We start from the raw sequence: 72,089 nt of genomic DNA on the forward strand, positions 1-72,089 counted from the left end.
AGGACCACCACAGGGTCAGGGCCAGTCTCAGGGGCCCAGACCACAGTTCACACCTAGGAGAGGCCAGTCCACACCATTAATGGGCAGCTTTCCAGGGACGGTGTTTAGGGGACCAGCCCCTGCATCTTCTACTTGTCAGTACTGTCAAAAGTGGCACAAGAGGGATTATTGGCGAGTGACCGGTGCATGCTTACGGTGTGGATCGACAGAACACCAAATCAAGAATTGTCTGAAGAGGACTACTACTGCTGCTCCAACACAAACTGACAGACTTGCTCCTGCACCACAAAGGGGTAGGAAACCTGGTAAACCTGAGGCAGCTGGTCCATCACTGAGGCCTGCATCCGAGTCAGCTGAGAGGCCAGACACTAGAATGCCAGCCAGGGCCTATGCCATTAGAGCTCAGGAGGAGCAAGAAGCCCCGGATGTTATCAGGGGTACATTTTCCCTCTATAACACTTCTGTACATGCATTGGTGATCCAGGATCCACTCATTCCTACATTTGCATCAAACTACCCATAGAGAGGGGAGTTCCAGTAGAGGAGAGTGATCAAGACATTCTGGTCACAAATCCACTAGGCCACAGTGTGGTAGTGAATAAAGTGTATAAAGGTTGCCCGTTGAGGATTCAGGGGTATGAATTCTCGGCAGACCTAATTGAGTTGCCCTTCCACGAGTTTGTCGTGATTTTGGGAATGGATTGGTTGTCACATCATCAGGCAATAGTTGATTGCAAATTGAAGAGGATTTCTCTGAAAAATTCTGAGGGTAATGAGATTACTGTTGTGGGTGAAAGGACAGATTTCCTGTCCAATGTTATATCAGCCATGGTTGCAAGAAGATTGATGAGAAAAGGCTGTGAAGCTTACCTAGCACACGTGGTTGATACTAGGCAAGCTAAGCCAAACTTGAGTGATATACCCATAGTGAGAGACTTACCAGATGTATTTCCTAAAGAGTTGCTTGGTTTACCACCAGAAAGGGAAGTCGAGTTTGCTATTGAGGTAATGCCAGGTACAACATCCATTTCTATTGCTCCTTATAGGATGGCACCCACTGAATTGAGGGAGATGAAAACTCAGTTGCAAGAGTTGCTTGAGAAGGGGTTCATACGCCCCAGTGTGTCACCATGGGGAGCTCCGGTGCTGTTTGTGAAGAAGAAGGATGGAACCTTGAGATTGTGTATTGATTACCGGCAGTTGAACAAAGTAACTGTGAAGAACAAATATCCATTGCCCAGAATCGATGGTCTGTTTGATCAGTTGAAAGGAGCCGGTGTATTTTCAAAAATTGACCTCAGATCAGGGTATCATCAGTAAAGGGTAAAGGATGCAGATGTGTCAAAAACTGCATTCAGAACCCAGTATGGGCACTATGAATTTCTAGTGATGCCATTTGGGTTAACAAATGCACCAGCAGCATTTATGGACCTTATGAACTGTATCTTACATCCATACTTAGATCGGTTTGTAGTGGTTTTTATTGATGATATTCTGGTGTATTCCAATACCAGAGAAGAACATGATGAACATTTGAGGATTGTTCTGCAAACCCTGCGAGAAAAGAAGCTGTATGCTAAGCTGTCCAAGTGTGACTTCTGGATGAGTGAAATCTCTTTTCTTGGACACATAGTATCAGCTGAGGGGATTAGAGTGGATCCCAAAAAGATAGAAGCAGTGATGGAATGGAAGCCTCCCAGAAATACAACTGAGGTCAGAAGTTTCTTGGGGCTAGCTAGGTATTACAGAAGATTTATGAAGGGGTTCTCTCTTATAGCTGCTCCAATAACCAAGTTGTTGCACAATAATGTGAAATTTGGCTAGAACGACAAGTGCCAAGCCAGTTTTGAAAGGCTGAAAGCTATGTTGACAGAAGCACCAGTGTTAACACAACCAGTGTTGGGAAAAGACTTTGTGGTCTACAGTTATGCCTCGCATAATGGGTTAGGGTGTGTATTGATGCAAGAGGGAAAAGTGGTCACCTATGCTTCCAGGCAGTTAAGGCCACATGAACAGAACTACCCTACTCATGACCTGGAGTTAGCAGCAATTATCTTCGCACTGAAGATATAGAGGTATTATTTATATGGTTAAAAATGCTACATCTATACAGACCACAAGAGTCTAAAATATTTGCCAACCCAAAAGGAGCTCAATCTTAGACAGAGGCGATGGATTGAGTTCCTAAAGGACTATGATTGTGTGATAGATTATCATCCTGGGAAGGCAAATGTAGTTGCTGATGCTTTGAGCAGGAAGTCCATCACAGCTTTAAGATCACTAAATGCCTGTCTGTCCTTAGCTCAAGATAGAGCTATTTTGGCTGAGTTGCAAGTGAGGCCAACCCTGCTACATCAGATACAAGATGGGCAGTGGGCAGATGAAAAATTAATGGCCATTGTGGGTAAAATTCCAGAGGGAAACGAAACTGATTATGAGGTGAAAGCAGATGGGTGTCTGTACTACAGAGGAAGAGTGTGTGTACCAGATGATGGGGAATTGAAAACTAGTATTCTGAAAGAAGCACACACTGGTGTTTATGCTATGCACCCGGGAAGCACAAAAATGTATAATGATTTGAAGCCTCATTATTGGTGGCCTGGTATGAAAAGGGATATAGCTGACTATGTGACTAAGTGTTTGACATGTCAGCAAGTTAAAGCAGAATATCAAGTTCCATAAGGATTGCTACAGCCTATAAACATACCTGAATGGAAATGGGACCGGGTCACTATGGATTTTGTTAGTGGTCTACCTCTCACCCAAAGGAAGCATGATGCAGTATGGGTGATAGTGGATAGATTGACGAAGTCAACACATTTTCTGCCAGTTAGGACTGACTACTCACTAGAGAAGCTAGCAGAATTGTATATCAGTGAAATAATTAGACTGCATGGAATCCCACTTTCCATCATATCTGATCGAGACCCAAGGTTTACATCGAGATTCTGGAAAAAGTTACAAGAAGCCTTGGGCACAGAACTCCGTTTTAGCATGGCTTTTCATCCCCAGATGAATGGATAGTCAGAACGAGTAATCCAGGTAAACCTAAGAACTAATTGAATTTTTATAATTAATAAATTGAAATGATAGTAACAATGTGAATTATGTGATAGATCCTGGAGGATATGCTAAGGAGTTGTGTCATTGAGTTTGAGGGGAGTTGGGATAGATACCTCCCACTGGCAGAATTCGCATACAACAATAGCTACCAAGCTAGCATCCAAATGGCCCCGTATGAAGCACTATATGGGAGGAAATGTAGAACCCCAGTGTGTTGGACTGAATTGGGCGAAGATAAGCTGGTAGGACCAGACCTGGTGAAACGGATTGAGGAAAAAGTGAAGATAATCAAAGCTAATCTGAAGGTTGCCTCAGATAGACAAAAATCATATGCTGACTTGAAGAGAAAAGAGATAGAGTATGCAGTTGGTGATAAAGTGTTTCTCAAAGTCTCACCGTGGAAGAAAGTACTGAGATTTGGGAGAAAGGGTAAGTTAAGCCCTAGGTTCATTCGCCCATATGAAGTCACTGAACGTGTGGGACCAGTGGCCTATCGGCTAGCTTTACCACCAGAACTGGATAAAATACACAATGTATTACATGTTTCTATGTTGAGAAGATATCGCTCAGACCCTTCACATGTCATTTCCATGGAAGAGATTGAAATCCAACCGAACTTGACATATACAGAAGAACCTATCCAGATCCTAGCTCGGGAAGTGAAGGAACTGAGAAATAAACAAATTCCACTGGTGAAAGTGCTTTGGAGGCACCACAACACTGAAGAGGCAACTTAGGAAAGTGAAGAGATAATGAGGCAACAGTTCCCTCAACTGTTTGCATCAGGTAAATTTCGAGGACGAAATTTTTCTTAGAGGGGAAGAGTTGTAACATCCTCATTTTAGCTAGTCCGTACAGTCTACTTTTCCGGTGACCAGTGTCGGTCCGGACAGCTAGAACGTTTGGAAAAATATTTAAACTAAAGTGAGGAACCAAAAAAAAATTAACTCAAATATTAATAAGAAAAAAAATTTTAGGAAAAATTATAAAATAATTCTTGGGACTCCAGAGAAGGGTCATTGAGGTTCTTATGGCATTAGAATGCCAAGAAAATACTTAGAAAAATTTTTCAATCGGTACAGACAATTTTGGCCCGTTAAGCCAAACAGAGGGCATTTTGGTCATTTCGTCTTCAGAGATGATTTTTGGCCAACTTGTTCAGTTAAATAAATAATTTATATAACATAAAAATATGATTAAATGTTGTTAAAAATTTAATTGCAATTAAATAGACAAGAAATGAAGAGTAAATAAAGGAAAATGGACTTATGACATCATAATGATGTCATTAAAAATCTCTCAACCAATCAAATCTTGACACATGGCATAACTTTATATAAAAGAGACTAAATGGGCTGAAAAAAAAAATTAGAACACCTTCTTCTCTTCTTCTCCTTGACGTCAACCCCTCCTCCATGGCCACCATGAACAAGCTTTTTCAAGCTTGATTTTCCCTAGCTTTCTTCCACCAAAAACCCTAATTGTCAACACAAAAACTTGCTCTTACACCTTGGTGATTCTTTTGGGAGCAAAAAGAAGAGGAAAACAAGAGCTTTAGCAAGTGGGAAAATCTCACTCCATAGAGGTTAGTGACCTAACCATGAATTTTACTTTAAATTCATGTTAAGGACTTTGAATGAGTGTAAATTACAAAGAAAAAAATTATTGAATACCATTTGTATGTAAACCCTAGATTTTTGGTAGCCATGGTTAGAGTTTGATTGTGTTGATTTTAATGAAATTAAAAGACTATCATGGCTGCCCACAACATGTATATACTAAGTGGATTGAAGAAATGCAATGAAAATGCATGAATGGTAATATGTGAGTTAGGGTTTGGGTTGGAAAAATGGGATTTTGACCATGTGATGATGAAAATAGGTTTTAATGGTCAATTAGTGACCATTTAGTTCTGTTTAAATAAAAAATGAAGTGTGTTGAGTGATGGGATTTGGGTTTGGTGTGGCTGCCATTAGAGTGACCTGCAGAATTGGAGTGACCTGCAGAATTGGACTTGAGTCCAGCAGGTTTGGGCAGCCATTATTTGAATTGTAAAGGTTCAATTGGTGCAAAGCCAATTGTACATGAAACTAGACACATAATGGCACAAAGTTGGTGAAGAAACCATGCCCATAAAACCAAACCAAGTGGACCAAAAGCTTGCCCTAATCCGAGTGATCTGCAGTCAGCCTGGGCAAAATGACCAAATGAACAGTATTTGGTCATTTGGCCATAACTCAGTGTAGAAAGGTCCAATTGACCTGAAATTTTACCAGCGACAAGCTGAGATATAGACCAACAACTTTCATGAAGAAACCTAACCCAAATTATGACTAGAACATATTCAAAAGGTGAGTTGCAGTCACTATTTATTACACTGTAGATATGGTCAGTCCAGAAATTCTGGACAGAATTTCAATTTGGCTAGTTGTAGTTTTTGGACCATAACTTGAGCTACAAAACTCCAAATAGAGTGATTCAAAAAAAGAAATGCAACTAGACAAAATAAGGAACAACTTTCATGTTGATTAGTTTGCCAAATTCCCACTGCAAAATTGACCAATGGAACAGTAAAGACAAGGCATAAAAAGTGAAAATTTTGCCCAACTAACATTAAGCTTAGAAATGGTATTGGCAACCAATACCAACAAGTTTTGAATGCAAAATGTGGTATGTTGATGATATTAAAACCAATGTACCTATTGCCTATGCAAAAGTCAACATTTTTGTTGACCAATGAATGGAATAGTAATACTAAAACTTAAATTCCAAAAATTGTGAAACTTAAAAGTGTGAAATGCCCTAGTATACCTAACAAGATTGGTTTGGATAGCTTGGCATGTCAATAGGGTTCTGTTAGCAGTACTGCATATGGCTTCATGCCATTCCATGTTTCATGGCTTCCCATGCCATTCTGTGACATAATAGCCTTTGGCTATGTTATTTTGAATTATTACACTTGGGTTTTAACCCCGATAATTATTACAGCTTATTAGCTGTTCTGTTGCACACCGGGAGACACAATGTGACCGATGGTGTGATGGTCCGAGGTACTTAGTACCCAGTGCCAGTTTACCCGTTTATCCAGTCCAATCAACTAGTATGGGTTACTCGGGCAATGATAATAAACCTTACCAAAGTTTAATCAAATAATAATGAAATTAATATCAGAAGTTAAGTCTACCAAAAATGTAAACACACATTCTACATATTCATTTCATTTTATGTTATTTTATATTATTTTATATTGTCAACACTAAGCAGAATTGCTTAACGCGTCGCTTTTGCCACGTGCAAGTACTAGAGACCTAGCTGGGGAGCCTAGCAGACATCAGACGGGGTGAGCCTTCAGAGCTACATCCGAGGTCCAGAGTCACCTCACATCTGCACTGCATATGGTAGGACATTAGGACTATAGGTGGCCCTTTTGTATTTTGCATTTTGTATAAGTTTGGATTGTAACTATAAACTTTTGTAATTATGTATTAATGTAAACATATGAAATTTCATATTATTGAGGTTTTCTGCATTATGTATGTTGATAAATGAAATGTTGAGAATTATTTGTGAATATGCTTCAAATGATGAAGTGAACAAAAAAGTTTTGAAAATAGTATTGTGATTTGAGATTGAGATTTTGAGATTGACTTGAATGTGTATAATGGAGTTTGGATTTGGAAATTATTTTAGAAGTGTTTTTAAACAGGTTCAGAAGAACTGTTTTTCCAATTTACAGCCGGCACTCTACCGGATTTTCTATAAAATTTGTGGATAAATTCAGATTTATCAAAATTGAAAATAAATGAATTATAAAGGGATAAATTGTAATAGAAACATAAATTGGTGCTCCGGCACACTGAGTGGCATAACTTGCTCGGCTACACTGTAGACGGGTAAGGGGTGTCACAGATGGTGTGGACTGGCCTCTCCTAGGTGTGAACTGTGGTCTAGGCCCTTGAGACTGACCCTGACCCTGTGGTGGTTCTGAACTCTGAACAGAAGGATCCTTACTCTTCTTCATCGGGAGCGAGAAAATGTCTTGGGTGACCAGACCTGCACTCTCTTCTGCTGTCTTTCCCTTCTAGCTTGCTCATTTATTCGGACCCTTTCCACTTTTGATGCAGCATCTACTAATTTAACAAAATCTGTGATCTCCAATGCTGTTATCATGACTTTAATATTGTCATTGAGCCCTTCTTCAAACCTTCTTCACCTCTCTGCCTCTGTAGGGACTATCTCCCTCCCATATCGACTCAGTCTGACAAACTCACGCTCATACTCTACCACTGATAATTGCCTCTGTCTCAGATTGATAAATTCTCTTCTTCGCTTTTCTAAATACACTTTGCTAACATATTTCTTCCTGAACTCTGTGAGGAAGAATTCCCAGGTGATCCGTTCTGATTGCACCTCACTGGTCACTGTGTCCCACCACTGATATGCATCATCCTGAAGTAGGGACACAGCACCCTCCAGGTTCTGCTCGGGGGTGCGATTAAGTCGTTTCAAAGACTGATGGTTCTATCCAACCAGTTTTCTGCTGTCATGGGATCATCCTCCCTCTTCTCAAAGAAATCCACAGCCCCATGTTTTCATAATTTCTCCAAATGGGACTTCTGTGGTGCTGGTGGAGGTTATGGCTATGGTTGTGGTGGTGGAATTGCCCCCATCATTTGCCGGTGGAATTCGGTCATTTGCTGAAATAGCGCAAACTGAGATTGGGCAGGTGCCTCAGCTGTTGGTGGAGCAGATTCTCCCCTGCCCCCAGATTCAGCCCTTGGTGGAGCACGACTCTCCACCTCTTCATCAACTGCTCTTTGCGAGACAGGATCCACATCCTATTCAAAATAAGAAAACAAACAGATCTGTATCAGTGTCACCTCAACACTTACAAATGTAATGCAATGGTATGCACTCTATCTAGGCCCAGAAACGCCTAAACCGATGCTCTGATATCACTAAATGTGACATCCTTTACCCGTCTACAGTGTAGCCGAGCAAGATATGCCACTCAGTGTGCCGGAGCACCAATTCATATTTCCATTACAATTTATCCCTTTAATTCATTTATTTACAATTTTTGATAAATCTGAATTTTTCTGTAATTTTTATAGAAAATCCAGCAGAGTGCCGGCTATAAATTGAAAAAATAGTTCTTCTGAATCTGTTAAAAACACTTCCAATATAATTTCCAAATCCAAACTCCATTATACTCACATATCTCAACTCAATCTCAAATCACGACACTATTTTCAGAATTTTTCTGTTCACTTCATCACTTGAAGCATATTTATAAATATTTCTCAACATTTCCTTTTTCAACATAATATACAAAAAATCTTAATAACATGAAATTTCATATCTTTACATTGTCACATAATTACAAGAGTTCATAGTTACAATCCAAAACTAATACAAAATGCAAAATACAAAATGCTACCCCAAAGTCCTAATGTCCTACCATGTGCACTGCAGATGTGAGGTGACTCTGGACTCCGGATGCAGCTCTGAAAGTTTACCCTGTCTGATGTCTGCTGGGCTCCCCAGCTAGGTCTCCAGTACCTGCGCGTGGCAAAAGTGACGCGCTAAGCAATTCTACTTAGTGGTGACAATATAAAATAAAATAAAATAACTAAAATAATGCAATTATGCAGAATGTATGTTTACATTTTTGGTAGGCTTAATTTCTGATATTTATTGCAGTATTATTCAATTAAAATTTGGTAAGGTTTAGTATCATTGCCCGAGTGACCCATACTAATCGACTGGACTGGATAAACGGGTAAACTGGCACTGGGTACTAAGTACCTCGGACCATCACACCATCGGTCATATTTTGTCTCCCGGTGTGCAACAGAACAGCTAATGAGCTGTAATAATCATCAGGGATAAAACCCGAGTGTAACAACTCAAATAACATAGCCAAAGGCTATTATGTCATAGAATGGCATGGGAAACCATGAAACACAGAATGGCATGAAGCCATATGTAGTACTGCTAACAGAACCCTATTGGCATGCCAATCTATCCAAATCAATCTTGCTAGGTATACTAGGGCATATTACACTTTTAAGTTTCTTAATTCTTGAAATTCAAGTTTAGTGTTACTATTCAATTCATTAGTTAACAAAATGTTGATTTTTATATGGACAATAGGTAAATTGGTTTTAATACTCCCAACATACCACATTTTTCATTCTAAAATTGTTGATATTGGTTGCCAATACCATTTCTAAGCTTAATGTTAATTGAACAGAATTTTCAGTTTTCAAGCTTTGTGATTACTGTATCATTAGTCATTTTTGTAGTGGGAATTTGGAAAAATGATCAACATGAAAGTTGTTCCTTATTTTGTCTAGTTGCATTTCCTTTTTCGAATCACTTCATTTGGAGTTTTGTAACTCAAGTTATGGCCCAAAAACCACAACTGGCCGGATTATGATTTTTCCAGAATTTCTGGACTGACCAAATCTATAGTGTTAGGAGTAGTGACTTCAGGTCACTTTTTGAATATATTATGGTCATAATTTGGGTTATATTTCTTCATAAAAGTTGTTGGTATATATCTCAGCTTGTTGCTGGTAAAATTTCAGGTCAATTGGACTTTTCTACACTGAGTTATGGCCAAATGACTAAACACTGTTCATTTGGTCATTTTGCCCAGGTAGAAAGCAAGTCACCCAGATTAGGGCAATATTTTGGTCAACTTGGTTTGGTTTTCTGGGCATGGTTTCTTCATCAAAGTTGTGCCATTATGTGTCTAGTTTCATTTTCAATTGGCCTTGCACCAATTGAACCTCTACAATTCCAGTTTTTGCTACCCAAACCTGCTGAACTCATGCCCAGTCCTGTATGTCACAAAGGGCAGCCACACCAAACTCCAATCCCACTACACAATTCATTTCATTTTTTATTTAAATAGAACCAAATGGTCACTAATTGACCATTAAAACATACTTTTATCATCACATGATCAAAGTCTCATTTTTCACCCTAAACCCTAACTCAAATATTACAAATCATGCATTATCATTGCATTTCATCAATCCACTTAAGGTATACCTATTGAGGGCAGCCATACTAGCATGTTAGCTCCACAAAACTCATCACAATCATACCCCAACCAAGGCTGCTGAAATTTAGGGATGGCATACAAATGGTATTTCATCAATTTCTTTATCATTTGCACTCATTCATAGTCCTAATATATGAATTTAAAGTGAAATTCAAGGTTAGGTCACAAACCTCTATGGAGTGAGATTTCCCACTTAGTAGGGTTCCTCTTTTCCTTTTCTTTTTGCTCCCAAAAGACTCTCCAAGGTGTAAGAACACTTTTTTGTGTTGGGAGTATAGGGTTTAGTGGGACAAAAGCTAGTGAAATCAAGCTTTCAAAAGCTTGCTCATGGTGGCCATGGTGGGAGTGGGTGACGGCAAGAAGAAGAAGAAAGGGAGAGTTCTGATTTTTTTTCATTTTTCAGCCCATTTGGTCTCTTTTAAATAAGTTTATGCCATGTGTCAACATTAGATTGGTTGGGAGAATTTTAATGACATCATGATGATGTCATAATTCCATTTTCTTTCATTTTCTCTCCATTTCTTGTCTATTTAATTTCAATTAAATTTCTAACAACATTTATTCATATTTTATATTATATAAATTATTTATTTAACTGGACAAGTTGGCCAAAAATCATCTCTGAAGATGAAATGACCAAAATGCCCTTCGTTTAGCTTAATGAGCCAAAATTGTGTGTACCGATAGAAAAATTTTTCTAAGCATTTTCTTGGCATTCTAATGCTATAAGAACCTCAATGACCCTTCTCTGGAGTCCCAATAATTTTTTTATAATTTTTTTCCCGGGTCTAGAGTTGCTAACGGCCTTCACTGTCACTTCCCCTTCGGGTTACTCATCCCTGGTGTTTCGGCTCGTTTAACCTTAGTGTATTCCGTTTCTAAAATTTTTCCTGGATTTTTATGAGCATTATTTAGTTTCTTTATAACTTCTCACTCTAGTCTATTTAAAATTTCAAACATTCTAGCTGCCCGGACCGACATTGGTTACCGGAACAATAGACTGTACGGACTATCTAAAGTGAGGATGTTACATTTGGACCTTCCTAGACCAAGTTATGGTCATTTAAGTAACTACTGTTCATTTGGTCATTTTTGTACAAGGCAGTGTGCCCAAATCTGGATTTGGCCTAATCGTTCACTATCCTAATGTCATTTTCTGGCCATGGTTCCTAAATGAAAAATGGTCCATTTTGTGTCTAGTTTCATTCCTAATTGGCCTCATACCAATTGGGTTGGTAAATTTTCAGTTTTGGACCTTGAAGTGGACCAAGGTCAAACTGCCCAATTTGGGACAGCATCACATTCCATTTCCAATCCAATTCCAAACATTCAAACACATGACAATTGACTCCAATTAACCATTTTAAACCTCACTTAGGTCAAAGTACATCAATTTACTAAATTCTCAAATTTTCTCCCCAAAACCCTAAGGGTCAAGAACCCTAATTTTTCCAAGTGTTTCAATTTATGCAATTAAGGTATCTAAACATTCTCTACACACTTAATTAGGCTTACATACATAATTAATTGAACTAAAATATTTCAATATCTCATAATCCCATGGCTGCTGAAAATTTACATCTCCCATACATCCATGATTTTCATGGTTCTTTACATAATTTCATCAATTTCCTACTTGATTTAAGTATCTAATTCATAAAGATAGAGAGAAATTGAAGGAATAATCACTAACCTTTTTGTGTAGCTTTTCAATCTTCAAATCTCTTCAATTTTTCCTTCAATTTACTTCTCCAACCTTCTTTTCAAGACTCAAACATAAGATTTAATCAAAGAAACTAGGATAATTATGGTGAAATTTAGGGTTTTATAAGCTTGTATGAGTTTAAAAATGGAGGAAATTTAGTGAGAGAGTGCTTGAAAGAGAGTGGACGGCAACACCTTGGGAGGAAGAAGAAAAATTTTTCTTTTTATTTTAATAGGTCACTTTTGTAAGTAATTATCCATAATTTTCAAATTTTAAAATTATAATTTTATCATGTCATACATTATGTCATGCTTGATGTCATAATGAGTTATTTAATTTTCTTTTCTTTTCTTTTCTTTTCTTTTCCTTTCTTTTTTTTTTCCATAACTTCTTCAATTTAAATCTATATTTCAAAATTTTAATTCCTCACATTTTATTGGACAGTTATGCCAAGAGTCACCTCTAAGGGTGAATTGACCAATTTACCCCTCACCGGTCTGATCCGGTTTGCCAATAATACTGTATTTTTTCTGGATCCCTGACTTAATTATTTGACCTGCTTAACACTTCTTTTCCGTGATTTTCTCTTTTCTACTATGTTCGCAATAGTCCTTAGGACAGCGGCATCACATTTTTCGGTTCAAAATTCGAGTAAAGACTAACCTCGCAGTCACTTCCCGGGAAGGTCACCCATCGCTGTGACTCCCGGCTCATTTAACCTTTTATGTTCTGTTTTTCTTATTTATACTTAACCTTCTAGCACTCACTATTTATTTTAATTCAGGGCTTTTCTAGGTGTTTTAAACATAGTTCTAATCCTCTTAATTGTTAGGACCGACACCGGTCACCAGAATAGTATAATTTACCAAGCTATGCAAATAGGGGTGTTACTGTTAGTAGTATGCCCTAGAGCATATTATTTAGTATGTATCTTGTACATCTTTTATTAATAAAAGGCATTTTTATTTTTTCGTTTACATAATATATTTATATGTAATAGAAAAAGTCCATTGATATTTTGTTAGAAATTCTATTCTTAAGTTGTTAAGAATATGAGTGATAGTATTTCTAGTACAAAGTATCATAAATAGGTTCACAATCGAGGATACTTCATAATAAGGACATGACTTATCCAGAAAGATTGTATTCATATTTGTTCCCAAGTTATTTATATGAGATATAAATAAGATGGAATGGTGAGTCTCATGCCATATAACAAACATGATAGGCACTTATACATGATAAGTAGGCCGAACCAGTGACATTTATGACAAGCACCTGAAGTTTACTCTTGTCAATGCATTGTCATAAATCATATCAGTGCATATAATCTTTAGACCTGAGATAGTACAGTTATCTTGTATATAGGTGGTTTGAGTTTGATACTGCTTTCATACTTGTACTGTGTATGGGTATATGGGCATGTGTTGGCTCCTACTAGTTATATATGGAGATAGGTGTTAATCAAGATGGAATCTGTTCCTCTAAGTAAATAGGGATAAAATCATATGTTCATTTAATTGTTCTTGATGTTTCAAGTTCCTGGCCAGGACAGATAAATTTAATCAAAAAAGAGTTTCTGATGAGAAAATCTTTTAATCAAGAACTGGAATTAAAAGAGAACATAATATTCATAGCAAATGGGGTTTGACATAAACCATGACTCCAGCTTGAGTTGGGATTTTGTAACAGAGAGATTCTAGTGCATGGTAACATATGATTATAGGTTCATTTAAGGTAAATCTTATTACTAATTGGGTGGCCATGACATGCTATGCTAGGTGTTAACTATGGTCTATGAAGTGTATAAAATGATTTAGAGAAATCATTTACGGTAAGAAAGAGTTCTAATGATATTAAGAGTTGATATCATGTCTCATTATCAGTTAGTGATGAGCCTAGTAAGTCACACACATACACAAGTAATCACCAAATTAAATATGATTTAATTAATTAATTAAAGAGTTTAATCGATTAACTCAAGTTAGATATTTTATAATTAAAAGTATTCAGGAGAAAGTAATAAGAATATATTGTTCACTCATATATGCTGTGAAATATATTTATAATTAAAGAGTTGTAATCTTTGATGTAGAAAATTGATTTCAATTTGATGATATTATTGTAATCCTAATTGTATTAGGAGTGGACATTATATCTCCATAGGAGATATATCTAACATTGGATTAGAATTGAATGTTCGGTTCAGAGGATTGAAGATATGTTAGCAATACAAATAGAAGTCATATTTTCATGCGCTATCAAATGCCCCCATAGTATCGATTTCTTCATTGATAGGATTTGTTGACATGGTAGGTTAGAGAGAGACTCTGGTTATAGCTTGACCACCAAGCAATAATGACCTAAATACTAGAAAAAGATCAAGCGTAAATTAGATTGTGCTATCACCTCTCCACTCACCGCATTAATTGATAACTGCCTTTCGAAATTGAGCCATAAATCACCGATTGGTTTTCTACAATTAAAGAAAAGCTTACGATGGCTCTCAGCCTCGAGTCGAGTTTTCCACTCTGACACTAAGTTATATATTAGTAGTCCCTCTATTCTATTTCAAGGAATATTTAAGATTTTTTTAAAATTAAGGAAGTGAATGGATAACCTCATTCTTATATAAAAAAAAATTAATAATTAACTAAATTACTTTCATATTTAATTAAGATAAAAAAAAAAGATGATAAGAAAAAAATAAATGCATTTAAGATGATAATAAATAAGGATAAAGTTGAAAAAATCATTAATGCTTCTCAATTTTTTAAAAAGTAAAACAAAATAAGATAAAAAAGAAATTTAAAACATCATTTTAAATAAGACGAAATGAGTAATGAAGAGTAGAATAGAGTAAGAATAGATTATTCTTTCATACCTATTTTGAGATGTATTTACGATTAAGGAATTGTAATACTTTGTTGCAGAAAAGTGATTTCAACTTGATGATAATCTCCTAATCTTAATTTTATTAGGAGTGGAAGTCATTTCACAATAAGAGATATATTTGGTGTTGGATTAGAATTGGATATTTTGGTTAGAGGATTGAACTCGTTATAAATATAAATAGAAGTCAAATTCTCTTATATTACCGATTCTCTCCAATAGTTTTGCCCTCTAATTTCAAGTTGATAATCTTATAATCCTGATTGTATTAGGAGTGAAAGTTGTATCTCAGTAGGAGATATACTTAGTGTTTGACTATAATTTGATATTTGGATTAGAAGACCAAAGAGCATAGTTACCAATCTAACTAATTTAACTAAAAAATATGAGAATTGGACCTCTGACTGATCCGAATTATCCCTAAAACGAGCAATGACAAAAATTTCTAAAAATTCATGAAACTCGATTAAAACCCATAAAATTTGATTGATTAGACTACGAGTAACACAAGTCCATCAAATTTTGGTCCTTTTTTGCTGATTTTTGTATAAAACGACATCATTTTGTACATGCAGTGGTTTTCTGTTGGTGACACATGGCAATCCGCTAGAGAGAAAAAATTACAAAATTATCATTTTTTTTTTTTTTTTACTTTCCGAATGTAATGATAATGTTTCTTTTCGGAAAGGTAACTCCAAATTCCTGTTTTTAACAGTGTAAGTTTATTATGGGTGTTTTCGAATAATTAATTTTGAAGAAGATTATCACTAAAAATTAAGTAATTTTAAATGAAATTAAAGATTAAATTAATTAAGTTGATTAAATATTAAAATGATAAATTTTTTATACACAAATTAATATATTAAAATTAATTTATAAAGAATTATACGTATTAATTTAATATATTAATATTTAATTTATTAATTGAATATTAAAATATTGATATTAATTTTAAAAAATTATTAATTTAATATCAATATATAAAAAATATTATGTCTAATATAAATATAATATTTATTAAATAATATTTTTAAGAAATAGTATATCAATTTAATTTTAATTGAATCTTCCAGGAACACTGTTGTTTATGATTTGTGTTTTGGTCGAGTTTTTATTTTTTCAAAGAAAGTTTAATTTTATCTCTTAAATTTTGACTCATGTCCAAATAAATTTATTTTTAAGTTTTTGTTTAAATTAATCCAGATCTTTTAATTTAAGTCTAAATGGTTTAATTTTTAGCTAAATAATTAAAATAATAATTTTTTATCTTTAATAATGAAATATTAATTTTTATATTTAAATATTAAAAAATTTATTATTTTTAATCAAAATAAAAAAAATTTAACAACAAAAATTCATATTGCAAGAACAGTAAAAAATAAAAAGTAAATGTAAAACGCTCAAACACAAATTCTAGAAAAAAAAATTGACTTGATTGCTCAAAAGCAAAAGAGTAAATCTAAAACACAAATATTCAAAAAAAAAATCAGAAATAAAAAGCCCGAATTGCTAGAACACTCAAACACACAGTGATGGACATGCAATGGCAAAATCGTAATTCCATTGAGGTTCAATGGCTAAGGACCAAGAATTCTTCTTCGTCTCCATCATTGAAGAAGCAAAGTCCTAATGAGAACCCAGCGCTGCTAGCAAGTCAGACATCGTTGCTGGCCTCGCTACGATCATTTCCGACTACAGTAAGGCAGGCGACAACGATGCCTCATGCCAGGAGCCACACTCACACACGAATGGGTTCTCTGGTGGAAAGCCCATCAATCTATCATGGTTTTCATTTTGTGGTGATTGTTTTCAAGTGGGACTCTCATTAAATCCCCCATACACATTCATGCACCGATAGGTATCCATACATGCAAATATTCATATGTAAACAACAATTTACTCTCATACTCTTCTTAAGTTTGATTAAATCTACAATTTAATTTATATAATTAAATAATTAAATAATTTAGTCTTAAATGTTTTAATAAATTTATAAATTAATTTCTATTATTAAAATTTTAATTAAGTTATTATCAATTCTAGCAAAAATAATTAAAATACCATTAACTCTATTTTTAATCTGAAAACATTTTAGTTTTTGAAATTTTCTCTTATTGACAATTTTATTTTTGAAATTTCGTTAAATATACAACTGAGTCCTTATTTTTAATAATTTAAATTTAAATTATTTTAATTTAATGATGCCACATTTTAAAAACATTATGTCTAAATTGTTAATAAAGCAAAGTCTCAGTGGCTAAATTGGTAAGAAAATAAAATTTAGAGATTAAATTATTTAGATATATATTAAAAATAAAGTTAATGACATTTTAATATTTTTGTTAGAATTAACGGTGAATTAATTAGAATTTCAACGACAATAACTTACTTGTAGATTTATTAAAAGGTCAATAATCAAATTGTTTAATTTTAAAACCACAAGAACTAAATTGTATAACCAAATCTCAGAGACTAAATTATAATTTATCCATATTTATACAACTTTTTTTTTCTCTATTTTTAGTTTCTCATCTTAATTTGCAAAAACTCTTGAAAGAAATTATGAGATTAATATGTAGTTTTCAACATTAAAACATGCGACTGCTTGGGCTTTCTACCAGGGTCTGAAGCTTGCTAAGGAGATGGATTTGCCACGTGTTGTGGTAGTGTGACAATGAAGGGGTTGTCTCCATGGTCAAGGGTTCCACGTTTCCTTTGGGAAGTTGTTTATCTCTTGTTAACTCGATACGTGAACGTGATCTCCTTTAGTCAACTTGGGATATTAACGGGCGCCATGTTTATAGAGAAGGCTAACTTTTCTGCGGACTAGTTTAGCTGCCCATGCGAAAAAACTTTAGTCTGGCACCCACGTGCTTAAGGGTCCTCCAACGGGAATTTTGCCTTTGCTTCTTCATGATTGAGTGGGTGTCGAGTACATTCGTTAGCTGTTGCTTGGGTTTCTTTTTCTTAGCTTTCCTCCACCATTATTATCCAAAAAAAAAAAGCTACGGCTTGGTTGATGATTACGGGTAATTTATGATCTAGTGTTTAATTTGACTAAATGCACAAATTAACTCGTAACTTTTAATAAAAAAAAAATTTTAATAGCACTCTTAACTTTAAAACATCCTATTTTTTCTTGAACTTTTATAATTTAATAAATTAATTTAAGAATATCAAATACATAATTTAACCTCTAACCTTTATCATGAGCGATTAGTGGCGCCTTTAATTAGTTCAATTTCTTCTTTAATTTTAATGCTAACGCTAAGGAGGATCACAAGATTAACTTAATTTCAAGATATGCATCAGAATACTATTGGACCTTTCAAGTAAAAATCAGCAGTTAAAATATGCATTCGACTGTTTAACTTAGTAGTTTCTTATCATAAGAAATTGATTGATTATGAGTACCCATTTATGGTGGTTTTTTCGATTTTATAAATGGTGTGCAATATTCATATATAAGTGAGAAAAAGTTAATCAAATTAAGCAATTAGTTCTCCAAAATTTAAAAATTAAAACGATAAATAGTTTTTAGTTGTCAGAAATAAAAACAATCAAGAATAAGAAAACGTTACCCAGCAGAGCACAAGTTTTTAATTTTTTATCTTTATCAATTTATGAATAATTGTATTCAAAAAATTTTAACAAAATAGGCAAATAATAACAGTCTTATTCAGTAATATTAGCTGTTACAATTTTTTTAGCTGTTTTAACAGTTGTTTACTATTTTACTAATCGTTAGCCATTTTTATAGTAATTTAAAGTAAAAGTATTCAATAAAAATAGCTATTAAATTAGCTGTTAAATGTAAAAATAGTAGTATCATCTTATTGACTCTGGTTAAAATGTTTTCTCAACCTCTAATAGTTAAGGGTAATTTTTTTACCCTATTCAATAATATTAATTTTTTAGTAACTATTAACTGTTTTAGTGATTATCAATTTTAGTAGCCGTTAATAATTGTAAAATAGTTTATAAATTAGTTATTAAATGTAAAAATAGCGATATATATTATTGACTCTAACGGCCAAGCCCTAATCAAAATGCTTCTCAACTTCTAAAAGTTAAGAGTAAGGGTAGAGCCGCTTCTTGTTGATTGGGTCAATTCAAATATATATATATATATATATATATATATATATATATATATATATATATATATATATATATATATATATATATAAAACTTAAATTTGAATATTTTATAACTACATATTTTATTTACTAATAATATAGATATAAGAAGAGAACTATTTTTAATGTGCAATCACCATTTTAGTATTTGATGTATTATAATAATTATAAAATGTCTGGATTATTAAATTTTAGTTTTTGATATTAATTTTTTATTTACAATTAATTAATTTATTTTAAAATTTAATTATGATTAAAAATTTAATATATTAGGATATATATTATTTTAAAAAAAAAATTATTATTATTATTATTATTATTATTATTATTATTATTATTATTATTATTATTATTATTATTATTATTATTATTATTATTATTATTATTTGTCTTATTTCTTCTAATTATTTTTTTAGAACTGTTTTTTTAGATATAATGCTACTAAATTTAAACATCAGCCGAAAGTCTATTATTTGTCTTTCTAATACAAATTATAATTATTTACAATAATGTTAATAGGTGATGATAAAATTAATGGTCATATCAACTCCATGTATTGCTTTGTGAAGAGAATTATAACATTAATCAAGAATTTTTTTTTAAATTATTTACAGTAATATTTTTATATCAAGGATAATATTAAATTTTCAATTATAACAAGAAATTATTATTTTATAAAATTATTATTTTTACTTTATAATTATTATATACTAAAAAATAAAATATTTTAACCTCACTAATTTAATTTTCTGATCCGCTATAGTTAGGACGAATAACCATTTATGAATTACTCTATCAACCTTTAAACGCTAGTATACTGTGTGATCAAATAATATAAATAAGAGAGATGATATTTTAATTAGAATTAAAATACTAAATATTATTTTAAAAATTATTGACGAACAAAACTTTCATTAATTATTCCATTGATCTCTAAAAAATAATATAAATGTTATACTATTAAATAATATAAATATAAAAATTAATATCTTAATTAAGATTAAAACACTAAATACTATATAAATCAATTGCGGACAAGGTGAAGGGCCAACATATACTGATACAGCTAGTGAAAAATAAGCTTTTGTCAATTCAGATTCTAAAAAGTAACTTTCTTAAGGCCCCACAATGGTTGCTTATAACGACAATGACAAGAAGCTTATTTCATATTTGTTTTTTTTAAGGGGAATTTGCCAAAAAAACCTTATACTTTCAGAATTTTTTCAATTATATCTTATACTTCTAAAACTACCAATTAAACCCTATACTTTGAGAATTATAAAATCTATGCCCTGCCGTTAGGCACCCCGTTAGTGGAGTAACAAAAATGCCATGCGGCTGCAATGTCACACCACGTTAGTCCATCTGCTAAGCCAAATGAGAAACCTCTAAAATTCCCCTAAAATGAATCCCTAAATAAGCACTAAAATAGTTCCTTAATACCAACCTACGTGAGACTCCCTTTCTCATTTATATCCTCATTAGTATTTAAAATCCCTAATTAAGCTAGCTGAGAATCACATTGTGTCAGGGAAGAGAAAGTGGTCCCTTGGGTTGTCTCCTTCAATTGCCGAAAGGAGAATAAAGTATTCAATCCAAATTCTGACTCCATTGATAAACTTGAGTGATACCCATAGCAGATTCGAGGGTTTTGTATGGTTATTCGAGGTATGTTTACTGTTCCCTATAACGCTAACATCTTTGCATGTGCATGCATAGAAATAGTGATCTTTCTATATTGAGTATGGTTTCGATTTGTTTCTGTTTGTGCATGATATAAGATGGTGTATGTGTCTTTACTGATTCACCATGGTGGAACTTTGTGGGATGGGGATGCTAGCTTTGAATAGGAGGGTGGTGAGGTGCATTATTAGGAAGACATTGATGTAGATATGATTAGCTGTCTTGATATAGAGGAGTTAAAAAAACTAGGATATGGTTAGGTAACAAAATTGGCATATTTTATGCCTAGTGACAGTGATGTTTTAGAGAGGGTTAAATGTGATGATAACGGGGATAACCATTTGTATGTTAAGGCTTTAGAAGGGCAAGATTCAGAGGGTGAAAACCAGCCTGGCATTAATATTGGAGGTATACAAGGTACACCACAATCAAAGCTAAATGAAAATGATGCCATTAGTCTTAACTATGAAATGCTTGATTCAGATGATAATGTATTGGGTGATAATGAAAATAATGTTGAAAAATGCACTTCTGTTGACCTTGCTGAAAAATGTCCTATTGCTAATGATGATAACAATGAGGATTCAAATTATGATCCTAATGCAAATAGGGTGTTAACTGGTGATGATGAATTGGAGAATGAAGCTTTTGATGACTATGTAACTGATGATAGTGAGTTTCAGCCAGTTAGGAAGGATAGGAAGAAAAAAACTGCTAGTGATAATGTAGTTAGTGTTACTGATATACATGAAGTCCCTATACTAGTTTTTGATGACATGGTTAATAAAGATATTCCAAGTAACCTTAGTTTGCCATCTGAATTTGATTTAGATGATTTGTCCCACACCCAAGCCCCAAGTGATGAAGATGACTTTGAAGAGCACATGAGGAAGAAGAGAGGGAATATTCTATATGACCCAGAGTGTGATCATGCATAGCTTGAATTTGTAGTTGGGATGAAGTTTGTTGATAGCAAGCAATGTAAAGAGGCAATCCAGAAATATGCCATTTGTAATGGTTTTAATGTGAGGATTATCAAGAGTGAGAAGAAAAGACTTGGTGCAAGGTGTAAGGATGGTTGTGATTAAAGAGGGTATGGCAGTCTTGCTCAAGATGAACATACCTTTGTAATCAAAACCCTCACAAATGAGCATAAGTGCTATAGATCCCTTACAAATAGACAAGAAAATTCTAAGTGGATTGCAAGAGAGTTTTTAGAAAAAATTAGGGCAAAGCCTAATTTGGAGATCAAAGATATGCAAGCTATTTTGAAAGACAAATATTCACTACCAATAAGCATGAGTCAGCTATATAGAGGGAAGTGGAAAGCATTGAATTGGCTTAGAGGGTCCCTTTAACAACATTATGCCTTACTTAGGTCTTACAAGACAGAGCTTATAAAGAATGATAGAGAGGGGAGGTTTGAGCTTTGTGTTGATACTGACCAAGCACCCATGAAACCAGTCTTCAAGAGATTCTATGTTGGGTTTAGTGCTTTGAGAAAGGGCTTTTTGGTAGGATGTAGATATTTTCTGGGGTTTGATGGTACTTTTATGAATACCATCTTAGGTGGGTGTTTATTAGTTGTTGTGGGCAAGGATGAGAATGATCAAATGTTCCTTGTTGCATGGGCTATTGTAAAGGGGGGAAAAGAGAAACATGGCTTTGGTTCCTAACACTTTTGTTTCAAGAGTTCAACATTGGAGATGGCACTAGATGGACTTTTATCAGTGACTAACAAAAGGTAAATAATCCTACTATTTGCCATTAATTAACATTATGTTTTGTGTATATTTGATTCTAATATAAATTGGTTTTCATTCTTTTTATGTCAGGGTCTATAAATGCAATTTACCAGTTGACACCTAAGGCTGAGCACAGAAATTGTGCTAAACTCATTTGGGCCAATTGGAAGAAGATACATAGAGGAGAAAAATACAAGAAACTATTTTGGGGTGCTACATATGCTACTGAGTTTCAAACAAAAATAGATGAGATAAATGGTGAATCAAAAGCTGCCTTTAAAGATTTCATGTCGCAGGATCCTTATAAGTTTTGTAATCAAGCATTGGGATAATGACCCGGACAGACACAGTTGAGAACAATATATGTGAGTGTTTCAATTCTTTTATTAGCAATCCTAGGACACTGCCTATAATAGATATGCTTAAGGATATTAGGTCAATGTTGATGGAAAGAATGCACAAGAATTTAGCACTAATGAGAAGTAAGACTGATGTTATATGTCCAAGGATAAGGAAGAAGTTAGAGACAAATAGGAAATTAACATCATTATGCTCACTGAAACCAGCTGTTGGGGACACATTTGAGGTCATGATAAAAAATGATAGATATGTTGTAGACCTAGTTAAAAAAACACTGCAGTTGTAGGGAATGGGATTTAACAGGGATTCCCTATCATCATGCTTGTGCCTATATTCATTACATGAGACAAGACACTGTTAATTATGTTGATAAAGTGTATTCCATTGAGACATATATTCAAACTTACACCAATGCCTTGAGACCACTAAATGGGAGGAAAATGTAGCCCACTGTTGAGGGATGGCCAATTCAGCTACCACCAATAAAAAAGATGCTTGGGAGGCCAAACAAAATCAAGGAAGAAGATCCCTCTGAAGGCAATGCTTCGCAGAAAAGTGTGACTAATAGATTACCTAGGAGTGGGTTGAAGATGAAATGCAATGGGCATAATATCAGGACATGTAAAAATCCAAGGAACACTGCATCTGACAGCAACACTGCACCAGTAAGCATAAATATATTCATTATAATACATGATTATATATTTATTACATAGTAAGAATTAATCATATCACTACTTCACTTTGTAGAAAAAGAGAGGTAGACAACCACTTGAAGGCCTGCAACACCAAGAGACTTGCCTGATACATTAAGGAGGAGAAGTAAAAAAACCAGACCTAGTGCCAGTACAAGTGATAAATGGTGAAATGGCATTGAATTAAAGAAGAAAGGTAATGTATTATTATATAACATAGAAAAATATAAGATTAACCCTATTTTATTATTAAGAGCGAAAGAGAATATGTTAATTTTGATTGTAGGTGAGACAAGGCTTTGGAGTCAGGATATTTGATGACACTGGTAATAGGTATTATAGGGTAAGAATTAATATCCCTTTGATTATGATCATGGTGTTTGGAAAAAAACACATGTTGATGAATTACTGCAATGGCAGATGCCAAGACAAGTGCAGCATGTCACTGATGTTAGACAGATGCAGAATTCAAGGGATGTACCCAAAAATTCAAGAAGAAGAACAAGAGGTGGGAGAGGTTTCAGAGGTGGCATTGATGCAAGGGGTGGCATGGCAGGAAGAGGAGGCATGGCAGGAAGAGGTGAGGCCATTGGAGAGCAAGACCATAGAATTATAGGCAATCAAATATCAGTAATAACTAAGAATAAAACTCCAAATTGATGGTTTTCATGACAGCTAGTGATATTTATTTTGTTAAATGAACATGTTTTAGTGATATTATGCTCGTTAGAATACAGTTCTAAGCTTGTAAATGGCTCATATTTTGTGTAATCATATATTGGAATGATCAAATGTTAAGATATTGTGGAAATATTTTGTTTAGGTTGTACATGCTACTTTTAAATTGACTAAAAGTTCAATGATGAGATCAGCTTCAATTATATTCCAATTATTAATCAGAATATTCTACTCTCTAATTAGGTTCATTAACAGCTTGTAATAGGTAGATAAGAAGGTATTTTTCGTCTTCCTACAGAATAAGCAATATTGCTTTTTGCACATTCTAACCTTGATAAAAAGGCATTTCTTCAAATATCCAAACTACAACAATATATTTTCCAAAATAAGCATCCAAATATAAGTTTAATGAAATCACATATCCAAAATAAGCATCTTCAAACACAGTAGTATATATGCCAACATAAGACAAACATTTACATTTTCATTGATGTAATAGAAAAGACAAAATTTACAACATTTTGGCATACTATTCAAGCCAACATAAACAACCCAATACCACTATCATTTGTGACATTAATTTTCAAATAGCCTACAAACATGACTAACAGAATAACTATTACAAATGCATAAAACAGGATCATCTTTTGCTGGTTCAACACTTTCTTCACTTCAAGCAGCTCACTTTCATACATTTTTTTTTGACTTTGATAACACTTCAACTTTATTTTTCAATTCAGTACTAAGTAATTCCAAGTGTTTACACTTCTCTTTCATCAGTGCCAATCATTCAGTCATAGTGTTATTTAGCTCCTCCAATCCTTTAACTTTCTCCTTGAATGTATTTCTCTGTCTCAACAAATAAGTAAGGATTTTCTTCTCATAGCCATGAGACGGAGGATCATACCATTGGAAGAAGTTGCAATCATTCCCCCTGTTAGAAATACCCAAAACTGTGTCAATGTCTTGTTCATCCAAAACTATCCAAAATAATCATGCATTAAGACTTACCTCCCAATATCCACATCTGAAAAACCTTCTCCCTAGATTAGCCAATGTCCATGATGTATAGATTGAAGCTCTCAATCCATGTTTGCACATCACGATTGCATCACTAGAAACATCTTCACTTTGAGGAGGCAAAATTTCACTTCCGAACAATATTGCATTAACTAGAGATCACACTTTCTCCAACTTTGATGAGCAAATTGAAGAAGCATGTGTTCGGCTTAAAGGGAGGAGAACGGAAAGGAGAACATAGTTACTTTTAGGGATTCATTTTAGAGGTATTTTAAGGATTTCTCATTTGGCTTAGTAGATGGGCTGACGTGGCATAACTTGGCAGCCACGTGACATTTTCGTTACTCCACTAATGGGGTGCCTAACGGCAAGGCATAGGTTTCATAATTCTCAAAGTACAGGATTTTATTGGTAAATTTAGAAAGTATAGGATATAATTAAAAAAATTCTGAAAGTACAAGATTTTTTTAGCAATTTCCCCTTCTTTTAACGATAAAGAGCAAATATATCATTTTCATTGCTTCACTAAAAAAAAATAATTAAAAAAAATAACATTAATTACATTTGTTTAAAATACTTGCTCTTAAAAACAAAGAAAAATAGCAGAAGAAAAGAGTTCAACTTAGCTTTAACTCCATTTTCTGACGATCCAACAAAATCCTCAACTGTTTAAACATGCCTAATGGTTTTATCCGTCTAGTTTGACCATACCAGTGATTTTCTTCATCTCATTGCCCTTCCAAGAGGAGTGTCAAAATAATAAAACATAAAAAGAAATCTTATTATTTAGTCCTTAAATTTTATTATTAATTATTATTTAGTTCTTATATTTTAAAAATTAAATGATTTAATCTTTAATTTTTATTTCTATTAAAATTGAAGGTCCTTCCATCCAATTAAAAGTAATCTATCGTTAGTTTGAAGTGAAAAGACTAATTTACCCTTTATTTAGTAATAGAATAAATCTCTAAAATTAAAAAGAACAAAAACGGGAAAAATAACATAAGAACCCACAAGGATCCAGAAAACAGAGCTACTGTCCCTTTTCATCCAACAATGCAAAAATTAAATGGGAGAAGAGAGAGAGGGACACTGGCCGTCTATCACCACCACCTGTTCCTCCGATATCAGTGGCTGTCCACAAACATTTCTCCCTAGCTGTCCATGCAATCGTTGTCCATTAGACTATGTAGCACAAAAATAAAAACATAGATACGGAGAACGTGAAAACAGACGCAAAGAATTTAAAAAATATATATAAAAAAACAACGTTAAAAAATGCATATATAAATTAACATAAAATAATAGATTGTTCTTGAATCTATTTCAATATAAAATTATTAAGACAAATCTAAATTAATTATTTGATTAATTAATTAAACTATTTATATATTTATAATTATAAATAATTAAAAAAATAAATATATAGAATAAATTAAAATTAATCAAAGTGATTTTATCACTATTTCTTTTTTTGATATTAAAGGGCTAAAGCAAAGCATATTTTAAAAATATATAATGTAAAATTAAATAAATAAAATTAATAACTATATTTCCTAAAAAAAAAATTAATAACTATTTAAATAACATGGGCATGGGTATTAATCTCACAACGCAATTGCTGATATAGCAAACAGAGCCCATGATGGAAGGGAGGTAGAGCATAAGCAACATACATGACGAGCCCTCAAATATCCGCCGCGAGTAATCACCGCCAAACACCTCCAGTCGCTTGCTCTATCAGCGCCAGGTACTCTTCTTCTTCTTCTTGTGGTTCACTTTAGGTTTTTATTTTTATTTTCTTTTTTTTTTCTAAAGAAACACATGTCTAGCAAAGGAATTGTGTTTTCGATTTTCAGAAATTGCGGAAACGGCATGAAGACGTGTCGAAACTGTTCTCATGTTTTCCACAAAGAAACATTTCCGAAATGGGGAAACGCAGCCCCCATCGCATTTTCATGCTTCGCAGACATTAGGGAGTGTTTGGTTCACCTGTTGAGTGCAGCTAATAGCTGATACACCCAAACAAGTGAACTAGAATATTTGACAAGCTTAAAAAAATAAAACTGATAACTGATGGACAACTGATATGATACCCATCAGCTGCAATTTGTATTAGCTCTATTTTTAGAACTGTTTCTTAATTTTATTTTTTATTTTAACCATATTATCCTTTTTTATTTAACTTAAAAATTAATATTATTAATACTTTTATCTTTTTTATTTATAATTTTAACATTTTAATTAACGTATTTTAATTTTGTTAAAATATTTTTATTAATAATATAAAATGTAAAATATTTATTTATATCTAAATACTTAAAATTAATTATAAATTTTTTTATTAACAATAATAATTACTTTATTATTTTATTTATATTTTTAAAATTATTTAATTTTTTTTAAATAATTATTTTTTAATTTCAATAATAAAATAAATGATATTATACGATAGATTAATAATTATATATTTATTTTAATAATGTAATAAATAATATAATATATTAATTTAATAATTATATATTTAATTTAATAATAAAATAAATAATATAATATAATAAATTTATAATTTTATATTTATTTAAATAATAAAATAAATTATATGATATATACTCTTATTAATCCTTTCACATATCAACAGCAACAGCTAAATATAATTTTACCAAACACTTAATATAAATCAGCTATCATCACCTATTAACTAACAATAACAGCTATCAACTGTATTCAACAGTTAAACCAAACAAGTCTTAGGTGGACACTCTCATTGCTCCCTTGCCATCCATGCATTCGCCATTATTCTCCATCCTTCAACCAAGGTCTGCTATTCAATCACTAGTTGATTACAGTGGATGTCAGTCTAGTTTCTTGCTGAGTAATTGCTAGAGGATGGTTGGTTGTGCTGGATTTTTCTCCTTTTATTGCTAGTTAGGAGTTAAATTTGCCAAGGCAACATAAATGATCTATTTGGGGTCTCCCCCCTTCACAAATTCCATTTCTATCTGCTATTAATATTTGGGTTCTTTTTCTTTTTGACAATTTCTGGGTATTGAATGGTCTATTGAAGAATTTAAGTGTTGGGTATTGTTAAGTTTCCAAAATCAACCGAAGCTAATGGTTGATTGAAGCTGATACTAGTACCATTATCGTTAGAATGGTTGAAATTGAAATTATGAACTTGTGGACATTGAAATTGAAATTATAACTGAAGATACAGAAACAGGGGAGATGAGATAACAGAGAGAAATGGGAAAGGAGAAAAACGAGAAAGAGAGAAAATGTGTAAAGAGAAACAACACGAGAGAGAGAGAGGGTAATGAGCTTGGAGTTGGCGTTAGTGCTGCATGTGGGTTTAATGGTTCTTTCTTTGACGGTGTCATGATGAGGGCTCCGATTTCCAAGGTCCTAATGTTTTGATGTGGCGAGAGAGAATACAGACTGAGGTGAGATTTTCTTAGTGTTGCAGAAATAGGGGAAAAGAGAGACAGATGGGGAGAGTAGGAGAGAGAGATACGAAACAAGAGAGAGAGAGAAAGAGAGAAAGAGAGAGAGAAAGAGAGGCACTTTAATCATTACAAAATCTTCCCTCCCCACACACCATTAGAAAATTGTTTGACAACCGATTCCTTTGAACGGAGGAATCTTTATTATTACGAAAACATAAACTTTTTTTTTCGAAAATTTAAAACACATACCAAATCATTGCATCAATCAGAGCCTGAATAATAGATTTCTAAACTTAAAATATACTGATAACAGTGGTGAAATTAGATTTTTCCAAATCAATTGAAAAATAGAATTAATACTGCACCAACCTTTCCCAAATAAAATTAAGTTAAAATTAAAAATTAGAAATACAATTATTTAAAAAATAAAATGCTAAAAGATTTCACTGTCATTAGACGTGCTTCACACTTTCTACAATAATCTCGTCACTCAACACAAGCTCGAGGAAAGATATAATAAAAGGGAAAAAAATTTTACTTAATTTCATAGCAATTTTAGCATGACAGATCAGTGAAACCAAAAATGCATGGATGTGTGTCAGAGATTAAAACACTTGTCTATAGTTCATAAAATAACAAAAATTACATTAGCAAAATTGTATCCACGAAACTTTTTTATTTCTAATCTCCATAACATCAATATAATATAACACAAACTCCTCTAAGACCCAGTAAGAATATTAAGTTTTATGCCGATGTGTATAGATTGCAAAAGATGAATTAGAATCACTGAATCTTGTTTCGGTGACAATCTAGTCTCAGCGGGACAGCAAAGGCTTTTAACAGTGACAAAATAACAGCAAGCACAAACCCCGTGACTCGCCACATGCAGAACTGGATTGCCTCACACAGGTTAATAGTGGTTAGAAAGTTTGAAGCTCCAGATGAAGAAAAGCACACTTCTTAGCACCAGATTCAAGTTTGTCCTGTTCTCTATCAAATTATTGGCTCCAATATCACACATCCTTTAATAACAATGGCAAGGATTACAATAACCTTGCCCAGAATTCCTAATATATCTTATCGCAACTACACAAAATTTCAAGGTTAGACATTGCGTCGGTGATTCTGCATAAAGCACCCGCGAAAAGTATTCCAACACCCCCATGCAAAGCACAAAGTCTTTGCAGAATCCAGAAAGCACCCACTCACACTAATTCAATAGCACTAATATATGTTCTTTTATGTTATATGCATTAAATGGTAATTAAAACCACAAAGTATGATTATAATAAAGAAAGGTCACGATGTAACTGATGTATGTCTAGAGAGAGAAGAAAAAGAAAAAGGTAAAAAGAAAACAAGGAGGGAAGGGGGAGCAGCACATTTCCTAAGAATTTGTAATGCTCTCACACCAATATCCAAATCACTTCTATGTCCTACAGTATCTAGCATGGTAAAAAATTTCAACAAACTTGAACTAGGACAAAATCTCTTAGAAACAGAATGCTTTTACATTGGTACGTTCCAACCAATAAATGAGTTAAGCTAAAAATAGCCCAAACAGGCATTTTTTTTGGTAGAAAGCTTGCTTGCCTATTTAGCTACCAAAGATATGCATGCGAAAAATACAAGTTTCAATGCCACATTTATTTGAGGCATGCAAAAGACAAGTAACATAATTCACCACCCTGCATTCCAAACAATGATAAAGTGAGATTTTGAAAGAGCTGCACTCACCTGAAAATATCAACCTACCTTAGCAGCAAGAAATTTGGAGTTAATCCACTTGCCTCTATAAAAACATTCACACAATTAAAATCAATCCCACGCCTAAAACAGAAACCCCAAAGAAAACAGAAAAAGGAGAAAAAGGGGTATTGCTCAGTGTAAGTGAACACCTACCTCTTAGTCTCCAGTTTAAGAACCCCCCCAGGAAATGGAACATAATTAAATCCCTCGCATCACAATTCTTAGTACATAAAAAGCTCAGAGCTGAAATTCTCAGTATGGACGCGAACGGTTTCCACCATGGTAATGCCTATCTGGGCCAGAGCCTCCATCTTTGTAACTATTCCGACGCCGATCAGCCCCCCCATAGCCACCTCTACCACCACCTCTGTTGCAGAATCAATTAGTCAACGGTACATCACAAATAAAATAACCAATCACTATCATACAGGTAGCTCAAGTACAAGAAGATTTACACATGAATGGCCTAAGATATAGAACCAAACAAAGAAAAGTCAATGAAAAAAAATTTCCAAATTACTGACATCAACAGCCAACTCAACTCAACTCAACTAAGCCTTTATCCCAAAAATTTGAAGTCGGCTATATGGATTCGCTTTCTCCACTCTAAACGATTTTGGGTAATGTGTAATGCTTCTAAGTCATGTTGTACTACTCTCCTCCAAGTCAATTTAGGTCTACTCCTTTTTTTCTTTCTATTCTCTAATCTAATGTGCTCTACTTGTCTAACTGGAGCCTCCGTATGTCTACGCTTCACATGACCAAACCACCTCAATCTCCCTTTTCTTAACTTATCCTCAATTAGCACCACCCCTACCTTTTCTCTAATACTCTTATTACGGACTTTATCTAGTCTAGTATACCCACTCATCCACCTTAACATTCTCATCTCTGTAACTCTTATCTTAGACACATGCGACTCCTTCAGTGCCTAACACTCACTACCATACAACATAACCGGTGGTATGGAGCCGTACGGTAAAATTTTCCTTTCAGCTTATTGCGAATCTTATGATCACATAAAGTTTTCGTAGCACTATCTCCACTTCAACCATCCGGCTTTAATTCTATAACTAACATCCTCCTCACATTCCCCATCTACTTGAAGGACTAAGCCGAGATATTTAAAATGATTACTTTAGGGCAGTACCACTCCATCCAAACTAACTCCTTCCCTATCACCAGTTTGGCTTTCACTGAACTCGCAATACATGTATTCTGTCTTCGTTCTACTTAACTTAAAGCCCTTTAACTCTAGACTGCTTCTCCAAAGCTCTAACTTTCTATTGAATCCTTCTTGCGTCTAATCTATAGAACAATATCATCCGCAAACATCATGCACCAAGGAATACTCTCTTGTATGTGTTTCGTCAATTCATCTAAAACAAATGTAAAAAGGTAAGGGCTTATAACTGATCCTTGGTGTAATCCAATTGAGATCTGAAAATCTTGTGTCCCCTCCAACAGTGCGCACAATAGTAGATGCTCCTTCATACATATCTTTTAACATTTGTATGTACCTAATAGATACCCTCTTTTATTCTAACACATTCCATAAGACATCTCTTGGAACACTATCATAAGCTTTCTCCAAATCAATAAAAACTATGTGTAGATCTTTCTTCACATCTCTATATTTCTCCATCAAGCTTCTAATGAGAAAGATCGCTTCCATAGTTGAACGACCAGGCATGAAACCAAATTGATTGAGAGAGATAGAACTATCAACAGCCATCAACACTATATGAAAATGTCCGTAGCGTGATACAACATTGCAAATTAAAATAGCCATAAAAAAAATCTCAAAAATTCCAATCAGCTGACCAACAAAGAGCCCAACAAAATTTGGAGATATATTTAACTATAACTTGATCCTTCACGCACCAAACCTATGAAGCAATACAGAAGTTCATGCAACCTAATTTACACCTCTATCCACCATCCTATATTTTTGGGCATGGAAAACTATCTTACTCCCAGCTAACCAAACAACACAGTTTAACTACGAGGACAAATTAAGAATGCAAATTTTCAACGTCATTTCATTCAAAATTTCAAATATATAAATTGAAACTTATTCCTCAAGTCAGAAGTAGCAAAGGGTTTCAGCCTCTCTCCCCCTTGTTCCACTGGGAGGCCCAGCAGGCCTTTGGATACAAAAATGGGCGTAGCCCTTCCTCTTTATATAAAAGATTAGATTAACTCAATAGTTATTGAAAGCACAATGCACTTGCTTAAGAGAAGTGAAGAGCACATGACATTTAATCTTATTGAAGACAACTATCCATTAATAATATAAAAATTCAAAATTCTAGTACCAATGTTTTTGAAATGCAAATGCAAATACAAAATAAAACTAAAGATGTTCAAGAGTCTTAAATCATAATGTACATTATCTAAATGGCAATAATACCTAAAACAACTATAACACAGCCAACTCATCATGAAGAGTAACATAATCTCCATCAACATCAAATTCAAATCCATCACTTCCAAGGTTCTCTTCTTCATCCTCTTTATATTCCTCTTCAAAATCAGTCTTCCTATTTTTCATCTATAAGCATCAAAGAAGTATTGGCCCCCAAATTAGAATTTAGAAGATAATGTTTTGGCCAACTCCTCTTGAATAGATAAAGATATAACATTTTTGTATTGTGCTACTACTATAGGAATGCTTTCACTCCAGTAGCTCTAGACAGAACACATCTAAGTTGGTATTGCATAAAACTTCTTCTAAAGCAGCATTGTTTCTTCCTTTCTTTCTTTCTTTCAGTTGTTTTAATTTGATTTGTTGTAGACAACCAAATGGCAAGGCCGCTTACAATGCTATAGAATGATACCACAGAAGCATGCGAATGAATACCACAGAAGCATGCACCTATTACAATAAAGCAAGCGCCTCATTTACAATAAGGTGCACATCTCTACTATTGGGCAAGCTCCTCATTTATGTTGCCAACCTTTTACTAAAAGTGGTACAAGGGGCTGAGCCCCACGCACTTAAGGCACACCTTTAACAACTATGAAACAACTTGATGCCTAATTGAACAACACGCTTAACAAGGTGTGCTCCAAGACTAGAACATAACTATTTTGAAGTGTGCTTAAGGGTTCAACAGAGACAATATCTATTCAAGTTATTTAATAAGAGTTTTGCTATTTATGTCAGCTAAGGGGGGAGGGGAGATTGACCACAAGACTATTAAATAAACCCAATGAATAACAGAACATGAATGTACTTGCAACATACTGAACCAAGCATATAAATTTGAACATGGCATAAAAACAGCTGAGAGCATACATACTAGCCAGAATAAAATGGCATAGTTGGGGAAGTTACCCATGGTCATATGAAGGTTGAGACCTTGGTGCAGACTTTTCTGCCATTGCAACACTGATTTTATAACCTCTCATATCATAATCTGTGAGATGAAATAAGAAATGAGTACATCACGCTAAATTTAGACAGAGAAGGGGGTGCCAAGAAGCCAGCTTGTGTGCAAGGAGCGGGTACTAAATAGAAAGGGAGAAAGAAACAGTTGCTAGGTCAATACTGTTATAAAAACCGCCAGCAGAATGAGCAGCAGATGGATCTTCATAAGACAGAACTGCATCGCCTTTGTTGTTTCCCTTCTCATCTGTGTATAGTTTTATATTCCAGGGCCACTGATCTTTATAGCCCCGCTTCTGCTTAATCCTTCCAACCTAAGTAATAATGGCACAGTTTCCATTTCAATCAGAAAATCACAGTCACATGATAAAGAGAGTTAGAACTTATCTAAGTTGCCAATGGCTGCCAATTTTGTAATTAAGTTGGTTAAATCCAATGAATGCGTAATAGATGAACGCCATAGACTCTAACATAAGAACTACAGATATAATATTCCCATATTTTATCCTTCCATACTGAAGACAAATAATTAATGAAGCTATATGAAAAAAGGAATGAACATTCACGCGTGAAAATTTTATTGGGAAAGCAAAGAATTCAACAATCCCCAATTATGGGATCATCGAATGTAAGTCCATATGCATTTAAATTCAAAAGAGTTGAAATTACTTGACCAATGCCGCCAAAGAGTTCTCTTAATTCTTCAGTAGACACATCTGGGGGCAAATTTGAAATGTATATTCTAGAGTTGTCACAAGTATCATCACAATTTTCATCACACTGCTTAATTTTAGCTGGGCCATCAGTGACAACACCACTGTACCCACCTCCTCCCTCATACCGAGGACCACCAATACCATACCCACCAGGCTGACCACCACGCCCACCAGTCCTCGCATCAGCTGGAGCATCACCACCATAACCACTCACAGAACCACCATAAGATGGTGGGTAAGATGAAGGTCCATCATTGTAGCTTGTAGGAGGAGGAACTGCTTCCATTCCATAATTTGCATTGCCACCATATGAGTTAGGTGGTGGTGGATAATTACCACTAGCACTACCATAAGACGGGGGTGCAGGAGGTATCTGGCTATAAGCACCATTGTCTCCTCCATGATTACCACCATAAGAGGCCCCCCTGCTGCCACCTCCACTCCTATTGTCATAATTACCACCTCTGCCTCCATCATTGTAATTGTTGCTTCTATTACCATCATAATTACCACCTCTGCCCCCTCTGTTACCACCATATCCTCCACCACTACCTCCTTTGTTAAAACCTCCTCCAGCACCATTTCCACGATCATTGTTGGCACCAGCAGGGGACGGAGTGCCGCATTTGTTACACTCGACTCTTCTTGCAAAGTTCAAATTGCCACAGCTACATAAACATATACCAGTTTCAATTACAAACATACACAAATAAATCCTGTTTCCCTAACCTTAAATATCTCATATGCCCATAAAGTATGAACTAATAAACCCCCGAACTAATGAGTAAACCAGATGATCTAAGAGAGAAAGATATTACCTTGGATTAGGGCACAGCCAATCACCGTCCCTTCCGCTCCCACCTCGGCCACCTCCTCTGCCACCACCTCCACCGCCTCTTCCTCCACGATCTCCTCCTTGATATCCTCCACCACCACCTGCAGATCAGATGAAATACGAATTAAACACATAACAGAAAAGAAACAAAGCTCGTTAGCCAACCCCAAAATACACAAAATAAGGAAATCAACGTAATCCAAAACAAAATAGTAACACGATTTTGCGAATTACCACCATATCCTCTGCCGCCGCCTCCTCTACCGCCATAACTTCCACGGCCGACTCCACCACTCGCCCCTCCATATCCTCCACCTCCGCCGCCGCCGCCACCACCAAAACCACCACCGCTGCCACCTCCATAACCACCATAAGATGGAGGAGCAGATTCGCCGTCTTGACCGTACATCCCAGACATGACCTAAGAAGTTAGGGTTATCTTCGCCTTGTCTTCTTAACGATAAGCGATAAAAAGATTAGGGGTAAAGAAGCTGTTTGGTACAAGAGTATGACTTGTAAATATGGGGCCTTTTTTTTATCAATTACGCTCTTTATTATGCTGTACGCCTATGTGCTTTGTGTGCTTTGTGGTTCCTTCTATAGTTTTCTATTAAAATATTTTTAGGGCAAAAATAAAATTTCGAAATCAATAATCATATAGACAAATGATGCGAAGCTGTTGCTTAAAAGAAAGAATGGTTGCGTTTTAATCAAATAAAAGGTGCTGAGTTGATGAGGAATATTAGTAAACGGAGCGCGTTTTGGTTGCATTTTGAAATAATGGTACTTGCATTTTGAAGATAGAAAATGAGAACAAAAAAGAGTTAGGATGCGAGGCATTTTGATATAAACGGGAAATAACTATTCTGTTAGAGGAGATACACAATTTATTAGAAAGGCAGCTGTTAGTTGTCGCTTATTTTGTATTTATTTAGGGTATTTATTTAGGAATTTTTATATATATATTTATTCTTATCTTTTTGTTGTATGATTCTGATACAATTTCGGTAGTTTAGCTTAATTAGGAACTTATTTGTTAGCTGTAATTTTTTATATATATCTTTACTTTCTGGGGCAATAAATATCAAAATTCTTATTCCAAAATTTCTTAGTTCTTTTACATCATAACAAAGCCATGACTAATAAAAAGAAAAATGAGAGTTCTGAATCAGGGAAGAAAACTTCTAATTCTTACATACTGAATTCGAATGACAACCCAAGTAACTTGATTACCCAAGTTCAGTTGAAGTGGCGAGAATTACGAAGAATGGGCGCAAGCTATGCGGACTGCATTGCGAGCCAAAAAGAAATATGGTTTTATTGATGGATCTGTCAAGCAACCAGCAGATGACTCACTAGAACTCGAAGATTGGTGGATAATTAACTCTATGCTAGTTTCTTGGGTATTTAACACCATTGAACCGATGCTTCGCTCGACCATCTCTCACATGGAGAACGTAAAGGATCTGTGGGAGGATATTAAACAGAGGTTCTCGATTGAAAATGGTCCATGAATGCAGCAACTGAGATCGGATCTGGCGAATTGTAGGCAGGAAGGTCAATCGATCATGTCCTATTTCGGAAGACTCAAAATGTTATGGGATGAAATAAACAACTATGATCAGATACTAGTGTGTATCTGTGCAGGCTGCAGATGTAATCTTACCATTGAATTGGAAAGAAAGCGTGAAGAAGAGAGAGTTCATCAGTTTTTAATGGGCTTAGATGAAGAAGCATACGGAACGATGCGTTCTAATATTTTGAGCACTGAACCCTTGCCCAATTTGAATTGTGCCTATGCTATGGTTGTTCAGCAAGAGCGGGTGCGAACTATGACACGAACCAAGGAAGAAAGAGACAATCCTATGAGTTTTGCAATTCGAGCAGGTAGTCGAAATTCAGGGGGGGATAAAGACAAATCCTCAATTTATGCTAATTGCAACCGAGAGGGACATGATGCTGAAAGTTTTTTCCAGCTAGTAGGTTATCCAGAATGGTGGGGTAATAGACCACATGAAACTTCTGTTGAACAATAAGGTAGTCAAAAGCGTGGCAATGGAGCAGGATTTAGCAAGGGAGGAGTTGCTCATGCTAATGCCACACAAGCAACTGGAGTTGATGGTGGGCGTGGAATTGTGATAGATTCAGATTGAAAGGGTCTTAGTGGATTAAATGAAGAGTAGTGGGCAGTGGGCTGCTTTGCTGGGCATGTTGAATTCTTGTTAGAATGGTGGCAATGAGAGGCTGACAGGTACGCAGAGAATATTTCCTTGGATTATTGACACAGGAGCTTCCCATCATATGACAAGAACGTTGACATTTTTGAGTGAATTGCGTGAAATTGTGCCATGCTCAGTCGGGTTACCTAATGGAGAAAAGACCTTGGCGGTGAAAGAAGGAACTGTGTTGCTTGGAGGAGACTTGAAATTGCAACGAGTTCTTTATGTGCCAAATTTGAATTGCAATTTGATCTCTGTATCACAACTACTTAATGATTCAAATTTGGTTATTCAACTCACTAACAAATTTTGTGCTATACAGGACCTAAATTCGAGGAACCTTATTGGAGCGGGTGAGCAATGCGAGGGGCTATACTTTCTCAAGCGAGTGACATCGGTACATGCTTGCAAGGTAACTGATGTGGGGTCTTTTGAGCTTTGGCATAAGAGAATGGGTCATCCTTCTTATAAGGTGGTAGAGTTAATTCCAGAAGCTGATAGCATAGTTAGGAAAACTAATAAAACTTGTGAAGTTTGTTTTAGAGCAAAGCAAATAAGAGAGATTTTCTTTTCTAGTGACAATAAAGCTGATGGTTGTTTTAAATTGATACATTGTGATTTGTGGAGACCTTATAGAGTCCCAACTCTTTGTGGAGCAATTTACTTCTTAACAATTGTTGATGATTACTCTCGTGCTATTTTGATATATTTGCTGAATGAAAAACAAGAAGTAGCTTGTGTTCTTAAGAAATTTGTTGTGATGGTTAAACGCCAATTTGAAAAAAATGTGAAAATTGTCAAAAGTGATAATGGAAGTGAATTTATGTGCTTGAAAGAATATTTTGATGAACAAGGGATGTTGCATTAGACTTCCTGTGTAGGAACACCTCAACAAAATGGCCGAGTGGAAAGAAAACATCACCATATTCTTAATGTGGCAAGAGCCTTGCGTTTCCAAGCAAATTTACCCATAGAATTTTAGGGAGAATGTGTACTTGCAGCCAGGTATTGGATTAATAGGACTCCATCTATGTTATTAAATGGTAAAACCCCAGATGAGATGCTCTTTGGGAAAGTACCTTCTTACAAACACGTTCAGGTTTTTCGGTTGTTTGTGCTATGCGCATAATCTGAATCGAGATAAAGATAAATTTGATAGTAGAAGTCGTAGGTGTGTTTTTGTTGGGTATCCATTTGAAAAGAAGGGATGGAGATTGTATAATTTGGAAACTAAAGAATACTTTGTATCAAGAGACGTGGTATTCGTTGAAACAGAATTTCCATATGCAAATGAGAAAACAATGGGTGATGAACTCATTAAAAATGGAGTTGAGGAGTTGGGTGATGAAGTTGATGGTTTAGAGAATAACTTGGGAAAGGAGCACGATGAAAGTGTGGGTAGAGAAAGTGAGGTGAATCCTAAAACAAAAGAATTGATCCATGAAAATAGTGAGGGAGTGGATAGAGGTAAAGTTGTTGAAGAGCAACTAGGTAGGGGACAAAGGGCCAAGCAACCTAGTGTTCGTTTAAAGGATTATATGACAAACGCCATCAAAATAAGCCCCTCGGTATGCTCACCTTCCCAATCTGATTCCTCAGGTATGCCTTACTCTATAGCACATTATGTGGGTTATGATAAATTCTCTGCACAATACCGATGTTTTTTGGCAGCCATTACTACAGGACATGAACTAAGCTCTTATGCAGAAGCAGTTAAGGATGAACGGTAGAGAGCAGCTATGAGAAAAAAAATACAGGCTTTAGAGGATAATGGTACATGGACAGTTGAAAATCTGCCATTTGGGAAGAAAGCAATAGGAAGCAAGTAGGTATACAAAATTAAATACAATTTTGATGGAAGTGTTGAACGATACAAGGCGCGGTTAGTGATATTGGGAAATAATCAAGTTGAAGGCATAGATTATCAGGAGACTTTTGCTCCTACAGCAAAAATGGTTACTGTGCGCACCTTTCTTGCCGTTGTGGTTGCAAAGAATTGGGAACGCCATCAGATGGATGTCCAAAATGCTTTCATACACGGTGATTTGGAGGAAGAGGTTTACATAAAGATGCCGCCTGGATTTGCTTCTCAATCACCAGAGAAGGTTTGTAAACTCCGAAAATCTCTATACGGTTTGCGGCAAGCACCAAGATGTTGGTTTGCGAAATTGGCTGCATCTTTGAAAGCTTATGGATTTCAGCAATCATATTCAGATTACTCTTTATTCACTTTTTGAGCTGGGACTGTTCAATTGAATGTGCTTATTTATGTGGATGACCTTATTATCTCCAGTAATGATGTTTCTGCTGTACAAAAATTCAAGAACTATTTGAGTTGTTGCTTTCATATGAAAGACTTGAGGAAGCTGAAATTTTTCTTAGGGATTGAAGTAGCCAGAAACTCGAATGGTATTTTCTTGTGTCAACGTAAGTATGCGTTGGATGTAATTTCAGAAGTTGGATTACTGGGTTGCAAGCCAGCTAAAACTCCTCTTGAACAAAATCACAAGCTGGCCCTTACCGAGAGCGATGATGTGGATGACCCTGCTCAGTATAGGCGTCTGGTGGGACGGCTTATTTATCTAATAATAACTCGGTCGGAGCTGTCTTATTGTGTGCATATTCTTGCTCAGTTCATGCAACAACCGAAGAAAGCTCATTGGGAGGCAGCTGTTAGAGTTGTGCATTATTTGAAAGGAAATCCAGGTCAGGGTATACTACTGCATGCCAATTGTGATCTCAAATTGTCCACTTACTGTGATTCTGATTGGGCTAGCTGTCCTTTAACGAGACAGTCTTTGATTGGTTATCTTGTTCTTTTGGGTGAATCCCCTATCTCGTGGAAGACTAAAAAGCAATAGACAGTGTCTTACTCATTCGCTAAAGCTGAATATCGGTTTATGAGTACTTCAACTTGTGAACTTAAATGGTTGAAAGGATTATTGAATTCTCTTGGTGTGGCACATACTGAACTTATAAATTTGTATTGTGATAGTCAAACAGCTCTGCATATAGCTGCTAATTCTGTTTATCATGAACATACCAAGTATATTGAAGTGGACTGTCATTTTATCCGTGATGAGATATTGAATGGTAACATTTGAACAGATTATATATGTAGTTCCATGCAACCTACGGATATTTTCAAAAAGACGTTGGGAAAGGATCAGTTTGAGTTTCTTCTTCGCAAGTTGGGCATTCGAGATCTCCATGCTCCAACTTGAGGGGGGGGAGGGGTATTGGAAAGGCAATTGTTAGCTGCCACTTATTTTGCATTTATTTAGGGCATTTGTTTAGGAATTTTTGTGTACATATCTGTTCTTACCTTTTGTTGTATGATTCTGATACAATTTTGGTAGTTTAGCTTGATTAGGAACCTATTTGTTAGCTGTAATTTTTTATATATATCTTTAATTTCTAGGGCAATAAAGATCAGAATTCTTATTCCAAAATTTCTTAGTTCTTTTACACAATTGATATGAATAAAGTAGTTAGAATTTTATTACGAGTTTAATAGTTGTAATTCGTTGCAAAGCTCTTATAAGGTGTTGAGCTCAGTGGCGGATCTAATTTATGAAAAGAATGGTCAATTGACTTTTCTTTTTTGTTAAATGCTCTTTGTACATCCTTCACAAATTTAATTATTAAAATCTCATTTTAATGAAATTTAAAATTATTTGAAACTAATAAGAATGTTATGTATTTGAAATTTTATTTGCTCCTTAAAATTATGTTGTACCTTTTTCGATAATGAATTTTATTAAGACAAAATAATATGATTATGAGTATAATTAGTCGATTAATAACTTTTAATTAAATTTTTCAATAATATTTTATCATTTAAATTTTATGTATTGACCCCAAAAAAAATTTATAGATCTACGACCGGTTGAGCCTCTATAAGCCATTTTTGTAAATAGAATGATAACTATGTTCTCTCTCTATGTTCTTTTCTTTTTTCCTTTAAAACTCTTTCTTTGCATCATTATCAAAGCTAGTGATCCTTAACCATTGCAAAAGATACAAGGGCACAATAATGGAGGCACGAAATGACTTCCTTGTTGCAAGATTTTGAGTAGAGGTTGGAGCAAAACTAATTGGCCTTACAATAAGAGTCAGAAGTTCGCAGTAATTAATGATAATGGAGCTAAAGTCTATAATGACCTGATTGATTTTTACAGAATAATGAGCTTGTAGGTAATAGAGGTCAAATGAGCATTACACCAGCTGATAATAAGTTCAATTTACCTAACACTCATATTTGGAATAATTCAACGAAGTTAGAGTTTCCAAGATTTGATGATAGTGACTTAGAAACTTGGCCATTGAAAATTGAGTACTATTCTGTAGTGGTTAATATTTTATCAAAGAACATGGTGAAAATGGCATCTTTACACTTAGAGTGTAAAGGCATATTGTGGCATCAAGGGCATGTTAAGATTAAGGGACTTGTTACATATGAGAATTCAAAGGAGTATATGAGAAATTTGCGGGCTAAGTTTAGGAAATGGCAATTTGATGACCATTTCGCAAAATTGAAGAACCTAAAACAAACACATGGCCGGCAAGTGCATCTTGATACGTTCGATGAATTATACCTTAAAACAAGAGCAAAGGGGGAGGACCAGCCCTTTGTATTTATGTTCTCTAAATTGATTGATGAGTTCTAGATATCTGTTAGAATGTTCAAACCTCAAAATTTAGCTAAGGCATATGCACTGGCCAAATTATAAGAAATTATAGTAGTAACAATTCAAAACAAACCTAAAACTACAAGTGGAACCTATACCCCCTTTGACATTTGTCTCTGCATTCTCTAATTTTGTAACAACCCAAATCCAAATTATTACCAGTACAAGAGCACTGGGAAATATAAAAAGCTACCAGAACCATAGCAAGCTTATTTATATAATTTTTCTCTAACTCTTTTGTATCATATATTTATAAATATGATGCGTACTGAATGCACCAATTAAAAATACTCTATCTAAACTACTTATATATAATGTAAGCAGAGGTTGATCCCACAGGGAATGAATAAATACAAATAAAAAAATAGATCTTAGAGATACAAATAAATAAAAAAAACTTAAAACAGATAAAATAAACACCTAATCTATCAAACTGAATATGCAAAGTAAAATAAAAGGGGATTTTGATTTGTATTTGCTAAACTACTGAAGCTAAACTAATAATGCTAGAATGTAAACTAAGGCTAATGACACTTATGAATACTCAACAACTAGATTGCAATAAATTCAGTAGAGAGGGTGTATTCACCATGTAACATATATCAATCATTGACTAAAGATGAAAATTTATTCAATTAAGTAAATTGGTTATAGAAGTTAACAACTTCCTTATCTTTCCTTACGGATTAGATTAATCAAGAAGTACTCTACAATTAATCTCTTATCGTCACACTCAATCTAAAACTAGAGCTGCTTATAATTAAGTTTAATGATAACATTAATCATTAGAAAGACATCTCAATTTAAGGTAACAATCTCATTCAACATAGTTCATTTAACGTAGACACTAATCTTTATAATAAAATAAATTATTATGTGCTACTTGTGATCAGATTATTCAAGCTATTACGTACTCATATTATCTTAACTTAGCAATATGTTTTCATGCATAATTAATTAGTTGGCCACCCTAGCTAACCATACATTTAACATTCATAACATAAAAAAAAAAAGTGATACTCAATATAGAATAAATCTGGATTTTATTAAACTCAAATCAAAGTCTTATGGTAACATGTTCCATGACTTTAACTATCTCCATACTGAATTACAAAACTACTCAAACATAATTAAGAACATTAAACATAAATAAATAAATAAAGAGATAAAAGCATGTTGCCCCTTTTAGAAGTAATTTGAACAACTTGGATCTGATGTTGATGATGATGCTACACACTCCAAATGATGTAGAAGCACTCTACAAGCCAAAAGAGGAAGAAGAAATTACACTAGCAACTAGATTAAGCAGTTGATATCTTTGAATGCACAAAGAGGAAATTTAGTCACTATGAGTAGAAGAGAATTGAATTACCCCAGATCTGTACTTTGGACTCTTTTTATAGAGAAAAATAAGTTGTATTATAACTTAAAACTCTCTCAAGAATCCTAATTAAAGTAGGAAAATAAGTTAAAAATAACTCTTCTTGTACAAATCTACTACTTGCATGACCTTGAGGACCCACACATCTCTATTTTATTTATTTTAGGCTTTAAATAAAATAATTAAAACCACCAATCAATGCCCTAACTCCTGGTCCCAAATAACCAACCATAAAGAGCTCAAACACACTCAATATGTGACCCTTGATGTAATCTAGCCCAATTGCTCTCATTTTTATATATCACCTCAAAATATATCAACTAAGGTCTATATAAGCTCATTTTTAGATTCACACTCAAAATAGTAGATCACATACAAGCTCCATTAACGCTGTTCAAAGAAGCTTAATATGGATTGATATCCGAATTTGTTCGTTTTTCATCATTAGCCTCCAAATACTATAAATAAGATACCTCTAAGCCCAGTTTGTTATTGGCTAAGTCCTCATCAAAATTGTAGCTCCTTTTTCCTTAAAATGCTTGATATGTGTTTTGCTTTTTTTTGTACTCAATTCACCTCTTTATACTTCATAAGCTCTTACTTTTTCTTGTAAACACCTAATAACATAAAAATAAGCATTAACAAGCTAAATGAACAAGAAACAAACTTAAAAGACTAAGTATGCATTGATAACGATATGATATTTTAAACAATTATCAAATTCTCCCAAACTTAACTTTTGGTCATCCTCGATCAAAACTAACTAAAACCTAAAATATTGACTCTATCTAATCTTCCCATAAACACCTGAATCATACACACTATAAGCATGAACAAAGCCAATCTCTTAAAGTGTCATAAATATCATAAACATATTTACTTAACAAACATTAGAACTTAACTTAATATAGCAATCTCATCAAAAAACTAAGCATGCCATAATGGTAGATCCTCACATGGTAGAATAATCACTCTATCTCTCATGTGTTTAGGCATTGTGTTTACTCTCAAATTCAATTCAATGAAAATGCAATATTATAACCTTGCTTGTCCATCTAATCTCCACTACTTTGACCATATGCATATCATAAATCAAAAGGTCTCTCATTTGGTTGTAATGGGGCTAAGGAAAAGGTATGGAACAATGGATAGATTAAGTTAAAGAACCAAAAAAACTAGTAGAGCATAAAAAACTCGTGAATTCACAACATTAAACAAATACCAACTAGAATTCATCACATTACAAACAGGCACTTTTCTAACTTCAACTTTCTTGTTCATACTTTTTTCAATAATAAAAAAAATTATAACAATTGATGTCCTCTAATTATAAGAATGAATGCAATTTCACCTTTTCATTTCTTTCTTTCTCTTTTTTTTTTTTTCAACTTTTTGCATTTCAATCCATACTTTTCATTTTACTTTTTAAGTCACAAGAACATCAATTGTATACTTTCAAACTCATATCCCTAATTCACAACCACTCTTACAAACATTCCAACCAAAATCTACTAAACAAGTTTCAGATGCTCTACTAATCCTAGGCTAGGGTAAAAACACTTGTTTTACTGGCTAAGGCTTATAATGCGGCTCAATCACAAAGAATAGAAATAATGTAGGCATAATATTGGCTCACTAAAGGGAAAACTTTTTATTATCAAAAGGTTGCAATTTAAGCTCAAGTGGTTACACCTAATTTGCCTTCATCACTTAAGTGTAAGCATATATCCATGTAATCTCAAAAAGATTTAAAGTAAGTTCTAGAAATACATAATCAAGGAATGAATATCCACGCAACAAAGAAATAAATTGATATTGAAGTTTAAATCATAGGTTCAAAAGCTCACAAAAAGTATTGATCTTCCCTATTAGCACATTCAACCTTTCAATTTAATTTCCACATTAAGAAAGCCTATGTTGCAAGTCAATATATCTATTTTATTCATGCTCTCATCAAACTTGATCAATCCATACTCATAATATGCATAAGTTCATCAATCTATGAAAAGAACTTAAAAACACAAAAATCCATAATTTTCAAAAGAAAAAGAATTATTAACTAATTAACTAAATGAACTAAACAAATAGAAACCCTCCTCCACACTCAAATCTTACATTATCCCAATGTAAGTTATCATGCGAAGAAAAGAAACTATAAAAAAAAAAAATTAGGGACATAGAAATCCAAATTTGTTTGTTTCTTGCCTTGCCTCCCAAGCTATAACACCCCTTACCCGATCTACAGTGTAGCCGAGCAAGGAATGCTACGTTCTGTGCCGGAGCACTTTATCTTATCTTACTTATTTATAATTTATTTTAATGCTATTTTATTTTAAAATTTAATTGTCATACTTTATTCACTATTACTTTATTTTCCTTTATTATTTATATCTGAATATTTAAATGGAGAAACCGATGGGGTTTCCCCTATTGTATGGACATTTGTCGTGTTCTATTATTCACCTTTTTAAAAATATTTCATATCAATTCATATACTTTCATCATCATCTCAAATTCAATTTCTGTAACCATTTCCATACATATCCATTCATGCTTAATTCACACATGAAATTTCAACTTTATTTATTACATTATATATGAACTTAATTACACAAATTCATAATGTATATTACAAAATTAAAGGAATATTTACAATGTACAAAATATACTACTGTGGTCTAGTGGACCCTACCAAAATGCATTGAGTGAGGAGGTGACACTATCCGACACTGATGCAGATCCAAAATCTCCAACTCCTAGTCTGATCTCTACTGAGCTTTATCTCCAAAACCTACGCGTGGAGAAATCCAATACGCTAAGCATTTTTGCTTAGTGGTACAATAATACAATGGAAATATAATATACAAATACAAGCAATAATTTCATAGTTATAGTACTTATAAGGAAAATGCATAATTAATGAATTATGAATTAGTTGAAGGCTAATTAAGATTTATAATATCAACTCTTTCTAGCATCCTATTGGTTAATCATATAAAGATTTTGAATATCATTCTTCATTTTGCTGATTTTGGAGACATTTATTCTATTAGGATCTTTCTTTTTCTTTATCTTATTATTCAATTTCTTTACCTTATTTCAATACATATTTAATCTTATTAATACTTTTCAATGTCCAAATAACCTATAACAGATTGACTAAATTAGATAAGCGGGTAAACTAGCACTGAACACACTTGGCCTCAGGCCGTCATATCATGGGACACATAATGTCAACCAGGTATGCAACAAAATAACTAAAAAGCCATAGTAGCAATCGAGCATAAAGCCATATACATCAACATGTAACGAAATGGCTAGAAGCGATAATAACAGAATGGCATGAAAGCCATGATAATGAATGGCATAAAGCCATAAGCAGTATTGCAAATCAGAACACTATTGGCATACCAATCTATCCAACCCATAAACACATGTTTAGGCGTAAATGGGAAATTAGTATTCTTAGACATTCATAAGTAACAAAATTTTACCATATGTTGTATTCATACTTCATAGCATTTTTGTTTCAATCATGTTGGGAACATGAGTCCCAAATACATATTCGTATCACATTTATGTTCATTGAGTCTTTAGTATTAATTACCAATCATATTTCAAGTTAATTTAGGGTTCTTCCTAAATTTCAGAATTTGTATCTTAATTTTACTCTTATATTAGGCCAAGCTACAGTAGTAATTTGACCACACTTTCTTAATGAAAGTTGCTCCTTATTATCTTAGCTTTAATTTCCTTTTTGAATCAGTCAATTTGGAGTTATGTAGCTCTAGTTATAGTCAATTTACTAAGTACCAGTCCAGTAACCAATACTGTTCCAGAACAGGTCATATTCTGGAACTCAACTTTGTCCAGCCATTTGGACAAGTTACAGTCATATTTTGGCTTAATGTTCTCCATATGGGTTGTTCCCTTGTGTCTTATGGTTGCATAGGTTCAAGATTTACTAAATTTGAATTGTGTATGGTGAGTTATGGCCAATTAACTAACTTGGACTCAAGAATCCTGTACATTCAGGATTTCAGGTTCAGGTAAGCTTTTGCAATTAGTATTTAGGGTTCTTACACTCAAAATTTGAGTAAGGTTTCTAAACCAAAATTATAGCTCTATTTCTTAAGTTTTCAGATTAGTTTGGCTCATCCTAATTAGAGTTTTCTACTAGGAGTTATGATTCATTTATTATCCTGGTGTCAAATGGCCAATTACTCCAAATGCAGGAATTACAAGATTGGAGTTCCTAACTTCACCTAACAATTTCCCTAAGTTCTTTTAGAATATTGGTTCTAGCCAAAACATCAAAGTTGTAGTTTTAGGTCTTATGAGGATTTTGGCTTTTAAATCACTGCATTTTCAGTTTTATAGACTGAGTTATGTCATTTTTGCCACAACTGGTCAGGTATCCTGAAACTCAAGATTTTCAGGTCAGGTTTGGTTCTGATTAGGTTTGCTGGACTAAATTAATCTAGCAATTTGATTGAGTTAGGTTTAGAATTTGAGTAAGGTCTCTGAATCAAATTTGTAGATCTATGTCTTAGCTTTCCAGATCATTTTGAATCATCTCATTTGGAGTTCTACAGAGAAAGTTTTGCCTTATTTTCTACACTGTCATCACAAGGTAATTTACTGAAGTTTCAAGGAATTCTAGTTTCAACACTTTCGACTTCCTCAAAATTTTCAACCAAGTTACTCTAGGATTTTGGTCCCGGTCAAAACACAAAAATTGTAGATTTATGTCTTATCTTTAATTTGGTATAAATTTCACTTCATTTGGAGTTGTATAACTCAAGTTATAGGTAATTAAGTTTACTAGACTCAAGCTATCTAGAATTTGAATTTCACACACACCTCCACAATCAGTCCATACTTCCATCAATTCATCAACATATCCTTAACAATCATTCATCCAAAGTTCATAATACATAATTAATCACAATAATTAGGGCATAAATAAAAAAATCCCCAAATATACCAAACCCTAATAGTGAATTTCAGAACTTCAAAATTAAAAGGGAATCATAGCACTAACCTTGGTCCCTTGGCTTCAAACAGCCTTCAAACACCCTTTTCTTCAATCAAACACCACTTTCCCTTTATCTTCCACTTCTGGGTAGATTGCTCACTTGGAATTTAGTGTGTTTTTCTTTACGTTGGGGCTGGATATAAAGTTCCCTCAAGGTTTCCAATAATTTTGCCGAAAAGAGGGTGGTGGTTTGGAAGCTTGAAATGGTGTATTTATGGTGGAAATGAAGAGAATTGAGAGAGAATGGGGATGAGGTGTTGGGATGGCAGATTGTTGCTGGAGAAGAAGGCAATTGATTTTAATTTAAGTTAATGAAAATAAGTTGTCTAATTTCTATTTGATGTTAGTTTTTTACTAGGTCATGCTTATGTTATGCATATGTCAAAATTTAATTCAATTTTCATTTCTTTTCTTTTCTTTTCTTCTTTTAATTTCACATTTCTATTTAGATTTTCATCAAAATTTCTTCATATTTTATTACATTAATTTCACTTAATTTAATTAATATTTTGGTCAAAAATTAACTCTCCAAGTGAAATGATCAAAATGCCCTTCATTGACCATGGTTTGTCTTTATCAATTAGCATTGGTTTCTTTCCATTTCCTTGACATTTTCATTTCCATTAATCCTCAAATTAAGTCCTAAATAAATGTTTCATAGGGTTCCTCATGAGTTTAGGGTGACAACCGAACTTTTAGTTACTTCCCGTAAGGTCACCCATCACCGGGACCTCCTACTCATTTAACTGATTTGGATTTTGCTTCTTTCATTTTCTTTTAATTTTACTTGATCTTTATTAAATATATTTATGACTCCTTACTCTAGTTTAAGTGTGGTTCCAGATATCTTAGCTGTCCAAATAGTCGTTAGTTATCAGAATAGTAGAATGTATGGAACTGCCTAAAGTGAGGACATCGCATAAGCAATGCATTTGTTTAGATTCTCATGCTAGACTTCAAACCTTCTTTTAATCTAGGATATTGTGGTTCCCCAAAATCTATTTCCTCAACATTGCAAACTTGAAAACCTTCATAGTACGGTTTGAGCCTATGTCTATTTAACTTAAATGCATTATTTGTTATTAAACTTTGGATCTCAACTGCACCATGTGGAAAAACATTAGTAACAATAAAAGGATCAATCCATCTAGATCTCAACTTACCTAGAAAAAGCTTGAGCCTTGAATGGAAAAGAAGCATTTTTTGTCCAACTTCAAATTGCTCTCTCAAAATCATCTTGTCATGGAAGGCTTTAGTTTTCTCCTTGTAAATCTTTGAATTTTAATAAGCTTCATTTCGTATCTCCTCTAATTCTTACAAGTGCAACTTCCTATGCTCACCAACCTCATTCATTTGGAAATTGCATTGGATCACAGCCCAAAATGCTTTGTGTTCCAATTCCATAGGAAGATGATAAGGCTTACTATAAACCAAAGGATAAGGAGACATACCAATTAGTGTCTTATATGTTATTCTATATGCCCATAGTGCATCATTAGTTGCTGGTTTTTCAACCCTGCAAGTGTATGGATCGCTAATAAGTAATAAAGTAGTGAGTTAAGTATCATTTTCACGAGGAATTTAGTTAGCAAGTACCAAGCTACACAGCAATTCTAACTGTTTAGGCTATCGAATATAGACGAAGAGTGAATTAAATCTATTTTGGATATTGAAAAAAATTTTGAATTAAACTATTTATAAAAGCAATTTCAGAATTAAGATTTTACACTGTAACCCTACTATGGATTTTAATCTTGTCTATTCATCGGATTGAAAATCGTTGCTTTGATGGAAATTAATCTTAAGATATCCTAGGTCCTCTTTCAAGGCACCTAAGGTGTGTTTCAACTAGGATCAAACCCTACTTTTGTTGGCGATTAATCCTAATAAAAATCATTTAAGATCTATGATTAATTATGAAACTCCACGAAGGATTTCAACCTATCTCTAGGTTAAATTTCCTAAGTTCAATATTTTGATTTTTTAACACTAACCAACACCTTTCAGTCCTTGAATTAGTATCTTATATCATCTCTAGGTGGGTACCAATACATAGCATGCATTAAGAACACAAAATATTAAATCAAAGAACAAAACTCAAATCCAATAAATAAAACTCAATATTGATCCATAATAATGATTACAGCACTACTCTCCTAATTCTAGAATAAAGGAATTACTCACTCATAGTGAGTTTAACAAACATAATGAAAATAAAATGAAAGAACATAAAAAGTCCACTTAAAGAAATAGAACAAAAGAACCAAAGAAGATTTTTTGTAGCTTTAAACTTGTGGAACTTCGGCTGAGGATTTCCCTTTTTGTGCTAATGCTCTTGTTCTTCAAGACGACTGTGAAGAATGTGTATGAAAAATATCAAAAGCTGTAACGCCCTCACTTTAGCTAGTCCGTGCATTCGACTGTTCTGGGTTATATGCATGATGGACTTTATTATCTAGATAATAATGTTAAATATAAATCTAATGCAAGCAATCTAAAAGAATGCAATGCCATGATGAAAATCAACTCAAGTTCAAAATATATTTGACACCTAAGGTTAGGCCATGTTGCAGAAGATAGGATTGCAAAGATGGGGAAAATGAGGATTTTATCCTCATTGGGTTTTGGACCTACTCCAATTTGTGAATCCTGCCTTCAGGGAAAAATGACTAAATCACCCTTTGTTGGACAAGAACTAAGAGCTAAAAATATTTTGGAGCTCATACATAGTGATGTATTGGTCTATTTAAAGAAATGGCTAGAGGCAGTTTTCATTATTTTATTACCTTTACTTATGATAAATCAAGGTTTGGATATTTGTATTTGATGAAATACAAACATGAATCCTTTGAAAGTTCAAAGAATTTAAATCTGAAGTAGAAAATCAAACAGGAAAAAGTATTAAAGCCCTTCGATCAGATCGTGGAGGTGAATACTTGACTATTGAATTTGATGAATACTTAAGAGAGCATGGCATTGTTTCCCAGCTGACTCCTCCAGGAACACCACAATTGAATGGTGTATCTAAAAGTAGAAATCTTACCCTATTGGATTGGTACATAGTATGATAAGCTATACTAATATGCTAATCTCCTTTTGGGGACTTGCATTAGAATCAGCTTTGTATATTCTGAATAGGATTCCAACAAAATCAGTATCTTCCACAACTTATGAGATATGGCGTGGAAGAAAACCAAGTCTTAAGCATGTTAAGATTTGGGGTTGTCCAGCTTATATTAAAAAGCTGAACACTGATAAATTGGAAACTAGATCAGAAAAGGGTCGATTTGTTAGATATCCAAAAGATAGTTTTGGATATTATTTTTATTTGCCCACATCATAAAAGGTTGTGATAAGTAGAGATGCCACATTTCTTGAACAACAGTTTGTTCAAGAAGGAGGCAAAGGAAGGCAAATAGAGTTGGAATTAGAGAATTCTGACCAAACAGATCAGATGGATATAGATCTATCTAGTCAACCTACACCTATTGATGAAACATCTACAGCTGTTCCTCGTTGAACAACCAGGGTATCTCACCTACCAGTGAGATATGGTTTCCTTCATGAAAAAGAACAAGAGTTGTCTACTCATGAAGAAGTAAATTATGGAGATGATCCACTTACCTATGAAGAAGCTATATCAGATATAGACTCTCAAAATGGATTGATACTATGAAATCCGAGATTGATTCCATGTATAAAAATCAAGTTTAGGATCTTGTTGAGCCACCTGAAGGTATTGTACCTATAGGGAATAAATGGTTTTTCAAGAAGAAAATTGGTTCTGATGGAAAGGTAGAGACCTATAAGGCAAGGCTAGTAGCGAAAAGGTTTCGCCAAAGGCAGGGAATCTACTATGAGGAGACTTTCTCGCCTGTTGCCATGCTTAAATCAATTAGGATTCTATTAGCAATAGCTGCATACTATGATTATGAGATTTAGCAGATGGATATCAAAACAGCTTTTCTCAATGGATACATTGAAGAAAACATTTTCATGGAACAACCTAGGGGTTTTGAATCCCAAGATGGTTTCAAAGTGCACAAGTTAAAGCGATCCATTTATGGGTTAAAACAAGCTTCGAGGAGTTGGAACATCCGTTTTGATGAAGCCATTAAGTCATTTGATTTTATCAAAAATGAGGATGAGCCATGTGTATATAAGAAGGTTAGTGATAGTCTTGTCACTTTTCTTATCTTATATGTGGATAATATTCTGTTGATAGGTAATGACACAGGTATGTTGACAACTATAAAGGTATGGTTGTCAAATACATTCTCCATGAAAGACTTAGGGAAGGCAACCTATAATCTTGGGATTTGCATTTATAGAGATAGAGCAAAAAGAATAATTATTTTATCCCAAAGTCTATACTTGGAAAGGGTGTTAAAGAGGTTTAACATGTTTGTTTCCAAGAAAGGATTGTTACCAGTGAGACATGGTATCCACCTCTCTAAAGAAATGTCTCTAAAGACACCTGAAGAAAGAGATAAAATGACTAGGATTCCATATGCTTCGGCTATTGGAATTTTGAAGTATGCAATGCTGTGTACTAGGCCGGATATCGCATATGCTGTTAGTTTGACTAGTAGGTACCAATCCAATCCAGGTTTGGAATGCTGGATAGCTGTCAAGAATATCCTTAAGTACTTGAGAAGAACTAAGGATTTATTCTTAATATATGGAGGTGGTGACTTGCAATTGGATGATCATACTGATTCTGAATTCTAATCAGATATCAATGATAGAAAGTCTACCTTTGGGTATATGTTCATTTATAATGGAAGTGCAGTCAGTTAGAACAGTTCCAAACAAGGTATGATTGCAGATTCCACTACCGAGGCTGAGTATTTTACTGCATCAGATACTGCAAAAGAAGCTGTTTGGATATAAGGAACCTCGGTTTCACTAGAAATCCAAACACATAGAAAGGCGCTATCACATTATCAGATAGATAGTTGGGCAAGGCGATATAGCCATGCAAAAAATAGCATCAGCTGAAAAATCCAGCTGATCCATTCACTAAGCCTTTGTCACAAGCACAGTTAAACCGACATCTTGAGAAGATGGGTCTAAGGTATTGTAATGAATGGCTCTAGTGCTAGTGGGAGATTGTAAGTAGGATGTCCTAGAGCATATCATTTAGTATGTATCTTGTACATATTTTTATTAATAAAAGGCATTTTCACTTTTCCATTTACATAATATATTTATGTGTAATAGAAAAGGTCCATTGATATTTTATTAGAAATTCTATTCTGAAGTTGTTAAAAATATGAGTGACAGTATTTCTAGCATAAAGTATCATAAATAGGTTCACAATCGAGGATACTTCACAATAAGGACATAAATTATCCAGAAAGATTGTAATCATGTTTATTTCCAAGTTATTTATATGAGATATAAATAAGATGGAATGGTGAGTCTCATGCCATATAACAAACATGATAGGCACTTATACATGATAAGTAGGTTGAATGATACACTTGAATTGTATAGATGTTTTTAAGCACATTTATATTCTAAATCATAGCATTTAGACAAGTATTTTTATGCATAATTGTTGATTTCATTAGTTTTCATAAATTCTATTGACAAGCCCTTAATTCCATGTTTTGTGCATTATTTCAGGTGTTTTAGTGAAGCCCCAAAGGATGGATGTGCAAAGGAAAGCCTGGAGAGGTAAAAAGACAAAGAATTGCTGCTGATACAAAGTACGCGGGTCGTGTAAACCAAGTACCAGACCCATGTAACTCCCTGCCAAAAGAAAGCCAAGAGAATCGATGAGAAACACAAATACACGAGTCATGTAAGTAGACCCGTGTAATCTGCAGGGACCAGTGTAAGTTTCTGCAGGGCGCAAGCTTGAAGAACCTTATAGGAATAAAAGTACACGGCCCATGTAATCAGGCCTGTGTAGTTGGCACAGGCCCGTGTAACTTTCTGTGCCAAAACAAGACCACTCCTCCAGCAAGTTACATAGCCCTACGTTGCGGGACCCGTGTAGTGACACACGAGCCGTGTACTATGCTGCAGCCTGTTTTCAGACTCGAATTCCCCTCCTGTTTTCTGGTTCGAACGAGACTCCTAAAGCCTTTCGGACTCAAAATGACCTAACCCTAGGGCAACCAACATAAATAGAAAAGAAAACACTAGGAAAGAGGTCGACCACTGTCGTCGGGAATACTGCTGAAGGTTGCTATTGTCGTGCTCTACATCAGTACCAAAAGAAGTCTTTCAGCTGAAGCTCCATAAGATCAAAGCTGAAACTCTCTTTGGTTCCTTCGTTTCATCTCCTTAGACATAATTTTATTACTTTATTTCTTTTGCATAACTCTTTATTTTATTATTTTTTTACTTTTTATCATGACATTTGCTGAATTCACCATGAGTGAGTAGTTTTCTTATTCTGGATTTGGGAGAGTAGCTCTTGTAATTATTATTATGGATGAACACTGAGTTTTATTTATTGGATTTGAGATTCGTTTCTTGATTTAATTTCTTGTGGTCTTAATGCATGCTATGTGTTGGTACCCACTTAGTTATGATTATAGATGTTAATTGAAGGACTGAAAGGTGAAGATTAACATTAGAATATCGAGATCTTAAACTTAGGAATTCTGACCTAGACATAGGCTATTACCTTTGTGGAACTTAAAAATTAGTCAAAGGTCTTAAAGGATTTTAATTGATTTGATCACCACGAAGCAGGGTCCAAGTTAATTAGAATACACCTTAGATGCCTTGAGAGAGGATCTAGGATAGCTTAGGACTGATTTTCATCAAGGAAAACGATCCTCAATTTAGTAAATAAATGAGATAACATCCCTAGTATGATTCAAGTGTGAAATCTTAATTCCAGAATTGCTTCAAATAAATCATTTCGTTTTAAGTTAACAAACTTCATTCCCTAAGTATTCGATAGCCTAAACAGTCAAGATTTCTGTGTAGATTGGTACTTGCTAAACAAAATTCCTCGTGGGAATGATACTCTACTTATTACTTTATTACTTATTAGTGATACGTGCACTTGCAGTAATTGCAAAATAGTGAAATAAGTTTTTGACGCCGTTGTCGGGGAATTTTGTTTTTAGTAATATCAAGCGATAGGCGATTTAGCTGATTTAGGCAATTATATTTATTATTTAATTTTATTTTACTGGTTGTATTTCTTTTCTTTTCTCTCAGGTACCCGATCTGGTATATGACCAGAGCAAAGCCAGAAGAAATTTTGGATTGTGATCCAGAAATAGAAAGAACTCTGAAAGCCATCAGAAAGGAAAAGAAACATCAAGAGCACGATCAAGGAGATCCCGAAATCCCAACTATGGCCGATAATAATGATAGACCAAGACTCTTGAGAGATTACAGAGCTCCATCTGTCCAAGGATTTTAGCCCAGTGTCACTAGACCCACAGTGGAAGCCAATAACTTTGAACTAAAACCAGCATGACTCCAAATGATCCAACAAACCCAGTTTGCAGGTTCATCAACAGAGGACCCACACTACCACCTCCAGTGTTTTCTTGCCTTATGTGATACATTCAAGATGAATGGAGTGTCTGATCAAGCAATAAGACTCAGAGCATTCCCATTCTCCCTTCGAGACAGGGCAAGGAAGTTGTTACTTTCTCAACCGGCTGGAACATTGACTACCTGGGAAAACCTCTCTCAAGCTTTTCTAGCAAGGTATTTCCCACCTGCAAAGCTGAGACTTGAGCTCAACACCTTCAGACAAAAGGAGGGAGAATCACTCTATGACACATGGGAAAGATATAAAGACCTACAGAGGGAATGTCCACACCATGGCATAGAAGATTGGCTATTAGTGCAGAACTTTTATAATGGATTACTACCCTCTACAAGGAGCACATTTGATTCAGCTGCAGAGGGTGATCTAATGGAGAAAACAGTGCCACAAGCACTCGAACTCCTAGAAAGGGTTACATATCATAACTATGAGTGGTCAAACGAAAGAGGAAATACAAGAAGAACTGCAGGAGTTTTGGAAGTAGATGCCCTGAGCATGATAAATGCTTAGTTTGATTAGCTCACAAAGAAACTCGAAAGAATGCAAGCCAACGCAGTTGGTACAAGTCAATAAAAAAGCAGCTACGAAGAAGGGTACATGAATTCAGAATACAGCAATTTCAACGAACCTACAGAATAGATGAACTATGTGAATAATGGAGGAAACTTCAACCAGAGGCAGCCAAACAATCCGTATTCAAATACTTACAACCCTGGAAGGAGAAACCACCCGGTACAAACCTCCAGCACCCCTTGGATTTCAGAATAGAGGTCAGAACCTTGCATAGCCATCGCTACCTCTCCAACCTCAATAACTTGAACCAAAAATGACCATGGAAACCATGATGGAAGGATTCCTAACAGTTCAATAACAACAAAATGAATTGATTAAACAGCTAACTTCTAGAATGGACCAACTTGCTACCCATAACAAGATGCTAGAGAATCAAATTGCTCAGCAGGCAAGTTCTTCAAGTAAGGCTGCTGGCAAACTTCCCAGTTAACCAGAAATGAACCCAAGGGAGCATTATAAGCAGTTGCACTGAGGAGTGGGAAAACTCTAGTACAACCGGAGGTAGAATCGATAGAGAAAACCATAGAAAAATCTAAAGACCAAGCAGAGAAAAAGGAGGAAGAAACTAAGAAAGATCAAGAAGAGGAAGCAAGGAAGACAAAGAAATTACCAGAACCATACCAGCCTCCCCTACCTTTTCCTCAGAGATTTCAGAAAGCCAAACTGGACAAGCAGTTTGGGAAGTTTTTGGAAGTTTTACAGAAACTTTACATTAACATCCCCTTCACTGAAGCACTTTCTCAGATGCCATCTTATGCCAAATTTCTTAAGGAAATTCTGTCAAAGAAAAGGAAGCTAGAGGACTATGGAACAGTAGCTCTAACAGAGGAATGCAGTGCCATTCTGCAAAACAAATGCCTCCAAAGTTGAAGGATCTAGGAAGCTTCTCTATACCCTGTATCATTGGTAACAAGAAAATAGACAAGGCACTCTGCGATCTTGGAGCAAGCGTCAGCCTAATGCCTCTATCAATATGCAAAAAACTAGAAATCGGCGAACTGAAAACCACAACAATCTCATTGCAATTGGCTGATCGATCCATTAAATATCCTGTAGGGATACTTGAAAACATCCCTATCAAAGTGGGCAAATCCTTCATTCCAGTGAACTTTGTTGTCCTTGAGATGGAAGAAGATGTCTAAATTCCCATCATCTTGGGAAGACCATTCTTGGCAACCACCGGAGCCATAATAGACGCAAAAAATGGACAATTAACCCTCAAGGTAGGAGAAGAAGAAGTGGAGTTCAACTTGTTCGACACAATGAAACACAAATTTGAACCTGATGAATACTTCAAGGTTGACATAATTGACGAACAAGTTATAGAGAAATTTCATAAGACACATCCTAAAGATCCTCTTGAAGCATGTATTGTCCACATCCATAGAGTGGATGATGAAAATATTGAAATAGTAGCATGTTCACAACAGTTGGCAGCTCCTCCACCCCTACCTTTAGTTAAGGCTTCTGAGATGGATGATTTGAAGGAAGAACAAACCGAAGGTAAGCTCCAGGAAAACTCCAAACAGGTAGAGCTTAAACCTCTCCTGTCTTCGTTAAGGTATGAATTTCTGGACTTAAATTCTAAATATCCTGTTATAATCAATGCTAGCCTGTCTAAGTTAGAAGAGGAAAAATTGTTAAGAGAACTTAAGATCCATAGCAAAGCATTAGGCTATAAAATAGAAGACCTGAAGGGAATCAACCCTTCGATTTGCATGCATAGGATACCCATGGAAGAAAACAGTAAACCCACAATCGAACACCAAAGAAAACTTAACCCAAACATGAAAGAGGTAGTCAAAAAAGAAATTTTAAAACTTCTAGATGTAGGTATCATATACCCAATTTCTGATAGTAAATGGGTTAGTCCAGTACATGTAGTTCCTAAGAAAGGTGGGACAACTGTTATCCGTAATGCAAACAATGAACTAATCCCTACTAGAGTAGTCACTAGTTGGCGAATGTGCATAAATTATAGAAAATTGAATGGTGCCACCAGAAAAGACCATTTCTCGCTCCCCTTCATTGACCAAATGCTAGAAAGATTAGCGAAACACTATTATTTCTGTTACCTGGATGGGTATTCTGGATTCTTTCAAATTCCTATTCACCTAAAAGACCAAGAAAAGACAACATTCACTTGTCCCTATGGAACATTTGCATATAGGAGAATGCCTTTTGGTCTTTGTAATGCCCCTGCTACCTTTCAAAAATGCATGATGGCTATCTTTTCTGATTATATTGAAGATATTATGGAAGTTTTTATGGATGATTTTTCTGTCTGTGGAGCTACTTTTGATGATTGCCTAGCTAATTTGTCTAAGGTATTGCAAAGATGTGAATAATCAAACCTAGTCCTAAATTAGGAAAATGCCACTTTATGGTAAGGGAAGGTATAGTTCTAGGACATTTGATATCAGAAAGAGGAATTGAAGTAGATAAGGCGAAAATTGAGATCATTGAAAACATATCACCGCCAACGTCAGTCAAGGGAGTGCGAAGCTTTTTAGGACATGCAGGATTTTACAGAAGATTTATCAAGGAATTTTCCAAAATAGCTAAGCCACTTACTAACTTGTTAAACCAAGATGTTCCCTTTTATTTTGATGAAAATTGCCTTATCTCCTTTAACAGAATCAAAGAGGCCTTGATATCAGCACCAATAATGCAGCCACCGAATTGGGAGCTACCATTCAAGGTTATGTGCGATGTGAGTGATTTTGCAGTTGGAGCAGTGCTCGGGCAAAGAAAAGATAAAAAGCTCCATGCTATTTATTATGCTAGCGAGACACTCAATGATGCATAGATCAATTATGCTACCACAGAAAAGGAATTCCTAGCAGTGGTATTTGCAATGGACAAATTCAGATCTTACCTCATCGGGTCAAAGGTCATTGTATTCATAGACCATGCTGCAATCCGGTACCTTATGAACAAAAAGGAAGCAAAACCAAAACTGATTCGATGGATTCTACTCCTACAAGAATTTGACCTTGAAATAAAGGACAAAAAGGGATCTGAAAATGTAATAGCTGACCATCTTTCTAGACTAAAACTGGAGTATATGGAAGATTTCGAAGATTTGCCAATTGACGATTTATTTCTTGATGAGCAATTACTTGCATTCTCCAAAGCTCCATGGTATGCTGACTTTGTTAATTTTCTTGTATGCAGGGTACTACCTCCAAACATGACTTATCAGTAAAGAAAAAAATTCCTACATGATGTAAGATATTACTTATGGGAAGAACCACTACTGTACAAGAGATGTAATGATGGGCTGATAAGAAGGTGCATACCAGAGGAAGATATGGAAAGTATCATTTATCACTATCATTCATCACTATATAGAGGACATTTAGACACTTCAAAGACCGCAGCCAAGATTTTACAAGCAGGGTTTTATTGGCCACATTTATTTAAGGATGTAAGATCCTTTGTGCTAGCTTGTGATCAATGCAAAAGAACAGGTAATAGTTCAAGAAGGAATGAAATTCCATTGCATGGTATACTTGAGATAGAATTGTTTGATGTATGGGGAATAGACTTCATGGGAGCATTTCACTCTTCCCATGGAAACAAGTATATCCTAGTTGGAGTCAATTATGTGTCAAAATGGGTAGAAGCTATTGCAACCCCAACCAATGATGCAAGAGTGGTCACCAAGTTCCTTAAGAAGAACACCTTCACAAGATTTGGCACACCACGAGTGATAATTAGTGATGGAGGAAGCCACTTCTGCAACCAACAATTCGAAACACTACTGAAAAGGTATGGAGTGACTTACAAGGTGGCCACACCTTATCATCCTCAAACCAGTGGTCAAGTAGAAATATCAAACAGGGAACTAAAGTAGATTCTGGAGAAAACTGTAAACAGATCCAGGAAGGAATGGTGCATGAAGCTAGATGATGCATTATAGGCATACCGCACTGCATATAAAACCCTAATTGGCAAAACACCCTTCCTGTTGAAATTGAGCATAAAGCCTACTGGGCAATTCAGGTACTAAACTTTGACCTCAAGGCTGCTGGTGAAAAAAGGCTCTTACAACTAAATGAGCTGGAAGAAATTCGACAAGATGCATACGAAAATGCCAAAATCTTTAAGGATAAAACCAAAAGATGGCATGACAGGCGCATAGCAAGGAAAGAGATAAAATAAGGAGATCTTGTTCTCTTATTCAACTCTAGAGTGAAACTCTTTCCAGGGAAGCTGAAATCAAGATGGTCCAGACCTTTCAAGGTCACCCAAGTCTTCCTGCATGGAGCAGTAGAGGTATGGAGCGAAACCTCAGGTACATTCAAGGTCAATGGGCAGAGGCTGAAGCCTTACTTTCAGGGAGAACCTATAGAAATGGGAGTAAATTGCACTCTTAGTCCTCCTACTGACAGACCATAGATAAGCAAAGTCCAGCTAAAGACTATAAACAAGCGCTCTTTGGGAGGTAACCCAAAACTTTTCTGAACTTTTCTTCTTTTCTTTTTTATTCAATATTAAATTTTTGTTTCATACTCATTAGCATTTCATTTTGTAGGATTCTTGAAAAGGGGAATAGATATCAAAAGAGGAAGGGAATCACCAAGTTAAAACCACAAAATGGGAAAATTGAACAAAACTGGGGAAGTAAATCTACTACTAATCTTTCCAACCATTTCATGTGTTAGAATTATAAACTTTTCATTTGCCAAAGATTTGAGAAACCAGAAACTTACACGGGTCGTGTACTGATAGCACACGCCCCGTGTAACTTTTTAGAAGTCTATAAATTTCATGCAATCTCAACCCTTCGGGAGGCAGAAAATTACAAGAGTACATATCCCAAATTACACGGACCGTGTAATGTCTCTAGCGGAATAACTGAGAGATAGAAGGTTACATGGGGCTCCTTGAATTTTACATGGGCCGTGTAACATATCCAGTAAAGAAATCCGAGAGACAGGAAGTTACACGGGTCCCATAGCTAATTTACACAGGCCGTGTACTACGATAGATTTCAAAAATTCCAGGCAGAAATTTACACGGCCTTACATGTTGGGACCTGTGTAGTGATACACAACCCATGTATCTCATCGCAGACGCGACTCTTGGGTGCAAAACGAGTGAAACGAAGAGTCCTAACGGCTCTTTAAATACACCCCTAGCATTAAAACCCTTCATAAACACAAAACCCTTCTTTTACTCCCTTCCTAACCTATAAAAACCTCTCAAATCCCATCTTCTTTCATCAAAATCATACTTTTCTCCTCCCCAAAAACACACCGATGGCTCCTGCAAAGAGATATGCAAGAAGAATTGGCTCTTCTTCACGACAAAGAGGAGAATCCTCACCTTCTCCATCCTAGCCTCCAACCCAACGCCCAAGAAAGAGGGAAGCCACCCAACAGCCATCTCAACAAGCCCCACCCCCACCACAACCACAGCCACAACCTACTCCACAACCCAAAATCTCTATTCCTTAGGGATTTTGAGATGACACTGAAGGAACAGAAGCGTGAAAAACACAAGTTTATACCATTGAATTCAAAAATTTCACCTAGGGTCACATGCATCATGCAAGATTTATTTTTATCTATTTGATTTCAATGACAAACAACATATTAAAACTCTTTTAATATGTTTTTAGATATGTATTTGCCATTTAAAATTTTTAAAATTAATCAGATTAATTTTAGAACCCTAGATTAAATCAAGAACAAACACACTAACCTCTTGATGCATTGCAGTGTATTTGTGCCTTTGAGATTCATCTTCAGGACACCAAATGTTGTCCTTTTATCTTGTCCACACCAAGAACACCTATGGCAGCCCTTGAACAGCTTCTAAAGCTTTTTCTATTAATTAGAAATTCAAGTTCTGCCTTTTAAGAGATTAGAGATGTAAACAGGACACTAGAAACAATTTCTGGTGTTCTTACTTCAAGAGATTGTTTGCTAATCTCTTGGATTGATGAGAGAAGAAGATGAAGAGAGAATGGGAGGCTTTAATGTGGCGGCACAAAGAAGAATAGCTGCTGGCTATATTATTTTCTCTTCATAACAACACTTATATAGCTAATTTAACACATTAAACCCTTGCCACGTGTCACCCTTTGATTAGTTCTAGGTTTAAGTGACCCAATCACATTGTGCCAAGTGTCAAACCTATATTTAATGTAACACCCTTCCTGTAGCAACTCCAAATATTCTACTGTTCCGGTGACCAGTGTCGGTCCGGACAGCTAGAACGTCCAAAAAAAAAAATTTAAACTAAAGTGAGAAACTATAATTAACTCAAATATTAATAAGAAAAATTTAGCAAAAATTTTAGAAATAAAATACAACCAATTTAAATGAGCCGGTGCCCTAGCGATGGGTAACTTAGTGAGAATTTGCGATTCTCGCAACTAGGAGCCCTAGACCCGGGGGAAAAATTATAAAATAATTTTTGGGACTCCAGAGAAGGGTTATTGAGGTTCTTATGGCATTAGAATGCCAAGAAAATACTTAGAAAAATTTTTCAATCGGTACAGACAATTTTGGCCTGTTAAGCCAAACGGAGGGCATTTTGGTCATTTCGTCTTCAGAGATGATTTTTGACCAACTTGTCCAGTTAAATAAATAATTTATATAACATAAAATATGACTAAATATTGTTAAAAATTTAATTGAAATTAATTAGATAAGAAATGGAAAGAAAATGAGATTTATTACCTCATGCTTATGTAAGCATGAGGTAATTAAAAAGGGATGGCCAATCAAATTAAAGGAAAACATTTATAATACATAAATTGGGCAGAAAAAGAGACAATTCTAGAAAAAAATTCTGCAGCTACTCATCTTCCCAAAAGAGATGCCCCACACTCCTCCTTTCCCTCCTCCATTTTCATGCTTGCAAAGCTTGAATTCCTTAGTCTTTTCTCAATAAAACCCTAACCTAGCAACATAAAAATTTGTTCTTACATCCTAGTGAAGCTTTTGGGAGCAAAAAGAATTAAAAAGAAAGAGTTCTTGCAAGCTTTGGATTAGCTCCCTAAGAGGTTAGTGACCTAAACCTTGAATTTCACTTTAATTTCATGTTTAAGAACTATAAATATGTGTAAATGACAAAGAAATTTGATGAAACACCATTGGTATGCTAACCCTAAATTTTGGCAGCCATGGTTAGGGTAATATGGTGATGATTTTTGGGGAGTTAACATGCTAGTATGGCTGCCCTTAATGAGTATCTCATAAGGGAATTGATAAATGCAATGATAAAGAATGGTTTTGAAATGTTGAGTTAGGGTTTGGGTTGAAGAATGAGACTTTGATCATGTGATGATGGAAGTAGGCTTTAATGGTCAATTAGTGACCATTTGGTTTGGTTTGAATAAAAAATGAAGTGAATTGGGTTGTGGGAATTGAGATTAGTGTGGTCGCCTAGGTGACTCGCATTGGACATGAGTCCAGCAGGTTTGGGCAGCCATAACATGAAATATAGAGGTCCAATTGGTGCAAGGCCAATTGGACATGAAACTAGACACATAATGGCACAACTTTGGTGAAGAAATCATGCCCAGAAAACCAAACCAACTTGACCAAAAGTTTTCCCTAATCCGGGTGACCTGCAATCTGCCTAGGCAAAATGGCCAAATGAACAGTGTTTGGTCATTTGGCCATAACTCAATGTAGAAAGGTCTAATTGACCTGAAATTTTACCAGCAACAAGGTGACATATAGACCAACAACTTTCATGAAGAAACCTGACCCAAATTATGACCATGACCTAGTCAAATTGCTAACCAACCTTGAGTTACCAAATCTGGCAGAAACAGATTTGCCCAGAATTTTGGAATCTGTCCAATCCGGCCAGTTATAGTTTTTAGGCCATAACTTGAGCTACAAAACTCCAAATAGAGTGATTTAAAAAATGAAATTCAACTAGACAAAATGAGGAACAACTTTCATGTTGAGAATTTTTCCAAATTCCTACTACGAAAATGACTAATGGAACAGTAACCCCAAAGCTTGAAAACTGAAAATTTTATCCAATTCACATTAAACTTAGAGATGGTATTGGCAACCAATACCAACAAGTTTAAAATGAAAAATGTGGTATGTTATGATATTTAAACTAATTTACCTATTGTCAATGCAAAATTTAACATTTTGATTGACCAATGAAATGAATAGTAATCATAAAAATTCAATTTCAAAGAATTACATAAATAAAAGTGTTAAATGCCCTAGTAGGCCTAATGTGATTGGTTTGGATAGGTTGGCATGCCAATAGGGTTCTATGAGCAGTACTGCATATGGCTTCATGCCATTCTGTATTTCATGGCTTCCCATGCCATTCTGTGACATAATAGCCTTTGGCTATGATATTGAGTTGTTATACTCGGGTTTAATCCCCGATAATTATCACAGCTTATTAGCTGTTCTGTTGCACACCGGGAGACACAAAGTGACCGATGGTGTGATGGTCCAAGGTATTTAGTACCTAGTATCAGTTTACCCATTTATCCAGTCCAGTCAACTAGTATAGGTTACTCGGGTAGTATTAATAAATCTTACCAAACTTCAATTGAATAATATTGCAATAAACATTTGAGATTTAGTTCACCCAAAAATGTAAACATACATTATGTACACATGTTTTTATTTTATTTTATTTTATTTTATTTTATTTTATTTTATATTGTCACCACTAAGCAGAATTGCTTAGCACGTCGCTTTTGCCACGCGCAGGTACTGAAGACATAGCTGGGGAGTCCAGCAGGCCTCATACAGGGTGAGCCTTCATATCTGCACTCAGAGTTTGGAGTCACCTCACATTGCAGTGCATTTGGTAGGACATTAGGCCACTTTTGACATTTTGATATTTTGATATTTTGTATTTTGTAACCTTCTGTAATGTATATTATAAATTCATGTAATTATGTTTTTGATGTAAGTATCTATGAAATATGTTCAGTAATAAATTGAGCATTTTTCATTGAGTTGACTGTGTTTTGAATTGAATTGAATTTTGAGATACTGAAGTGAATTTAGAAATTGTTGAGAATATAGTGGAGGTTGATTGAGAATAATGTGATGATATTATTGGGAGTGTTTTTAACAGGTTCAGAAGAACTGTTTTTCTAGTTTATAGCCAGCACTCTGCCGGATTTTTTTTATAAAATTTGCGGAGAAATTTAAATTTATCAAAAATTATAAATAAATGAATTAAAAGAGATTAATTGAAATTGAAACATGAATTGGTGTTCTGACACACTAAGTGGCATAACTTGCTTGGCTACACTGTAGATGGGTAAGGGGTGTCACATTTAGTGGTATCAGAGCATTGGTTTAGGCGTTTCTGGGTCTAGATAGAGTACATACCATTGCAATGCATTTGTAAGTCTTGAGGTGACACTGATGCATATCTTTTTGTTTTCTTATTTTGAATAGGATATGGAACCTGCTTCGCAAAGAGTAGTTGATGAAGAGGTGGAGAGTCATGCTCCACCAAGGGCTGAGTCTGGGGGCAGGGGAGAATCTACTCCACCAGTAGCTGAGGCACCTGCTCAACCTCAGTTTGCTCTATTCCAGCAAATGACCGAATTCTATCGGCAAATGATGAGAGCAATTCCACCACCACAACCACAGCCACAACCTCCACCAGCCCCACAGAAGTCCCATTTAGAGAAATTGTGAAAACATGGGGCTATAGACTTCTTTGGAAAGAGGGAGGATGATCCCATGGCTGCAGAAAATTGGTTGGACAGAACCATCAGAGTATTGAAACAGTTAAACTGCACCCCTGAGCAGAACCTAGTGGGTGCTGTGTCCCTACTTCAGGATGATGCATATCAGTGGTGGGACACAGTAACTAGTGAGGTGCAACCTGAACGGATCACCTGGGAATTCTTCCTCACAGAGTTCAGGAAGAAATATATTAGTAAAGTGTATTTAGAAGAGCGAAGAAGGGAATTCATCAGTTTGAGATAGAGACAGTTGTCAGTGGCTGAGTATGAACGTGAGTTTGTTAGACTGAGCTGGTATGGGAGGGAGATAGTCCCTATTGAGGCAGAGAGCTGCAGATAGTTTGAGGAAGGGCTCAATGACAATATCAAAGTCATGATCACAGCACTGGAGATCACTGATTTTTCTAAACTAGTAGATGCTGCATCAAAAGTGGAAAGGGTTAGAATCAATGAACAAAATAGAAGGGAAAGACAAAGAGAAGAGAGGTCCGGTCACCCAGGTGCATTTTCTACTCCCAAAGAAGAAGAGTAAGGGTCCTCTGCCAGAGTTCAGACCACCACGGTGGTCGTGGTCGCCTCGTGGGCCTAGACCAGCATTTACACCTAGGAGAGGCCAACCCACAATGGGCAGCTCTCCAGGGATGGTGTTTAGGGGACCAGCCTCTGCATCTTCTGCTTGTCAGTACTGTCGAAAGTGGCATAAGGGGGATTGTTGGCGAGTGACCGGTGCATGCTTACGGTGTGGATCTACAGAACATCAGATCAAGAATTGTCCGAAGAGGACTACTACTGTTGCTCCAACACAACCGATGCACCGCTCCGCACCACAAAGGGGTAGGAAACCTGGTAAACCTGAGGCAGCTAGTACATCACTAAGGCCTGCATCTGAGTCAGCTGAGAGGCCAGACACTAGAATACCAGCTAGGGCCTATGCCATCAGAGCTCAGGAGGAGCAAGAAGCCCCGGATGTCATCAGGGGTACGTTTTCCCTCTACAACACTTCTGTACATGCATTGGTGGATCCAGGATCCACTCATTCCTACATTTGCATCAAACTACCCGTAGAGAGGGGAGTTTCAGTAGAGGAGAGTGATCAAGACATTCTGATCACAAATCCACTAGGCCACAGTGTGGTAGTGAATAAGGTGTATAAAGGGTGCCCGTTGAGGATTCAGGGGTATGAATTCTTGGCAGACCTAATTGAGTTGCCCTTCCATGAGTTTGATGTGATTTTGGGTATGGACTGGTTGTCACGTCATCAGGCAATAGTTGATTGCAATTTGAAGAGGATTTCTCTGAAAACTTCTGAGGGTAATGAGATCACTGTTGTTGGTGAAAGGACAGATTTCCTGTCCAATGTTATCTCAGTCACAGTTGCAAGAAAATTGATGAGAAAAGGCTGTGAAACTTACCTAGCACACGTGGTTGATACTAGGCAAGCTAAGCCAAACCTATGTGATATATCCACAGTGAGAGACTTCCCAGATGTGTTTCCTGAGGAGTTGCCTAGTTTACCACCAGAAAGGGAAGTCGAGTTTGCTATTGAGGTAATGCCGGGCACAGCACCCATTTCTATTGCTCCTTATAGGATGGCACCCACTGAATTGAGGGAGTTGAAAATTCAGTTGCAAGAGTTGCTTGATAAGGGGTTCATACGCCCTAGTGTGTCACCATGGGGAGCTCTAGTGCTGTTTGTGAAGAAAAAGGATGGAACTTTGAGATTGTGTATTGATTACCGGCAGTTGAATAAAGTAACTGTGAAGAATAAATATCCATTGCCCAGAATTGACGATCTGTTTGATCAGTTGAAGGGAGTCGGTGTATTTTCAAAAATTGACCTCAGATCAGGGTATCATCAGTTGAGGGTAAAGGATGCAGATGTGTCAAAAACTGCATTCAGAACTCGGTATGGGCACTATGAATTTCTAGTGATGCCGTTTGGGTTAACAAATGCACCAGCAGCATTTATGGACCTTATGAACCGTATCTTCCATCCATACTTAGATCGGTTTGTAGTGGTCTTTATTGATGATATTCTGGTGTATTCCAAGACCAGGGAAGAACATGATGAACATTGAGGATTGTTCTGCAAACCCTGCGAGAAAAGAAGTTGTATGCTAAGCTGTCTAAATGTGACTTCTGGATGAGTGAAATCTCCTTCCTTGGACACATAGTATCATCTGAGGGGATTAGAGTAGATCCCAAAAAGATAGAAGCAGTGATGGAATGGAAGCCTCCTAGAAATACAACTGAGGTCAGAAGTTTCTTGGGGCTAGCTGAATACTACAGAAGATTTGTGAAGGGGTTTTCTCTTATAGCTGCTCTAATGACCAAGTTGTTGCATAAGAATGTGAAATTTGGCTGGAACGACAAGTGCCAAGCTAGTTTTGAGAGGCTAAAAGCTATATTGATAGAAGCACCAGTGTTAACACAGCCAGTGTCGGGGAAAGACTTTGTGTTCTACAGTGATGCCTCACATAATGGGCTAGAGTGTGTATTGATGCAAGAGGGGAAAGTGGTCGCCTATGCTTCCAGGCAGTTAAGGCCACATGAACAGAACTTAGTAGCAATTATCTTCGCACTGAAGATATGGAGGTATTATTTATATGGTGAAAAATGCTACATCTATACAGACCACAAGAGTCTAAAATATTTGCCAACCCAGAAGGAGCTCAATCTTAGACAGAGGCGATGGATTGAGTTCCTAAAGGACTATGATTGTGTGATAGATTATCATCCTGGGAAGGCAAATGTAGTTATTGATGCCTTAAGCAGAAAGTCCATCACAGCTTTGAGATCACTCAATGCCTATCTGTCATTAGCTCAAGATGGAACTATCTTGGCTGAGTTGCAAGTGAGGCCAACCCTACTACAGCAGATACAAGATGGGCAGAGGGTAGATGAAAAACTAATGGCCATTGTGGATAAAATTCCTGAGGGGAAGGAAATTGAATATGAGGTGAAAGAAGATGGGTGTCTGTACTACAGAGGAAGAGTGTGTGTACCAGATGATGGGGAACTGAGGACTAATATTCTGAAAGAAGCACACACTAGTGTATATGCTATGCACCCGGGGAGCACAAAAATGTATAATGATTTGAAGCCTCATTATTGGTGGCCTGGTATGAAGAGGAATATAGCTGACTATGTGACTAAGTGTTTGACATGTCAGCAAGTCAAAGCAGAATATCAAGTTCCATCAGGATTGCCACAGCTTATAAGCATACCTGAATGGAAATGGGACCGGGTCACTATGGATTTTGTTAGTGGCCTACCCCTCACCCAAAGGAAGCATGATGCAGTATGGGTGATAGTGGATAGATTGACGAAGTCAGCACATTTTCTGCCAGTTAGGACTGACTACTCACTGGAGAAGCTAGCAGAATTGTATATAAGTGAGATAGTTAGGCTGCATGGAATCCCCCTTTCCATCATATCTGACTGAGACCCAAGGTTTACATCGAGATTTTGGAAAAAGTTGCAAGAAGCCTTGGGCACACAACTCCGCTTTATCACGGCTTTCCATCCTCAAACATATGGGCAATCAAAAAGAGTAATCCAGGTAAACAACTGAAACCAATTGAACTAATGCAAATATTGAACTGAAATGATAATAATAACATGTAAATTATGTGATAGATCCTGGAGGATATGCTAAGGAGTTGTGTCATTGAGTTTGAGGGGAGTTGGGATAGATACCTCCCACTGGCAGAATTCGCATACAACAATAGCTACCAAGCTAGCATTCAAATGGCTCCGTATGAAGCACTGTATGGGAGGAGATGTAGAACCCCAGTGTGTTGGACTGAATTGGGCGAAGATAAGCTGGTAGGACCAGACCTGGTGAAACAGACTGAGGAAAAAGTGAAAATAATCAAAGCTAACCTGAAGATTGCCTCCGATAGACAGAAGTCCTATGCCGACCTGAAGAGAAAAGAAATAGAATATGCGGTTGGCGACAAAGTGTTCCTCAAGGTGTCACTATGGAAGAAGGTACTAAGGTTTGGAAGAAAAGGTAAATTGAGCCCTAGGTTTATTGGCCCATATGAAGTCATTGAACGTGTGGGACCAGTAGCCTACAGGCTAGCTTTACCACCAGAGCTGGACAAGATCCACAATGTGTTCCACGTGTCTATGCTAAGAAGATACCGCTCAAATCCTTCACATGTCATCTCCATGGAAGAAATTGAAGTACAACCGGATTTGACATATGAAGAGGAACCCATACGGATCCTGGCTCGGGAAGTAAAAGAGTTGAGGAATAAGCAGATTCCACTGGTGAAAGTGCTTTGGAGGCACCACAACACCGAGGAGGCAACTTGGGAAAGTGAAGAGACGATGAGGCAACAGTTCCCTCAACTGTTTGCATCAGGTAAATTTCGAGGACGAAATTTAAATTAGAGGGGAAGAGTTGTAACACCCTCCTCAGTAGCAACTCGAACATTCTATCGTCTGACGATTTGCAAGTCGGACAAATAGAACGTTCAAAAAAAAAATATTTAAACTAAAATGAGGAACCATAATTAACTCAAATATTAATAAGAAAAATTTAGCAAAAATTTTAGAAATAAAATACAACCAAGTTAAATGAGCCGGTGTCCAAGCGATGGGTAACCTAGTGAGAAGTTGCGGTTCTCGCAACTAGGAGCCCTAGACCTGGGGAAAAATTATAAAATAATTTTTGGGACTCTAGAGAAGGGTGATTGAGGTTCTTATGGCATTAGAATGCCAAGAAAATACTTAGAAAAAATTTTCAATCGTTATAGACAATTTTGGCCCGTTAAGCCAAACGGAGGGCATTTTGGTCATTTCGTCTTCAGAGATGATTTTTGACCAACTTGTCCAGTTAAATAAATAATTTATATAACATAAAATATGACTAATTGTTGTTAAAAATTTAATTGAAATTAATTAGATAAGAAATGGAAAGAAAATGAGATTTATTACCTCATGCTTATGTAAGCATGAGGTAATTAAAAAGGGATAGCCAATCAAATTAAAGGAAGACATTTATAATACATAAATTGGGCAAAAAAAGAGACAATTCTAGAAAAAATTCTGCAGCTACTCATCTTCCCAAAAGAGACGCCCCACACTCCTCCTTTCCCTCCTCCATTTTCATGCTTGCAAAGCTTGAATTCCTTAGTCTTTTCTCAATAAAACCCTAACCTAGCAACATAAAAATTTGTTCTTACATCCTAATGAAGCTTTTGGGAGCAAAAAGAATTAAAAAGAAAGAGTTCTTGCAAGCTTTGGATTAGCTCCCTAAGAGGTTAGTCACCTAAACCTTGAATTTCACTTTAATTTCATGTTTAAGAACTATAAATATGTGTAAATGACAAAGAAATTTGATGAAACACCATTGGTATGCTAACCCAAAATTTTGGCAGCCATGGTTAGGGTAATATGGTGATGATTTTTGGTGAGTTAACATGCTAGTATGGCTACCCTTAATGAGTATCTCATAAGGGAATTGATAAATGCAATGATAAGGCATGGTTTTGAAATGTTGAGTTAGGATTTGGGTTGAGGAATGAGACTTTGATCATGTGATGATGGAAGTAGGCTTTAATGGTTAATTAGTGACCATTTGGTTTGGTTTGAATGAAAAATGAAGTGAATTGGGTTGTGGGAATTGAGATTAGTGTGGCTGCCCTAGGTGACTTGCAGAATTGGACATGAGTCCAGTAGGTTTGGGCGGCCATAACTTGAAATATAGAGGTCTAATTAGTGCAAGGCCAATTGGAA

The 72,089-nt window shown here is 35.3% G+C and overlaps 2 protein-coding genes and 1 non-coding gene across 14 annotated transcripts; 1 reads left to right on the forward strand and 2 right to left on the reverse strand.

Annotated features, from left to right (window-relative positions):
* Window positions 1-25,973: 25,973 nt before the first annotated feature.
* LOC110670982 (transcription initiation factor TFIID subunit 15b) lies at window positions 25,974-35,858 on the reverse strand. Of its 12 annotated transcripts, none has more exons than XR_009142117.1 (8): window positions 35,431-35,858; window positions 35,180-35,297; window positions 34,315-35,029; window positions 33,809-33,959; window positions 33,595-33,676; window positions 30,408-30,621; window positions 30,261-30,297; window positions 25,974-26,214 (listed from the first exon to the last, which is right to left on the reverse strand). XR_009142117.1 is itself a non-coding variant. In XM_021833318.2 (6 exons), the coding sequence occupies exons 1-6, from the start codon at window positions 35,612-35,614 to the stop codon at window positions 30,507-30,509; spliced, it is 1,365 nt and encodes a 454-aa protein (XP_021689010.2). In that variant the 5' UTR covers window positions 35,615-35,858; the 3' UTR covers window positions 30,177-30,506. The 12 variants fall into 12 exon arrangements, 1 of the variants encoding a protein (XP_021689010.2); XR_009142118.1 differs by having other exon boundaries at window positions 25,974-26,241; XR_002498000.2 differs by having other exon boundaries at window positions 25,974-26,210; window positions 30,243-30,297.
* Window positions 35,859-39,763: 3,905 nt separating this feature from the next.
* LOC131171231 (uncharacterized mitochondrial protein AtMg00810-like) lies at window positions 39,764-40,276 on the forward strand. Its single transcript, XM_058130703.1, has one exon. It carries the CDS (start codon window positions 39,764-39,766, stop codon window positions 40,274-40,276), a length of 513 nt encoding a protein of 170 aa, XP_057986686.1.
* Window positions 40,277-56,230: 15,954 nt separating this feature from the next.
* On the reverse strand, window positions 56,231-56,337 carry LOC131171607 (small nucleolar RNA R71). Its single transcript, XR_009142267.1, has one exon. It is a non-coding gene; the product is annotated as a small nucleolar RNA R71 (small nucleolar RNA).
* Window positions 56,338-72,089: the final 15,752 nt, after the last annotated feature.

The sequence above is a fragment of the Hevea brasiliensis genome, chromosome 12 (assembly GCF_030052815.1).
Source record: "Hevea brasiliensis isolate MT/VB/25A 57/8 chromosome 12, ASM3005281v1, whole genome shotgun sequence".
Lineage (NCBI taxonomy): Eukaryota > Viridiplantae > Streptophyta > Magnoliopsida > Malpighiales > Euphorbiaceae > Hevea > Hevea brasiliensis.

What these genes read in the sequence shown, in the direction of transcription:
- LOC110670982 (XM_021833318.2), bottom strand. Translation starts at nt 35,614, where the DNA reads ATGTCTGGGATGTACGGTCAAGACGGCGAATCTGCTCCTCCATCTTAT. An exon ending in TCTTTGGCGGCATTGGTCAA is followed by an intron (nt 33,960 to 34,314) that starts GTAATTTCAACT and finishes ATTATTACTTAG; the next exon opens with GTTGGAAGGATTAAGCAGAA. An exon ending in TGCTGGCGGTTTTTATAACA is followed by an intron (nt 33,677 to 33,808) that starts GTATTGACCTAG and finishes TTCATCTCACAG; the next exon opens with ATTATGATATGAGAGGTTAT.
- LOC131171231 (XM_058130703.1), top strand. Translation starts at nt 39,764, where the DNA reads ATGAAAGACTTGAGGAAGCTGAAATTTTTCTTAGGGATTGAAGTAGCC.